Source organism: Rana temporaria, chromosome 13 (genome assembly GCF_905171775.1).
Source record: "Rana temporaria chromosome 13, aRanTem1.1, whole genome shotgun sequence".
NCBI lineage: Eukaryota > Metazoa > Chordata > Amphibia > Anura > Ranidae > Rana > Rana temporaria.
In genome coordinates this window covers 68,926,421-68,998,509 of record NC_053501.1, presented here as the reverse complement: position 1 = coordinate 68,998,509, position 72,089 = coordinate 68,926,421, and the positions used below count along the sequence as shown (strand labels likewise).

At 45.0% G+C, this 72,089-nt stretch overlaps 1 protein-coding gene across 1 annotated transcript; it reads left to right on the top strand.

The window, feature by feature from the left end:
• The first annotated feature begins 38,853 nt into the window (after nucleotides 1-38,853).
• SRP14 (signal recognition particle 14) lies at nucleotides 38,854-53,863 on the top strand. The gene is made up of 5 exons (XM_040332134.1): nucleotides 38,854-38,961; nucleotides 42,445-42,517; nucleotides 50,921-51,033; nucleotides 51,114-51,146; nucleotides 52,901-53,863. Exons 1-5 carry the CDS (start codon nucleotides 38,938-38,940, stop codon nucleotides 52,988-52,990), a joined length of 333 nt encoding a protein of 110 aa, XP_040188068.1. The 5' UTR covers nucleotides 38,854-38,937; the 3' UTR covers nucleotides 52,991-53,863.
• The last annotated feature ends 18,226 nt before the right edge of the window (nucleotides 53,864-72,089 follow it).

Below are 72,089 nucleotides of genomic sequence, written 5' to 3'. Positions count from 1 at the left end.
ATCTGTTTATTAACTTTATTCAAAAGGTGGAATTCTCCTTTAGGTAAGAGTGTCAGCATGACAGCAAGGCAAGTAGGATATTCAAAAGGAGTGATCAGCTTCTATGTTTCTTTTATGATTGTAATCTTCATACAGGACACAACATAAGATTCTCTGTAGAAGGGAGACCTCTACTGGTGAAAAGACATTCAATGGTCTGCTGCCCATCACCACTATAATCTGTCATAGGTCTGGATCATGAGGCTGTTATAGCACTTTTTCCAGTGTTGGCTTTAAAGCCATGTATCACATTTAGGGCCCTTTCACACCTGGCGGATCAGTAATGATCCGCCTCCGTGTGTCCGTAAGCTCAGCGGGGATCGCTCTGTATATCCCCGCTGAGCCGGCGGCTGACAGGACGGTCCCCGCACACTGTGCAGGGACCGCCCTGTCTTTTCTCCACTCTCCCTTATGGGGGGATCGGATGAAGACGGACCGTGTGTCCGTGTTCATCCGATCCGATCCGCAGACGGAAGAAAAAATAGGGTTTTCTTCCGTCCACAAAATCGGATCTTTGCGAAGGCGGGTGATTATGGGTGTCAGTGGATGTTTATCCGCTGACACCCGCAATCACATAGGGACCAATGTATGTCCCTTTTTCATCCGCAAACGGATGGATGAAAAAGCAGACATACGGTCCGCACGTCTGAAAGGGGCCTTAACCAGGGAAAGAGGCTTTAATTGCACATTCTAGCAGTGCTCCTCTTATGTTAGAGAATGTGTGTGTGTGTGTGTGTGTGTGTGTGTGTATATATACAGTAATACCTTGGTTTGAGAGTAACTTGGTTTGAGAGTAACTTGGTTTGAGAGTGTCTTGCAAGACAAGCAAAATCTTTCAATAATTTTTGTCTTGATATACAAGTAGTGTCATGTCACAACTGAGAATAAAACAGAACAGAGGCGCCTCTAAGTGTAGCAATATGGTTACATTTAATGAAGACAACATATTGCTACACTTAGGCCTCGTACAGACGAGAGGATATCCGCTGGAAACGGTCCGCCGGACCGTTTCCAGCGGATAAATCCTCTGGCGGATTTGGATCTGATGGCTGTACACACCATCAGATCAAAATCCGCGCGGAATACATCCGCGGTGACGTGGCCGCGCCGTCGCCGCAACGATGAGGCGGCGACGTGCGCGACCCTGGAAGGTAAATACTTTATCCGCTGGGAATCCGTCGGCTGGATTTTTATCCGCTGGGAAATGTCCGCTAGGCCGTACACACGACCGGATCTATCTGCTGGAACTGATCCGCGGATAGATCCGGTCGTGTGTACGGGGCCTTAGAGGCGCCTCTCTTCTCTTTTATACCCTGTAGCTCCTGCTGCATATGGCTTCTAATCCCCTTGTGGAGGCTTCTATTTGTGGATGGACATTGTATGGGTACACAACCTATTACATTGCTATAATCTTTTTATATGGACTATAAACTGAAGGACCTATGAATAAATGGTTGTGAAACGAATCATTTGAGTTTCCATTATTTCTTATGGGGAAATTTGCTTTGATATACAAGTGCTTTGGATTACAAGCATGTTTCTGGAACGAATTATGTTTGCAATCCAAGGTTTTACTGTATATGTATATATATATATATATATATATATATATATATATATATAATGTGTGTGATTGTGTATTAGAGCTGCACGATTAATCGCGGAGAGAATCACGATCTCGATTCTCCCCGCCTGCGATCTCCCCGCGGGATGACCCGCAATTCTTATGTGTCACAGCCATTCCACGTAACCAGCATGGAACGCAAATGCCGCCGATATCGGAACAGACGTCAGCAGCCTGGGCTTCTCTCACAGTTCAATACAACTCTAGTGTGTATCCATGCGCCACCCAGTGGTTGCCGGCGGTACTGCTTCTGATGTATAAAAAACAGACCAGTGATATTGTTAAAGACCATTAGGTAGATTCACAGAGAACGGCTTAATCTTACGGCGGCGTAGCTTAGCGTGTTTAGGCTACGCCGCTGTAAGTTAGCTTCTCAATGTACTTGCCTGCTAAGTTACGACGGCGTAGCCTAAATCGGCGAGCGTAAGGGCGCCTAATTCAAATTTGTTGGAGGGGGGCGTGTTTTATGGTAATGAGGCTTGACCTCACTTTTTTTACGTTTTTTATAAACTGCGCATGCGCCGGGCACCTACATTCCCCAGTGTGCATTGCGGCTAAGTACACCGCACGGGCCTATTGATTTTGACGTGGACGTAAACAACGTAAATCCCGATTCGCAGACGACTTACGCAAACGACGTAAAAAATTTGAATCTCGTGGCGGGAACGGCGGCCATACTTAACATTACTATTCCACTAGGGCCTAGCTCTAACTTTACGCGGCCTATCTCTTACGTAAACGGCGTAAAAGTACTGCATCGGCCGGGCGTACGTTCGGGAATCAGCGTATCTAGTAATTTGCATAATCTACGCCGGCCGCAATGGAAGCGCCACCTAGCGGGCATCCAAAATATTGCAATCTAAGATAGGACGGCGCAAGCCGTCGTATCTTAGATATGTTTACGCGTATCTCTGTTTGAGCATACGCTTAAACATAAGTCGGTGTAGATTCTGAGTTAGGTCGGCTTATCTACTGATAAGTCGGCCTAACTCTTTCTGAATCTACCTACATATGGGGCCAAATTCTCAAAAAGCTGTGCAAATTTAGTATTACCTAACTTATGTCATTTAAGTTACGGCGCCCTAAGTTGGTGTCGTAAGTGCCGTATCCACAGCGCATTTGCGCACAAAATTGCGCCATCCGTAACCTAAATTCCGAGGCGTAAGGCGTGGTTATGGCAAGGAAGTGGGCGTGCTTCATTGTAATGAGCCGTGACCCCATGCAAATGAAGGGCCGGCCGTACTGCGCATGCGCGCACGAATCTGGACCTCACTGGGCATGTGCAGAACTTTGCTCATCGCAATCAGTGAGATAGGTAAAAGGCCAAGCGTACTTAGTTTGAGGATCGCCCTGTGTCTAAATAGCCCCAGTCAAACACACTTCCCTTGCAAAAGTATTTCCCTGTGTTCCCTTCCTAAAGCAAGTTGCTTCTGCTTTGAACGTTTGTCGGTGTTTGTTGGTAAGATTTGTTTGTGAGAAAAGTTGTTGAGGAGTTGTAGAGTATAGTTGGTGTTTGTTTTTGATAATTTGTTATTTGTTTTGATTTTTTGCCTGTTTGTTTTTGATAAGTGTTTGTTTTTTGGTGTGTGATTGTTTTTTGTTTCCCTTTTTTGCCTGTTTGTTTTTGAATTTATAGTAGCTGTCTGTTTGTGTTTTATTTATTTTTTTGCTGTGATTTGTTTTGTTTGTTGTGTGTGTATTGTTGATTGTTTTTTGGGTGAGTTTCCTGTTGCTGGGTGGTGTCTGTGATGGCCACCAAGCGCAGGAAGCTAAATTTTTCAGTGGCAGAGAAGCATATTCTTGCTCAGGGCATCATAAAATATGGTCGTTTTCTACATGGCCCTGAGAGCCAGAACACCACCCCGGCCAGGAGGAAGGAGATCCTTAAAAAGATCACTGATCGGATCAATGCGTCGGGGGGGGGGAGGGAGACCAGGACCATCGCTGGAATCCCAAAAAAAATAAACGATTTAAAGAGCGTGTCCCGGAACAAGCTGGCAACGCTGCATGCCCATACCAGGGGCACTGGAGGAGGGGGACCCTGCCCAGTCAGGATGAGTGAGGAGGAATGGGCAGTGGCCCAGTGTTTCCACCCACAGCAGGTGGTGGGCCTGCCTGGCTTTGACTCTGATGCTCCTGTGAGGACAGGTAAGTTTTTTATTTTTTTCTATCTGGTGATTAGCATGTGTGGGTGGGGGAAGGGAAGATGTGCCAAGTGTGTGGATCCACCAACCTGTGATTGTTTTGTGTCCTCCCCAGATGGCCAGGAGGTGGCAGCCCCATCAGCCCAGGAGGTGGAAGCCCCATCAGCCCAGGAGGTGGCAGCCCCATCAGGGCAGGAGGTGGCAGCCCCATCAGCCCAGGAGGTGGCAGCCCCATCAGGGCAGGAGGTGGCAGCCCCATCAGGGCAGGAGGTTGCTGGCCCATCAGGGCAGGCTGCTGCACCACCCCCAAGACAGGCTGATGCTGAGTCCCAGGAAGGGCAGGATTTGCCATGGGAGGGGAGTGCCCACAACTCCCCTAATTTGGATGTTGAGTGGGAGGAGGATGAGGGGGAGGAAGATGAAAATATTGTTATTGGCCAGCAAATCCTGATGGGCCAAGATAGGACCTTTGAGTCATCCCCTGAGGGTACCCCAGAGGCTCCCAGCAGTCAGGCCACCATCAGGGGTGGCCCCTCCCAACCCTCCTCCAACATGCAGCAGCCCCCATGGGTCACTCCAACCCCTCCTCCAAGGCCACAAGCCTCAGGGGCAAGTAGGAGGCCGACCCCGGAAACCAGGGGGGGTTTGAGCGTCTGCCGGTCAGTCTGCTGAGGGACAATGCCCGGCAGACCCGCAGTCTGGGTGAAATTAAAAAAACAATGACCAAGGTGGAGCACAGCCTGGGTTTAATGAGGGATTCACTGGGTGATGTGGCCACCAACTCAGTGGGGGTCATCACCTGTTTGTGGGACCTGAAGAACGCCACAACAGGCGTGGCCCAGGAGGTGACTACCCTGACCCAGGCTGTGCAGGCCAATACCCGGGCTGTGCAGGACAATACCCGGGCTGGCCAGGCTAATACGGCTGACATCACTGCCTGTCTGACAAGGATAGCCATGGCCTTGGAGGGCAGGCCAGCAGGAGGACAGACACCAGGGGAGGCTCCTTCTTCCCCTGCACAGACCCCCCCCCCGTGAAGATACTCCCTCCCCTGCACAGACCCCCCCGTGAAGATACTCCCTCCCCTGCCCAGACCCCCCCGTGAAGATCCTCCAGTTGGCCGTGGCCGTGGCCGTGCCCGTGCCCGTGGTCAGCCCAGAAGGAGCACTCGGCAACATCACTAAGTTGCAGGGGTACTTTTGTTTTGTTTTTTTGTTTTTGTTTTTTATTATACTGTACTTATGATTTGGTTTATGTGTGTGAATGATGTGTGAATGTGGGGGGGGGGGGGGGTGGCATTCCTGATAACATAAGGGTGTCACCCTCAGTTTTGGTGGAGTAAGGATCCCCAGGACCAGGGAGAAGTCATCCCAGGTTCCTGAATGGTGTATGAATGCACAGTGACATACCGTATTTATCGCGGTATAACGCGCTCTGGCGTATACCGCGCACCCCCAAAGTGGCCCCCAATCCTGTGGGAAAAAAAGATTTTTTGTTTTTTTGTACTTACAGTTTTGGTGTCTTGCGCGGCGTCCATCTGCGGCCTCGTCGGGTCCGGCGTCCTTCTGCGGCCTCGTCGGGTCCGACGTCCTTCTGCGGCTTCGGGTGTCCTCTTCGGCGGGTCGGGCGTCCATCTTCGGCGGGTCCGGTGTCCATCTTCGGCGGGTCCGGTGTCCATCTTCGCCGGGTCCGGCGTCCTTCTGCGGCGTCCTCCCGCTCGTTTCCCGCCACGACTTTGAATACTGCGCCCGCATATAGCGAGCGCAGTACACTCGTGAATCTTCGGGCAGGCTCGGGCGCCTCTCGCACTGACGTCCTGTACGCTCAGGACGTCAGGACGTCAGTACGAGAGGCGCCGAGACTGCCCGAAGATTCACGAGTGTACTGCGCTCGCTATATGCGGGCGCAGTATTCAAACTCGTGGCGGGAAAGCGGGTATCAGCGTATATCGCGCACCCACGATTTTGCCCTGATTTTCAGGGCAAAATAGTGCGCAGTATACGCCGATAAATACGGTAATTGGAGCCGTGGCGGGGCGTCACTGCTCCCAAGTACCAAAGGGGGGGGTACTTGGATCTAATCCAATTCGATGTGCATGTGATGTGTCTGTGCTAGGGACCACAGTGGTGTGCATTCATGCATTCTCATTGTGAGATAATTAATGTGCATTTACTGTGCAAAGAAACATTTTAAATGTCACATAATATCTGTGCGTTTATGGTGTAAAACCAAACAATAAAGTGAGATAATGAAGGTCCATTTACTGGGAAAAGATGCCTTCAGCAAGTCGTCTCCTTATTGCTGTGCCCTCAGCAGACCGGGTAGAGGTGGTTGGGGGGGGGGGGATTGCCTGGGTGGGGGGTCAGGTCAGGACATAACTCAATATGCAGGCCCCTTCTCATTGCAAAATTGTGTAGTATGCAACATGCCCCAATTATTTGACAGACAAAGTCTGGGGAATACAAGAGTGTACCCCCAGTCTTGTCAAGGCATCTGAAGCGGGACTTGAGAAGCCCGAATGTCCGCTCTACAATTGACCGGGTGCGAATGTGCACCTCATTATATTTGTGTTCTCCTGGTGTTTGGGGGTTCCTAAATGGTGTCATTAGGTGGGGTCCCAAGGCATATCCAGAGTCACCTGTAAGGGAAAAGACAGGAGGATGTTATTCATGCATGTGCCCCTTGTGATGTCTGCATCATGGGGGGGGGGGGGGCATACCTGACACCAATGTCACTCACCAATCAGCCAGCTGTCTCCATACACATTCTGCTCCAAGTCTTGGTAGATCTTGGTCTGCCGGAGAATGAAACTGTCGTGGCACGACCCTGGAAATTTGGCACAAACTTGCCAGATGAGGCCATGAGCATCTACAATAGCTTGGACGTTGATCGAATGCCAGCCTTTTCTGTTCCTGAACAGGTGCTCAGTTTCATGGGGGGGCTGTAGTGCCACATGGGTGCAGTCTATCGCCCCGATGGTCCGTGGGAAGCCACCAATGTTGTAGAAGTCAGTCATGGCTTGCAGACGCTGCTCCTCCTGGGTGGGCTTTTCAAACTGGTTGACCATGCGCCGCAGTATGGCAGGGACCACCTGATGGACACATCGGCTCATTGTCGACTGCACCATCCCAACCAGACCTCCAGATGCACGCTGGAAAGACCCAGTGGCCAAAAAATGAAGGGTTGCCATAACTTTTTGTAGAGGTGGCAGGGCATGGGATCGTTGGGTTGGGGTGGTGAGATCCTCCTGAAGTATTTGGGTGAGCTCCAGGGTGGCTTCCCTGTCAAATCTGAAGTTGCCATACACCTCATAATCAGGCATGGCAAACAGATCGCGCCGTGGGCGGTAAACCCTCTCCTGTGCCCGCATCCTCCTCCTCTGTGCCCTCCTCCTTCTTTGTGCCTGTAAAGTGGCGAGTGCCGTTACAATCATTGATGTGCCGGGCATTTTGGCAGTCAGATTGTTGTCCTGCAGAGATGTGTTGTCAGCTCTACCTCTATTCAGTTGCTTGAGCAGACCCTTAGGCCGGGTACACACGGACAAACATGTATGGTGAAAGCGGTCCGTCGGACCGTTTTCACCATACATGTCTGCCAGAGGGCTTCTGTACGATGGTTGTACACACCATCGTACAGAAGTCCGCGCGTAAACAATACGCGGGGCGTGTCCGCGGTGTCGCCGCGTCGATGACGCGGTGTCGCCGCGACAATGACGCGGCGACGTGGGCGGCCCGCCTTTAAAATGCTTCCACGCATGCGTCGAAGTCATTCGACGCATGCGAGGGACGGCGGGCGCCTGGACATGTACGGTAGGTCTGTACTGACGACCGTACATGTCCGAGCGGGCTGAATTCCAGCGGGCTGTTTTAAAACAAGTCCAGGAATATTTGCCCGCTGGGAAAAGGCCCGGCGGGCAAATGTTTGCTGGAATTCGGCCCGCTCGCGCCCACACACGACCAAACATGTCTGCTGAAACTGGCCTGCGGGCCAGTTTCAGCAGACATGTTTGCTCGTGAGTATGGGGCCTAACACGGCATGTGTAAAATTAGGTCTGCTTTTATAATGTGTAAATTTGCCCAGGGAAACTAACAGGTGCGTGCACAGGGCGTAATCTACGGCGCACACACTTAATTTTGTGGATCGCCCTATCTCCCTCATTTGCATCTTTGCCTATCAAAAACAGCGGCGTGACTAGCGTAATTTGCGTCCGGGGATGCGCAGGTGTAATTATTTTAGGTAGGATGGAAAATCCGGAAATCTAGGCTTAACTCGTTTTGAAGATCGGGCGCAAAGATACGCGCCGTGTAAATTTAGAAAACTTTAGTTAAGTCCGCGTATCTCTTTTGAGAATTTGGCCCATAACTCCTATGAAAAAAGCAGAATCAAAGTTTGATTCTGCTTTTTTCAAAGGAGTTATGTGTTCTTTAACATTATAGACATATCACTGGTCTGTTTTTTATATATTTGTATTTTCAAATAAATCACAGGTTTATTTATTTGGGGGGGGGGGGGGTTCTGGCAATACATTTTTGAGAATCGTGATCTTTAGTCTAAGCAAAAGATTTGCGATTCTCATTTTGACCAGAATCGTGCAGCCCTATTGTGCATATATATATATATATATATATATATATATATACTGTATATATATAAAACTGCAATATGCAAGGGTTCTACAAAAAGGTTCCGCACTTTTTTTAAAACTCTTTTTATTAAGAATTTCAAAAACAAAATACATCACTTTTACTAAACTGCAAGGTCAGCCCGCTTGCTAGTCAGTCTACTCACATGACATTCTCAGACACAATCAATTACTACTCCTCCCACCCTCACCGTTTCCAACGAAAAGTGGAACGTTTTTGAAGACCCCTCGTGTATAAGAGGTGTGTCCGGAAAGTAATGAGAAAGATTTAAAAAAATATATAATATTAAATCGGAGCATCCACATCCAACTGAAACAGGAGAGGCTTTTCCCAGTTTACTAGGAATCCTGAAAAAATAACTAAATCATTGGATAGTCTGCAGAAGTGTACATAAGTAGAGTTATTCACCCTCAATCTGACGCTGGGTCTTTAATACAGAAGACTAATCCATTGAATGAAGATATCACCTAAGCCAAACTTTACCAATACTTCTTTCAGATATAGCCAAAAATAGAAAATATGCCAACAAGAAAATATGCCTTTAAGGCCCCATACACACGATAGAATCCATCCGCTGAAAAATCCCAGCGAATGGGTTTTAGCAGATAGATCCTATGGTGTGTACACTCCAGCGGATCTGTTTCCGCGGATATTTATCCCCTGGGATGGATTCCAGCAGATCAAATATTTGCTGACATGCTAAACAAATCCATCTGCTGGAATCCATCCCAACGGATGGATCCGCTGGTCTGTATAGACTCACCGGATCCATCCGTCCGAAGGGATCCCCCGCATGCGTCGTAATGATTCGACGCATGCGTGGAATTCCTTATATGACAGCGGCGCGCACGTCGCCGCGTCATAATCGCGGCGACGGCGCGACACGTCATCGCCAGAGGATTTCGGTGCGGATTTCAATGCGATGGTGAGTACACTCCATCGCATGGAAATCCGCTGAAATCCTCGAGAGGATTTATCCGCGGAAATGGTCCGCTGGACCGTATTCGCGGATAAATCCTCTCGTGTGTATGGGGCCTTAGAAGCATGGGCGGAAGTGAAGTTTTGACGTTGCCCTGCTATGGAGACGGGTGGGGGCCATGTTGCCCTCACTCGTATCCCAGCCAAACAGGAGAGAGGACCTGATCGCCTCCGTTGCTGCCGAGAGCTCCGGTAAGCTGCTGAGGGCGCGGAAGAGCGGCGGGGCCCCCCTCTCCCGCCGCCGATAACGGTGATCTTTCGGCAAATCCGCCGTGAAGACCACCATTATCGTTTAAAGGACCGCTCACAGGAAAGATGGATATCTCGGTTGTGGCAGCGGCTGCTGCCGTTACCGAGATATCCATCTTTAAAAAAAATTACATATATATACGTGAGCAGGTCCTTAAGTGGTTAAAGCGGAGCTCCACCCAAAAATGTAAGCTCCACTTATATGCCACCTCCCCCCTTCCGGTGCCACATTTGGCACCTTTTAGGGGGGAGGGGGGAGCGGAGGCTACAAGTCTTCACTGCTGGTGTCCCTTACAAGCAATGGCGGCAGCGCCACCCAAGAGCCGATGGACAAATCGGCTGGGTTGAAGACACTGTGGCATCACTGGACAGGTAAGTGTCCTAAGTATTTGTAGCGTCTGACTTTAAGGGGCAGATCCACAAAGAGAGTACGCCGGCGTATCTACTGATACGCCGGCGTACTTTCACATTTCCCGCGTCGTATCTTTGTTTTGAATCCTCAAAACAAGATACGACGGCATCTGGGTTAGATACGACAGGCGTATGTCTTTGTATGCCTTCGGATCTTAGATGCAATACTTCGGCATCCGCTGGGTGGCGTTCCCGTCATTTTCCGCGTCGAGTATGCTATTTCCGACAATCCACAAACGAACGAGCGGCTGTCGCATTTTTTTACGTCGTCTCTAGCCAGCTTTTTTCGGCATATAGTTAAAGCTGCTATTTGGTGGCGTACTCAATGTTAAGTATGGCTGTCGTTCCCGCATATAATTAAAAAAAAAAAATTTGTTTGCGTAAGTCGTCTGTGAATCGGGATGGACGTAATTTCCGTCCACGTAAAAAAAAATGACGTCCTTGCAACGTCATTTAGCGCAATGCACGGCGGGAAATTTAGGGACGGCGCATGCGCAGTTCGTTCGGCGTGGGGACGCGCTTCATTTAAATGAAACACGCTCCCCTACTCGCCGATTTGAATTACGCGCCGTTACGCCACCAGAGATAGACTACGCCGCCGTAACTTACGGCGCAAATTCTTTCTGGATTCGAAGGAAAGCAAAGTAAGTTACGGCGGCGTAGCGTATCTCAGATACGCTGCACCGGGGCAGATCTTTGTGGATCTGCCCCTAAATGTTTTCTGAAGGAGCATGAGGCTCCTCTTTAATACATTTTAAAAGAAAGTGTTCTTAGAACTCTTTTTTAGAAATGTTGGCAGGAATTAGGAATTAAAAGTTGGAAGAGCTACAAACTTTCTGTCACAGCAGTTATTTTATTTTCGAAATAAATCCCCTGGGGCGCGCACACGGGAGTATCCGTGACCTCCGGGTCCTCTGCATCACGGATCACGGTAAATGACCTCTGACAGCTTGTCACTTGATCACTTGTAAACAAACCGGCGTCATGCCCAGTTCCTCTCTCCCCTCTTTGTACCGATCGGTACAGTGTGAGCAGAGATCGGTTGCAGCAGCGCTCTGTGAAAATTGCAGCCACATCCATCCATCCATGCTCAGCCATCCCTCTGTATTACTCAGCCATTCATACTTAGCCATCCATACTCATCCATTCATACTCATTCATCCCTCCATCCATATTCATTCATTCCTTCATCCATACTCAGCCATACTCATCCATCCATCACTCTGTCATACTTATCCATCCATCCATGCTCATCCATTTATACTCAGCAATACTCATCCATCATCCATGCTCAGCCATCCCATCCACCACCAGCCATACTCAGCCATACCCAGCCATACTCAGCCATACTCGGCGATACCCAGACATACTCAGCGATACCCAGCCATACTCAGCAATACTCAGCCAAACCCAGCCGTACCCAGCCATACTCAGCCATACCCAGCCGTACTCAGCCTCTTTATGTGGCCAGGCTGTGGAAAAGTCGACTCCCACATGTGGTATTGTCGCACTCTGGAGGAGTAGGAGAATCTATTTTGGGGTGTCATTTTTGGTATGTACATGCTATGTGTTAGAAATATTGTATGAATGGACAATTTTGTGTAAAAAAAACAAAATGCGTTTCCCAATTTTCCAAAAACTTGTAGAAACGAAATGACATGTTCAAAAGACTCATTATGCCTCATAGATTATACGTTGGGGTGTATTCTTTGTCATTTTTGGTGGCATTTCCATTGTTCTGGTGCTCCAGGGCCTTCAAAGGTGTAATGCTGCGTACACATGACCGTTTTTAATGTCATGGAAAAAACTAAGTTTTCTCTACGTAATTCTTGTCAAGCCTGCCTTGCATACACATGATCGTGAAAAAAAAATGCTTGAGCAAAGCGTGGTAACGTACAAAACGTACAACGGCACTATAAAGGGGAAGTTCCATTCGGATGGCGACACCCTTTGGGCTGCTTTTGCTGATTTCGTGTTAGTAAAAGTTTGGTGAGAGACGATTTGCGCTTTTCAGGCTTCGTGCTTTTCAGTCTGTTACAGCGTGACGAATGTGCTATCTCCATTATAAATGGAGTGCTCCCATCTCATAACTTGCTTCTGAGCATGCTCGTTTTTTTTTCCGTCGTTGAAGCCTACCCACGACCGTTTTTCATGATGTGAAAAACGACGCAAAAAGTTTGAGCATGTTCTAAATTTTTAATGCCCATTTTTCACATCGAGAAAAATGCTCTGGAGCCTACACACGATCGTTTTTAATGACCAATTTAAAAAATTGAATTTTCACGTCATGAAAAACGGTCATGTGTACGCGGGATCAGAGGTAGTCAGGAAATTAGATGTGTAATTTATGCTCCTAGAACGCCTGAAGGTGCTCCCTGCATGTTGGGCCTCTGTATGGGGCCACACTGTGTAAACGTCTCACACATGTGGTATCGCCATACTCAGGAGTAATAGCAGAATGTGGCTTGGTGTGTAATTTGTGGTATGCATATGCTGTGTGTGAGAAATAACCTGATAATATGACAATTTTGTGAAAAACAAATAAAGAATTAAAAAAAATCTTGATTTTGAAAAGAATTGTGGGAAAAATATACAACTTCAAAAAACTCACCATGCCTCTTTCTAAATACCTTGGAATGTCTACTTTCCAAAAAGGGGTCATTTGGAGGGGTCATTTGTGCTTTCCTGGCATGTTAGGGTCTCGAGAAATGAGATGTGGTTATTTTCTGAGATTGGCACCATAGCTTGTGGACTATATAACTTTCACACAGACCAAAAACACAGACCAAATAATATACACCAATTTGGGTTATTTTTACCAAAGATATGTAGCAGTATAATTTTTTCCCAAATTTATGAAGAAAAATTACTAATTTGCTACATTTTATAACAGAAACGGATAAAAATTCATTTTTTTACAGAATTTTCAGTCTTTTTTTTTATAGCGCAAAAAAATTAAAACCCAGTGGTGATTAAATACCACCAAAAGAAAGCTCTATTTGCGTAAAAAAAAAGGACAAAAAATTCATATTGGTACAGTGTTGCATGACTGAGTAATTGAGAAGAAAGAGAGCGGAGGGCGCACCGACCTCGTGTGATACTGATAAAAAATATTTATTCCAATAATAAAATCAATGGTTATACTCACAAAATTGGAGTTAAAAACAGGCTTTAAAAGTGAGTACAGCAGATGTCCAGCACCGTCTGTGGAACACGAATAATCGTTTGAACCAATCGGTAGATGTAAAAGCTGACGCGTTTCGGGGGCGTACCCCTTTCCTCAGAGCTAACGTGGTCTGCAGTGCTCCCTCGCCGTGGAGATAATGGGGCTATATATACACATCCACACACACATATGCACAGAAATACACGCCCACATAGGTGGGCCAGGCAGACCTATGTTGATAGGTTCATGTCAGGGTGTAAACCTCCCAGGTAGGAGGGGGGCGTTTTTTCAAGGACCACACCTCTAATATCCTCAGAGTACCAGTCCCTTAAATGAGGGTGGTCCCAAAGCAGTAATACAGTATATATAGTGTTATTTGGAACTGTCATTGCAAATGTATACTGACTGCCATCCTTAGCTAACAGTGCATATTTATTTGTTTAGTTAATTACTATATTACAGGCCGAGTGTGTGGAGGAAGGAGTACTCATATGCTTTACCCCTGTGTGGAGGAACAATAGGGACTTACCTGACTGTCCCTTTGTGCTTATCTCTACTGGATCAGTATACATGCTCCTCGTGAGTCTGCTGGAACGCACGCCAGCCATATAGGACAGCAGTGCGTTCCAGCAATTGATGCGCGCGCGCGCGCGCCGTACTGTTCGCGGCGCGCGTGCGCGCGCCGTACTGCACGCGCCGCAATCGCGATGTACCGCGCGCCGCGCACTGTATCAGTGAATCGTCTCCCTATGCGCAGAGCGGAGACTAACTGCTCCAAGCTCTGCAGTACAGGGACTGTGACGTCACTGCGACTCTATGGTAGCATTTTACCATGGAAGAAGGACCTCAATGTCTGCCCTCTAGTGGTGGAGGGTGCAAAGGACACTTATACTCCATGATAGTGAGATCCTGAAGGGAAATTACCTCAATGTCCACCCTCTAGTGGTTGGAGGGTGGAAAAGTGACATTAAAAACACATTAATTTTCCAGGTCAGTGCTTTTAGCCTAACTCCACAGAAAATTATATGGGGCTGCGTGCGAGGGGAAATACAGTAATATCACTGTATCAATAGTGATGTGCCTAGCTGTGCCCATGTACAGACACCCACATCTCACAAAGTGGCTAACATAGGGGGGACTGCAGACCATCAAGACATCTACATATCAACAAGATGCAATGTACAAATAAATAGTGACAAAAATCCCTCAATGATGTTACATTAGTGCCCAACATGGTGTTTGCTAATTTGTTTCTAAAGCTACTATAATTGGAATTATTTTACATACTATGGTGTTAAATAGCTTAATGTATCTATCTACTCATACTAATATATTGAAGTTAAGTTAAGTTTAAGATGTATAATCATATGCATCAGGAACGAAAGGGGGAGGAAGCCCTAGTGATGGGGGAGGGGGACAAAAAAAGGCAGGAAGGATGTAATGTGATAATAGGTGGACTTGAATCAAGTCGACCTCTTTCGTTATTATCACAATGGTGTGCAGATACTCATGTCACAGTGTGCAGTTCGATCTCTTCATTTAACCCATTCGGGACCATACTGCCCAGGGTGAAGATCCAGTAGGCCTCTCTTTTACAGAGGATCTGGTATTTCTTCCCACTGTCCAAACCGTTTTGGATGGCTTCTATGCCAAACACTTTAAGGCCCTCCACTTCACTACCATGGGCTTCTTTAAAGTGTTTTGGTATAGAGCCTTTGTCTTTTTTAGTTAAAATACTACTCCTGTGCTCGTTCATCCTAGTTCTTAATTGACGTGATGTACGTCCCACATATAATAGGCCACATGGGCATATAATGCCGTATATCACAAAGGCAATTCCGCAATTGATGAACTGTTTAATCATGTGGCATCTTCCATCCACCCCGATGACATCTTTTTTCCTGTGTTGCATATGTGTGCAATTGCCACAGGAGTTTACACCACATTTGTAGCTTCCTTTTTGATCAAAGATTGTGGTCCAGGGACTTTCCAATCCTTTATTTTTGTTGATGTTGATGTTTTTCTTTTTCTTCACCCTACTTGGGGTAACCATACTTCTTAGATCCTTCGGTCTTCTGAATACCAAATTGGGATGGGGAGGGATACAGGTCTTTAGAAATGGATCAGCTGCCAGGATTTTCCAGTTTCTTTTGAAGATTTTTTGAATAGTTGGGGCTCTGTTATTATATCTAGTGCAAAATCGTACTGTCTGGGTTTCGTTCTCCATGTATTTTACGGTTTTTTCACCTGTTGTCCCATCTTTCTCATAGAGCTGGAAATATTTTTGGAATGCTTCCTCAATATGTGATTCACCGTACCCTTTTTCCCTGAATTTTTCTCTTAGAATGATGCTTTGTGCTTCGTAATCTTCCTTTTGAGTGCAAGTTCGTTTAAGACGACAGAACTGTCCGAATGGTACATTTTTGATCCATCTTGGATGGTGTTGACTTGAGGCGTGTAAATATGAATTTCCTGCGCTTGGTTTAAAATGGGTCTTAGAGAGTATCTTACCGTTCTCTTCTGCCCTTAGCTCTAGGTCTAGAAATATCAGTGACTCTTGGTCCACTACATATGTGAATGAAATTCCGAACGGGTTGTTATCACAATGTGTCAGGAAACCATCCAACTCTTTGTCGCTGCCATTCCATATAATTAGGATGTCATCTATGTAGCGGGAGTATAATATCAGGTTCTTTGCAAATGGGTTATTGGCCCATATGTATTTGGACTCCCAGTACCCCATAAATAGGTTTGCGTAACTGGGAGCAAACCTAGCCCCCATAGCAGTACCTCTTATCTGTCTGTAAAAGCAATCTAGGAAAGAGAAATAGTTGTGGGTGAGGGTGAACTCAATGCAGTCCCGAATAAATTGTGCTTGACGTGGGTTGAATTGATGTGCTTCTGCCAGGTAATATTCTATGGCTCTTAGCCCAAACTCATGTTGTATACATGTATACAGAGAAACCACATCCAGTGATAACCACCTGTATCCTCTTTCCCACTTGTATGAGGTGAGGATTTCTAAGGCGTGTCCTGAATCCTTGATGAAGGATGGTAGATTGGTCACTAGACTTTGCAAGAAGAAGTCTAGATAACATCCCAAATTGCTCGATAGACTATCGATTCCTGCAACAATCGGTCGACCCGGTGGTTTCTCTAAGCTCTTATGAATCTTTGGTATATGATAAAAATGTGGGACTACTGGGTGTTTGGAATACAGGAATTTGAATTCACTTTTTGTCAGGATCTTATCTAGTATAGCTCTTTCTAAAAGTTTCTTAAGATCCTTATTGTATAGTGTTGTCGGGTCCCATAACAGTCTCTCATAGGTGGTGGTATCTTCAATCAATCTATAAGCTTCTTCCAAATATTGTTCTCTATCTTGTATAACAAGGCCACCACCCTTATCAGCCTTTCTTATTATAATGTCTGAGTTGTTTTTCAGGCTATTTAGTGGTGCTTCGAGGTCTATGGTAGAGTTCTTTTTGCCTTTCTGGCTACTTTTTCCACAGACTTTTTTGAATTCTTTCAGGACAACCTCATAGAAAGTGGATATGAAGTTGCCCTTGTTCCAGTAGGGATAGAAGCTTGACTTGGCCCTAAAGTTTGTATCAATTATAGGCTCTTCTCCTGTTGTAACAAGAGGTTCGTTTTGAGACCCCCCCGTTCCTTCATTGTACAGTTCTTCCAATATTTCTAGTATATCTTCCTCCAGTGGCTCTTCCTCACATGATGTACTAGTGTCATCCAAAAGCTCACTGGGTATACCATTGATTTCTTTGAGCCTAAAGAACCGCTTCACCGTAAGGTTGCGTATGAATTTGTTGAGATCAATAAATAGTTCAAAAAGGTTTGGGGCACGCTCAGGTGCAAAATTAAGACCTCTTCTCAACAATTTCAATTCATCCTCAGTGAGGACACATTTTGACAAATTGAATATTTTAATAGTAGAGTGATTTTCTACTTCTTCAGTTCTCTTCCTAGATTTCTTCCCTCCCCTTTGTCCCCTTCTCGTAGGTTTTTCATTCTCCGCGTGTTTGGGGGGGAGGGGGTGGGCCTTGCTGTTAGATTTTTCTGAGCTGCGGGTCTTGTCCACCCCGCAGCTCCCTTGCCAAAAAAAGGAGAGGTGTTGGCATCTTTTTTGGCTATTGTTGCTATTTTGGATTTGCATCCTCCTATCGTACCCTCACTGGTAGGCTCTATTTGGGTTTCTTGGGGTACAGGTTCTAGTTGGGACTGCTCCGCCACATCTAGATTTTCCTCATGTTGTAGGCGATTATCAATTTTTGTTGGGGTATTTATTCCAGATATTCTTTCATTAGTACGCGCCATATTCGCATTGGTCATTCCTTGGGCCTCCTTATATGCCCAAGGTGGAGGAAAGCGATCCTGTAGAGGAGGTCTGACGGGTTCATTATGGGGGATGTCTCCATTGTTTTTATTTCTAATATTAGTGTTTCTATATTTGGTTTTTAGTTTATTTTTATACTGTTGTTTTGTCCTGTTCTCACGTCTATTATTTTTATTTTTATTATTTTTGTTCTTATTTTCATTGGTGCTAATGGGACAGTTGTCAATATTTCGTACTGAGTGGTCTGATTGTGGGTAATTTGTGGAGGGGCTAGCGCCTCTATGTGTTCTTTCTTCTGAAGGTGGCATATTCTGCTCTCTCCTCCAGTTGAATTCACATCCTGATAAATAATCTTGTCTGTCTCTTTCAAATTTCCCTGACTTCCGAATAATCATTTCTGATTCAAATTCCATGATTTGCTCATTTATATTAGTATCCCATTCTGAGAACCCTTCTATTTCAATAAATGCGGCTAGCTCATCCTGTACATTGCTAATATCAATTTTTATATTTTCCATATTTCTTTCTCTTTGTTTTATGATCATTTCTAGCCATGTTTTATTATACTGACGCATTTTTATAACCCATTCTTGATGTAAATCATCGTCTAGAAAATTGACCAGTTTGTTAATCCTTAACCCTCTGGGGATTCTGTTGACTTCTAGATATTTTTGTAGCAAAATAATGTCCCACCATTGTGTCATTTCATCTTCTAACAGATGTTTCAACCTATAGAATGCAAATATCATTTTTTCTTTTCTAACCGATATACTGTCAATGTTCGTGTTCGTATCCTGTTCCTCTGGTTGTTGTTCATAGTTGTCAATACTGTTTAGGAAGCCTTTAGCTAGCGAAGCTCTTCTTAGTTGTCTTTCCTCTATGGACAGTACCATAATTAGTTTGGATCACAATTCATATATTTCTTTTCGACCCTTGGTACGCACTTGCACTAAATCCACATAGTTCCAAATATCTGGCAGCTGGAGTTCCCAAACGGAAAAAATAGCAAATATACAAGAACAAGTCTCCTGCGCTCTGATATTTTGTAGGGAGTGCTATGGGGTGGTGCGGTTCAATTAAAAGTTATCATCTAGAGTCTTTCAGCCCTCCTCAGAATCGTGGGTATTCATGAAGCTATAAAAGAGAAGAAAGAGAGCGGAGGGCGCACCGACCTCGTGTGATACTGATAAAAAATATTTATTCCAATAATAAAATCAATGGTTATACTCACAAAATTGGAGTTAAAAACAGGCTTTAAAAGTGAGTACAGCAGATGTCCAGCACCGTCTGTGGAACACGAATAATCGTTTGAACCAATCGGTAGATGTAAAAGCTGACGCGTTTCGGGGGCGTACCCCTTTCCTCAGAGCTAACGTGGTCTGCAGTGCTCCCTCGCCGTGGAGATAATGGGGCTATATATACACATCCACACACACATATGCACAGAAATACACGCCCACATAGGTGGGCCAGGCAGACCTATGTTGATAGGTTCATGTCAGGGTGTAAACCTCCCAGGTAGGAGGGGGGCGTTTTTTCAAGGACCACACCTCTAATATCCTCAGAGTACCAGTCCCTTAAATGAGGGTGGTCCCAAAGCAGTAATACAGTATATATAGTGTTATTTGGAACTGTCATTGCAAATGTATACTGACTGCCATCCTTAGCTAACAGTGCATATTTATTTGTTTAGTTAATTACTATATTACAGGCCGAGTGTGTGGAGGAAGGAGTACTCATATGCTTTACCCCTGTGTGGAGGAACAATAGGGACTTACCTGACTGTCCCTTTGTGCTTATCTCTACTGGATCAGTATACATGCTCCTCGTGAGTCTGCTGGAACGCACGCCAGCCATATAGGACAGCAGTGCGTTCCAGCAATTGATGCGCGCGCGCGCCGTACTGTTCGCGGCGCGCGTGCGCGCGCCGTACTGCGCATGCCGCAATCGCGATGTACCGCGCGCCGCGCACTGTATCAGTGAATCGTCTCCCTATGCGCAGAGCGGAGACTAACTGCTCCAAGCTCTGCAGTACAGGGACTGTGACGTCACTGCGACTCTATGGTAGCATTTTACCATGGAAGAAGGACCTCAATGTCTGCCCTCTAGTGGTGGAGGGTGCAAAGGACACTTATACTCCATGATAGTGAGATCCTGAAGGGAAATTACCTCAATGTCCACCCTCTAGTGGTTGGAGGGTGGAAAAGTGACATTAAAAACACATTAATTTTCCAGGTCAGTGCTTTTAGCCTAACTCCACAGAAAATTATATGGGGCTGCGTGCGAGGGGAAATACAGTAATATCACTGTATCAATAGTGATGTGCCTAGCTGTGCCCATGTACAGACACCCACATCTCACAAAGTGGCTAACATAGGGGGGACTGCAGACCATCAAGACATCTACATATCAACAAGATGCAATGTACAAATAAATAGTGACAAAAATCACTCAATGATGTTACATTAGTGCCCAACATGGTGTTTGCTAATTTGTTTCTAAAGCTACTATAATTGGAATTATTTTACATACTATGGTGTTAAATAGCTTAATGTATCTATCTACTCATACTAATATATTGAAGTTAAGTTAAGTTTAAGATGTATAATCATATGCATCAGGAACGAAAGGGGGAGGAAGCCCTAGTGATGGGGGAGGGGGACAAAAAAAGGCAGGAAGGATGTAATGTGATAATAGGTGGACTTGAATCAAGTCGACCTCTTTCGTTATTATCACAATGGTGTGCAGATACTCATGTCACAGTGTGCAGTTCGATCTCTTCATTTAACCCATTCGGGACCATACTGCCCAGGGTGAAGATCCAGTAGGCCTCTCTTTTACAGAGGATCTGGTATTTCTTCCCACTGTCCAAACCGTTTTGGATGGCTTCTATGCCAAACACTTTTAGGCCCTCCACTTCACTACCATGGGCTTCTTTAAAGTGTTTTGGTATAGAGCCTTTGTCTTTTTTAGTTAAAATACTACTCCTGTGCTCGTTCATCCTAGTTCTTAATTGACGTGATGTACGTCCCACATATAATAGGCCACATGGGCATATAATGCCGTATATCACAAAGGCAATTCCGCAATTGATGAACTGTTTAATCATGTGGCATCTTCCATCCACCCCGATGACATCTTTTTTCCTGTATTGCATATGTGTGCAATTGCCACAGGAGTTTACACCACATTTGTAGCTTCCTTTTTGATCAAAGATTGTGGTCCAGGGACTTTCCAATCCTTTATTTTTGTTGATGTTGATGTTTTTCTTTTTCTTCACCCTACTTGGGGCAACCATACTTCTTAGATCCTTCGGTCTTCTGAATACCAAATTGGGATGGGGAGGGATACAGGTCTTTAGAAATGGATCAGCTGCCCGGATTTTCCAGTTTCTTTTGAAGATTTTTTGAATAGTTGGGGCTCTGTTATTATATCTAGTGCAAAATCGTACTGTCTGGGTTTCGTTCTCCATGTATTTTACGTTTTTTTCACCTGTTGTCCCATCTTTCTCATAGAGCTGGAAATATTTTTGGAATGCTTCCTCAATATGTGATTCACCGTACCCTTTTTCCCTGAATTTTTCTCTTAGAATGATGCTTTGTGCTTCGTAATCTTCCTTTTGAGTGCAAGTTCGTTTAAGACGACAGAACTGTCCGAATGGTACATTTTTGATCCATCTTGGATGGTGTTGACTTGAGGCGTGTAAATATGAATTTCCTGCGCTTGGTTTAAAATGGGTCTTAGAGAGTATCTTACCGTTCTCTTCTGCCCTTAGCTCTAGGTCTAGAAATATCAGTGACAGAATTCTCACCGCTCCAGGTGAGCCTCGTGATGATCAGGGGTTGTTGAACCACCAGTATGGCCAACGTTTCGCACTGGCGTCAGTGCTTAGTCATGCTGACGCCAGTGCGAAACGTTGGCCATACTGATTTTTGTGGGCTTGCAGTGACTGTATGCACAGTTGAAAATAAAAGACATCTCTTTTAAAGAAAATTTTGGAGTGCGGCTGTCCAGCTTTTGTTCTTTTGTTTTTTGCTAGAAATATCAGTGACTCTTGGTCCACTACATATGTGAATGAAATTCCGAACGGGTTGTTATCACAATGTGTCAGGAAACCATCCAACTCTTTGTCGCTGCCATTCCATATAATTAGGATGTCATCTATGTAGCGGGAGTATAATATCAGGTTCTTTGCAAATGGGTTATTGGCCCATATGTATTTGGACTCCCAGTACCCCATAAATAGGTTTGCGTAACTGGGAGCAAACCTAGCCCCCATAGCAGTACCTCTTATCTGTCTGTAAAAGCAATCTAGGAAAGAGAAATAGTTGTGGGTGAGGGTGAACTCAATGCAGTCCCGAATAAATTGTGCTTGACGTGGGTTGAATTGATGTGCTTCTGCCAGGTAATATTCTATGGCTCTTAGCCCAAACTCATGTTGTATACATGTATACAGAGAAACCACATCCAGTGATAACCACCTGTATCCTCTTTCCCACTTGTATGAGGTGAGGATTTCTAAGGCGTGTCCTGAATCCTTGATGAAGGATGGTAGATTGGTCACTAGACTTTGCAAGAAGAAGTCTAGATAACATCCCAAATTGCTCGATAGACTATCGATTCCTGCAACAATCGGTCGACCCGGTGGTTTCTCTAAGCTCTTATGAATCTTTGGTATATGATAAAAATGTGGGACTACTGGGTGTTTGGAATACAGGAATTTGAATTCACTTTTTGTCAGGATCTTATCTAGTATAGCTCTTTCTAAAAGTTTCTTAAGATCCTTATTGTATAGTGTTGTCGGGTCCCATAACAGTCTCTCATAGGTGGTGGTATCTTCAATCAATCTATAAGCTTCTTCCAAATATTGTTCTCTATCTTGTATAACAAGGCCACCACCCTTATCAGCCTTTCTTATTATAATGTCTGAGTTGTTTTTCAGGCTATTTAGTGGTGCTTCGAGGTCTATGGTAGAGTTCTTTTTGCCTTTCTGGCTACTTTTTCCACAGACTTTTTTGAATTCTTTCAGGACAACCTCATAGAAAGTGGATATGAAGTTGCCCTTGTTCCAGTAGGGATAGAAGCTTGACTTGGCCCTAAAGTTTGTATCAATTATAGGCTCTTCTCCTGTTGTAACAAGAGGTTCGTTTTGAGACCCCCCCGTTCCTTCATTGTACAGTTCTTCCAATATTTCTAGTATATCTTCCTCCAGTGGCTCTTCCTCACATGATGTACTAGTGTCATCCAAAAGCTCACTGGGTATACCATTGATTTCTTTGAGCCTAAAGAACCGCTTCACCGTAAGGTTGCGTATGAATTTGTTGAGATCAATAAATAGTTCAAAAAGGTTTGGGACTCTCTAAGACCCATTTTAAACCAAGCGCAGGAAATTCATATTTACACGCCTCAAGTCAACACCATCCAAGATGGATCAAAAATGTACCATTCGGACAGTTCTGTCGTCTTAAACGAACTTGCACTCAAAAGGAAAATTACGAAGCACAAAGCATCATTCTAAGAGAAAAATTCAGGGAAAAAGGGTACGGTGAATCACATATTGAGGAAGCATTTCAAAAATATTTCCAGCTCTATGAGAAAGATGGGACAACAGGTGAAAAAACCGTAAAATACATGGAGAACGAAACCCAGACAGTACGATTTTGCACTAGATATAATAACAGAGCCCCAACTATTCAAAAAATCTTCGTCAATTAAGAACTAGGATGAACGAGCACAGGAGTAGTATTTTAACTAAAAAAGACAAAGGCTCTATACCAAAACACTTTAAAGAAGCCCATGGTAGTGAAGTGGAGGGCCTAAAAGTGTTTGGCATAGAAGCCATCCAAAACGGTTTGGACAGTGGGAAGAAATACCAGATCCTCTGTAAAAGAGAGGCCTACTGGATCTTCACCCTGGGCAGTATGGTCCCGAATGGGTTAAATGAAGAGATCGAACTGCACACTGTGACATGAGTATCTGCACACCATTGTGATAATAACGAAAGAGGTCGACTTGATTCAAGTCCACCTATTATCACATTACATCCTTCCTGCCTTTTTTTGTCCCCCTCCCCCATCACTAGGGCTTCCTCCCCCTTTCGTTCCTGATGCATATGATTATACATCTTAAACTTAACTTAACTTCAATATATTAGTATGAGTAGATAGATACATTAAGCTATTTAACACCATAGTATGTAAAATAATTCCAATTATAGTAGCTTTAGAAACAAATTAGCAAACACCATGTTGGGCACTAATGTAACATCATTGAGGGATTTTTGTCACTATTTATTTGTACATTGCATCTTGTTGATATGTAGATGTCTTGATGGTCTGCAGTCCCCCCTATGTTAGCCACTTTGTGAGATGTGGGTGTCTGTACATGGGCACAGCTAGGCACATCACTATTGATACAGTGATATTACTGTATTTCCCCTCGCACGCAGCCCCATATAATTTTCTGTGGAGTTAGGCTAAAAGCACTGACCTGGAAAATTAATGTGTTTTTAATGTCACTTTTCCACCCTCCAACCACTAGAGGGTGGACATTGAGGTAATTTCCCTTCAGGATCTCACTATCATGGAGTATAAGTGTCCTTTGCACCCTCCACCACTAGAGGGCAGACATTGAGGTCCTTCTTCCATGGTAAAATGCTACCATAGAGTCGCAGTGACGTCACAGTCCCTGTACTGCAGAGCTTGGAGCAGTTAGTCTCCGCTCTGCGCATAGGGAGACGATTCACTGATACAGTGCGCGGCGCGCGGTACATCGCGATTGCGGCGCGCGCAGTACGGCGCGCGCACGCGCGCCGCGAACAGTACGGCGCGCGCGCGCGCATCAATTGCTGGAACGCACTGCTGTCCTATATGGCTGGCGTGCGTTCCAGCAGACTCACGAGGAGCATGTATACTGATCCAGTAGAGATAAGCACAAAGGGACAGTCAGGTAAGTCCCTATTGTTCCTCCACACAGGGGTAAAGCATATGAGTACTCCTTCCTCCACACACTCGGCCTGTAATATAGTAATTAACTAAACAAATAAATATGCACTGTTAGCTAAGGATGGCAGTCAGTATACATTTGCAATGACAGTTCCAAATAACACTATATATACTGTATTACTGCTTTGGGACCACCCTCATTTAAGGGACTGGTACTCTGAGGATATTAGAGGTGTGGTCCTTGAAAAAACGCCCCCCTCCTACCTGGGAGGTTTACACCCTGACATGAACCTATCAACATAGGTCTGCCTGGCCCACCTATGTGGGCGTGTATTTCTGTGCATATGTGTGTGTGGATGTGTATATATAGCCCCATTATCTCCACGGCGAGGGAGCACTGCAGACCACGTTAGCTCTACCGATTGGTTCAAACGATTATTCGTGTTCCACAGACGGTGCTGGACATCTGCTGTACTCACTTTTAAAGCCTGTTTTTAACTCCAATTTTGTGAGTATAACCATTGATTTTATTATTGGAATAAATATTTTTTATCAGTATCACACGAGGTCGGTGCGCCCTCCGCTCTCTTTCTTCTCTTTTATAGCTTCATGAATACCCACGATTCTGAGGAGGGCTGCAAGACTCTAGATGATAACTTTTAATTGAACCGCACCACCCCATAGCACTCCCTACAAAATATCAGAGCGCAGGAGACTTGTTCTTGTATATGACTGAGTAATTGTCATACAAAATGTGAGAGCACTGAAAGCTGAAAATTGGATTGGTTAGGAAGGGGGTTTAAGGTAAGGTGACCTGATTTTTTAAATGAAATCCGAGGACATATTTTTTTAAATTATTTGCAAAAGGTAAACTCTTTTATAAACATATTTTCCTCAAATGATATATGCAGTGTATGTGGTACGTGTTTATGGAATGATTGTACGATATATACATTATTTCTCACATTTCGTCCATAAATAAAGATTAAAAAAAAAGATGCTGCTTAGAATTTATTTGAGGTATGACTGCCAAATGTAATGAGGATAATACAGAGAAAAAAACAAGTGCAGAGTTCAGGAGTGCACTACATAAAGAATGCAGGGCTCAGCTGTGCCCATTTGTGCACCCTGACCAATACCCAGCAATGCAGACTCACCAGTACCCCCCCCCCCCACCACACTTTCACCTCATGGTCACTCACCAATCAATGTTGATAACATATGGTAGGTGGCGATCGGCTGCTCTTCAGTGTCCCCGGTGGGCGGGATCTCCCTGGGGCTTGTAGTTCTCTTCCTTAAGCCCTGTACATATGACCAGTTTTCCTGCCAGGAAAACTGCCAAGAGAGCTTTTGGCCAGGAAAACTGGACGTGTGTATGCTTCCTGCTCTCCATTTTCCTGTCGGGATTCCCTGCGTTTTTTTCCCCACCAGATCTACTACTTTCCTATGGGAAACACTGCGAGGCAGTGCCGATGGAGCATACACACGGCGGGGATTCCCGGCTAAAGCTCCATGGCAGTTTTCCTGCTGGGTTCTCGGCTTTCCCCTCGGCTTTCTCGGCGGACTTTCCACCAGAGTACGACCGTGACATGGCCACTCCACCAGAGTGCGACTGTGACATGGCCACTCCACCAGAGTGTGACCGTGACATGGCCACTCCACCAGAGTGCCACTTCCACACAGAGAATCCACCAGCATGCGACGTTCACGTTGATACTCCACCAAAATTCCAGGGGAATGTCTCCAGTGAAGATGGGGGCAAGGATAGGCATATACTAGTGGTAGGGGATTCAGTAATTGGAAGGATACAGAGGGCAATCTGTCACAAAGACCGGTATCGCCGGACAGTATGTTGTTTACAGGGCGCTCGGGGTTAGGAACATTGGGCCAAATTCTCAAAAAGTCTGCCTAACTTAAATTTCAGCAGTTAAGTTACACTGACTTAAAATTTCTACCTAAGTGCCCGATCGTCAAAGCACTTAGGTAGAAATTTCAGGCCGTGTAACTTAAGTGCCGCCGTCGTAAGGCGGTCCTCCTCTCCTGGGGGCGTTTAAAATTTAAATGAGGCGCGCTCCCGCGCCGGCCGTACTGCGCATGCGTGTGATGTAATTTTCCCGACGTGCAGCGCGCGAACGTAATTAACGCCGGGCGGCTTTGAGAATTTCGACGGGACACTAAAGTTGCGACGGGTGAAAAAAAAAGACGCGCCGGGAAAACAAATAATTATAAAAAAAAATGACAGCGTCGCTCAGCATGCATTCCTGAGAGGGAGAACTCCATGCCAATTTTCAAAGAAAAAAACGGCATGGGTTCCCCCCCAGGAGCATACCAGGCCCTTAGGTCTGGTATGGGTTGTAAGGAGACCCCCCCACACCGAAAAATTGACGTAGGGGGTCCCCCTACAATCCATACCAGACCCGTATCCAAAGCACGCTACCCGGCCGGTCAGGAATGGGAGTGGGGACGAGCGAGCGTCCCCCCCCCCTCCTGAGCCGTGCCAGGCCGCATGCCCTCAACATGGGGGGGTTGGGTGCTCTGGGGCAGGGGGGCGCACTGCGGGCCCCCCCACCCCAGAGCACCCTGTCCCCATGTTGATGAGGACAGGACCTCTTCCCGACAACCCTTGCCATTGGTTGTCGGGGTCTGTGGGCGGGGGCTTATCGGAATCTGGGAGTCCCCTTTAATAAGGGGGCCCCCAGATACCGGCCCCCCACCCTAAGTGAATGGATATGGGGTACATCGTACCCCTATCCATTCACCTGGAGGCAAAAAGTAAAAGTTAGTAAACACACAACACAAGGCTTTTTAAAATAATTTATTATTCTGCTCCGGATGCCCCCCCTGTCTTCGTTATTAGCTCAATTACCAGGGGGGGCTTCTTCTTCCACTCTCCGGGGGTCTTCTCCGCTCTCCGGGGGGGGGTTCTTCTTCCGCTCTCCGGGGGGGGCTTCTCCGGACTCCGGGGGGCTTCTTCCATCTTCTCCCCTCTTCCGCTGTTGACTCGGCGAACCCCGGTTCTTCTGCAGCTCTCCGGTGCCTTCTTCTTCAGCGCTGGCTGCCTGCTATGTTTGTGTGTTAGCTCAATTAGTAACAGGCAGCCGGCGCGGTCTTCTGTGACGTCAGGGTCTTCTGTTCTTCTCCCCTCTTCCGATGTTGACTCGTCGCCTGTTGTCGCTGTAATGATGGAAGCGCGCCTTGCATCACATTTATATAGGCATCACCGTCCCATCATGCTCCGGCAGGTACCCACGTGGTGGGTGCACGTGGGTAGGCACCCACCACGTGGGTACCTACCGGAGCATGATGGGACGGTGATGCCTATATAAATGTGATGCAAGGCGCGCTTCCATCATTACAGCGACAACAGGCGACGAGTCAACATCGGAAGAGGGGAGAAGAACAGAAGACCCTGACGTCACAGAAGACTGCGCCGGCTGCCTGTTACTAATTGAGCTAACACACAAACATAGCAGGCAGCCAGCGCTGAAGAAGAAGGCACCGGAGAGCTGCAGAAGAACCGGGGTTCGCCGAGTCAACAGCGGAAGAGGGGAGAAGATGGAAGAAGCCCCCCGGAGTCCGGAGAAGCCCCCCCCGGAGAGCGGAAGAAGAAACCCCCCCCCCCGGAGAGCGGAGAAGACCCCCGGAGAGTGGAAGAAGAAGCCCCCCCTGGTAATTGAGCTAATAACGAAGACAGGGGGGGCATCCGGAGCAGAATAATAAATTATTTTAAAAAGCCTTGTGTTGTGTGTTTACTAACTTTTACTTTTTGCCTTCAGGTGAATGGATAGGGGTACGATGTACCCCATATCCATTCACTTAGGGTGGGGGGCCGGTATCTGGGGGCCCCCTTATTAAAGGGGACTCCCAGATTCCGATAAGCCCCCGCCCGCAGACCCCGACAACCAATGGCAAGGGTTGTCGGGAAGAGGTCCTGTCCTCATCAACATGGGGACAGGGTGCTCTGGGGTGGGGGGGCCCGCAGTGCGCCCCCCTGCCCCAGAGCACCCAACCCCCCCATGTTGAGGGCATGCGGCCTGGCACGGCTCAGGAGGGGGGGGGACGCTCGCTCGTCCCCACTCCCATTCCTGACCGGCCGGGTAGCGTGCTTTGGATACGGGTCTGGTATGGATTGTAGGGGGACCCCCTACGTCGAATTTTCGGCGGAGGGGGGTCTCCTTACAACCCATACCAGACCTAAGGGCCTGGTATGCTCCTGGGGGGGAACCCATGGCGGTTTTGAATTTAAAAATTGCAGTGGAGTTCTCCCTCAGGAATGCATACCAAATGCCGTCGCTGGAATGGGCCTTTACAATGTGTGACTAACTTTCCACATTATAAAACCAGCCCTAGTTTTGCGCAGGCAAATTCGGAACTTACGCAGAAATCACAGTGCTGAAATGCTTTGAAAATCTGCTTAAGTCCTCATTTGCATACGCAAAGCTGCATTTCAATGAGAAATGCCCCCAGTGGCGGATGCGGTACTGCATCCTAAAATCTGACCGTGTAAGTGTCTTACACATGTCAGATTTTCTGCCTAACTTTGGAAAAAGCCTTTTGAGAATCGTTTCCAAAGTTAGGCACAGGGATACGCAGGCTGAACAGCAGTTAAGTCTGCGTATCTCTTTTGAGAATCAGGCCCACTGTATATTGCATGGACAGATTGTTGGATGGGGCTGGAGTGGACCCAGCTGTCATGGTATATATGGCTGTCATGGTATGCTCTATGGACATTACCCATGATTAAGTCACGTGGCAAGTGACGATACGCGTGGGGGAGGAGCCTGCCATATGAGACCTGTCGGAAGTTCCCGAGTGAGGATCTCTACAATTCGTTACTGAGCGGCTTTCACAAAGAGGGGGAAAATCGTGAGTGTATCAGCGCACAGCGCCTCTGATTCTGCTTTGGAGCTTTGCAGCATTACACTATTGTGTGTTTCTTTCTCTCCCTCATATATTTCACACCCTGCCATGATTTGTGGGGAGTGGATCTGAAGTAACTGCATTGCATATTATTCAACAAGGCTGTGTGGTATCATCACACTGAAGCGGGTCTAAATCCATTTGTAGTGCTTAATAGCCATCCTAGCACTGGCGTAGGAAGGGGGGGGGGCAGGGGGTGCTGTGGCCCCGGGCGCGACATTTAGGGGGGCGACTTTCCGTGCCTCCTCCTTTTTTAATTTCCCGTGTCACCGCGACACGGATGTCCGGAGCGGCCAGCGGCCACCATGTGTAATGTCCAGCGCTCTGTGATTGGGCATATGGGGGTCATGTGAGGAGTGGGGCTGGAAGTCCCGCCTCCGCACATGACCGCCATACGTCCAATCGAAGAGCGCCGGGAAAGTCTGAAAATGGCGGCGGCCGGCAGGAGACGTCAGGCACTGAAAGTGTGAGCCGCCGGCGCCGTCTTCCCCTCCGCTCTGGTGCGCTGCGGTACGGCGCTGCCACTGTGTGGAGGGAGTTGCAGCATGGAGCGGGCTGCGGATGGATGGTGCTGGCGGCCGGCGGGGAAGAGAGTCGGGACTCCGTCCGAAGCAGTTCTGCACATCCAGTGCTGGGGTCCTGTCCGTCCTGACTCCTGAGGAGAGTCCTGGAGGAGTCTCTGGAGAAGAGCAGACAAAGGTAAGGAGGACTCAGAGGATGGACTTCTACTGTAGGAGTTAGGTGGGTCAGTGTAGGTGTCAGTGTCAGTGCAGGGGTCAGTGCAGGGGTCAGTGTCAGTGCAGGGGTCAGTGTCAGTGCAGGTGTCGGGTCAGTGTCAGTGCAGGGGTCAGTGCAGGGGTCAGTGTCAGTGCAGGTGTCGGGTCAGTGTCAGTGCAGGGGTCAGTGTCAGTGCAGGTGTCGGGTCAGTGCAGGGGTCAGTGTCAGTGCAGGTGTCGGGTCAATGCAGGGGTCCGTGTCAGTGCAGGTGTCGGGTCAGTGCAGGGGTCAGTGCATGGGTCCGTGTCAGTGCAGGGGTCAGTGTCAGTGCAAGGGTCAGTGTCAGTGCAGGTGTCAGGTCAGGTGTCGGTGTTGGGTCAGTGTAGGTGTCAGTGTAGGGGTCAGGTCAGTGTAGGTGTCAGTGCAGGGGTCAGTGTCAGTGCAGGTGTCGGGTCAGTGTCAGTGCAGGGGTCAGTGTCAGTGCAGGGGTCAGGTCAGTGCAGGTGTCAGTGTAGGTGTTGGGTCAGTGTAGGTGTCAGTGTAGGGGTCAGGTCAGTGTAGGTGTAGGTGTCAGTGCAGGGGTCAGTGTCAGTGCAGGGGTCAGTGTCAGTGCAGGTGTCAGGGTCAGTGCAGGTGTCAGTGTAGGTGTTGGGTCAGTGCAGGTGTCAGTGTAGGTGTTGGGTCAGTGTAGGGGTCAGGTCAGTGCAGGTGTCAGTGCAGGGGTCAGTGCCAGTGTAGGGGTCAGGTCAGTGTCAGTGCATGTGTCAGTGTCAGTGCAGGTGTCAGTGTAGGTGTTGGGACAGTGCAGGGGTCAGTGCAGGGGTCAGTGCAGGGGTCAGTGCAGGTGTCAGTGCAGGGGTCAGTGTAGGGGTCAGTGTCAGTGCAGGGGTCAGTGCAGGTGTCAGTGTAGGGGTCAGGTCAGTGTCAGTGTAGGGGTCAGGTCAGTGTCAGTGTAGGTGTCAGTGTAGGTGTTTTAAAAAAAGCTCCAAAATATTTAAGTCCCCCACGTTTATGCACATATAAACGTGGATGATTATATAAGGGGGGGGGCAAAAAAAAAATTCGCCCCGGGCGCCCATGACTCTGGTTACGCCACTGCATCCTAGGCTGTGTTGGTTTGATTGCACTGACATTCACTTTCTGCTGATTAAACACGCACTGTTAACCCTTCAGAGCAATATCCATTCAAATATAGGGACGGTTATTGGAAACCTTATGCAGTCGATGCTATTTTGATTTTATCACATTTGTTTGCGGTGATAACAATACCGAGTTCACTCATCAGTATTAGCAATTTTTGTTTGTTTTTTATCACATTTGGCATCTGATCTTTTGTAGTAGATATCACATTAATTAGTTGTTTTTAGCGCATATGTACATTATTTACATGGTATATATTGGTACCAATGACAAAGTTAGAGAAAGATGGAGCGCCCTACAAAATTATTTCAGGGACTTAGGGGCTATATTGAAGAAAAGGTCCCCCAAGGCAATATTTTCAGAAATACTGCCTGTACCTCGAGCCACGCCAGAGAGGCAGCAGGAGCTTATGGTACTTAACAAATGGCTGAGGGACTGGTGCAGGGAGGAGGGGTTTGGTTTCATGGAGAACTGGAGTGACTTTTCGGTAAATTACCGGCTCTATAGTAGGGACGGACTGCACTTAAATGAGCAGGGTGCGGCTCTATTGGGAGAGAAGGGGACCAAAAAGCTGGAAGAAATTCAGGTTGATGCTCCACCAGAATGTGAAGCTCACATTTTGAACCCACCAAAATGTGACTCTCAAGCTGAGACTCACCCAGAATGTGACATTCAAGATGAGACTCCACCAAAATGCCTGAGGAACCTTGGGAACATCTCCTCCAGTGAAGATGGGGGCAAAGTTACAGCACAAAACAGGAAGATACTGGTGGTAGGGGACTCAATAATTAGAAGGACAGAGAGGGAAATCTGTCACAAAGACTGCTATTACCGAACAGTATGCTCTTGATCGTGACATTGTACATCAGATGGACAAATTGTTGGATGGGGCTGTTGAGAACCCAGCTGTCATGATACTTATTGGAACTAATGACAAAGTTAGAGGAAGATGGGGCGCCCTAAAAAAATTATTTCAGGGACTTAGGGGCTATATTGAAGAAAAGTAATTCCATGGCAGTATTTTCAGAAATACTGCCTGTACCTCGAGCCACACCAGAGAGGCAGCAAGAGCTTAGGGAGCTCAACATGTGACTGAGGAACTACTGCAGGGAGGAGGGGTTTGGCTTAATGCCGAACTGGGCTGACTTTTTAGTCGGTTACCATCTTTATAGCCCTGATGGATTGCACCTAAATGGGAGGGGTGCAGATTTTTTGGGAATAAAGATGGCCAGAACGTTGAAAACATTTTTAAACTAGGAGATGAGGAGGAGGGATCAGACGATGATTTGCTAGTGAACATGAGGGAGAAGATCTTTAATCAAGCCATCATCACCGGAGTCTACTACGTCATGACTCTCTTGAAAGATTCTCATCAGCACCTAAGAAAAAAACAAAAACATACTTGGGGGGCACACACTAAAAGTGCTATACATCTAAGATGGTGCTACTATAAGACCAAAAACAGTACAAAACGATTATAGCGCACACATACAAAAATTACATTTATCCTGCAAAGCTAGTTAAATACACCTGAACATATTCAAAAATACGGGGGTTTGGTCACACTATATGGTCATATAGTGCTAAGCCCACTTACTGCGACAAAGTACCCCAAATTAGTGGGTCCTACCCTGTCAATAGAATGAAAGAACCTGTGTCTCAACCATGGGAGATAAACTCCTCTATGTGGGGGAACTGAAGAGATTCCTCCTATGCACTGGTGGCCACTAATATGAGGTAATGAAGAGGGGGAGGGGAGTACCTGTCTTCAAGAGAGCAATACCACCAGCTATCTTCACCAACAGGAGTGCCACATTATATTTTCAGCATAGTTCAAGTTTTGTGTGTGGGGATAGAGTGTTATAAGACTCAGTGGAAAGTCTGAGGAACCCTCCCAGGGACCAGGTATGGCTGTACTAACACAGGTCCCTACACTGGTGGCAGCCGCCACTTCAGTAACCGGAGGGTCTTCCCATCAGCCCTCAATTTTTTTTCATTTTTGGAACTTCTGAATCACCATCAATGTAATTGGACAAACAAGACAATTGACTGTTCCTAGAAGAAGACTCAACAAAAAGTCTGAGGAACCCTCCCAGGGACCAGGTACGGCTGTACCAACACAGGTCCCTACACTGGTGGCGGCTGCCACTCCAGCAACAGGAGGGTCTACCCATCAGCCCTCAATTTTTTTTCGTTTTTGGAACTTCTGAATCACCATCAATGTAATTGGACAAACAAGACAATTGACTGTTCCTAGAAGACTCAACAAAAAGTCTGAGGAACCCTCCCAGGGACCAGGTACGGCTGTACCAACACAGGTCCCTACACTGGTGGCGGCTGCCACTCCAGCAACAGGAGGGTCTTCCCATCAGCCTCTATTTAGCTTTCTGCAGCATCTGCAGAAGCTGTAAGGTTCGACAATACATCACCCAAACCTAATCACCTGTAAAAAAAAGTGCCTGAGATGTTAGTAGTAAACAGCCTGCTAGGCCCAGATGCGGAACCTAACCAAGTCCTCCAAAATCTGCCTCATATCCAAGAGTTGCCAAGAGTGTAAATGTAGACATTGAGCTCTAAGTTTAATCAAAAATATCACATTCTAAAGGGAAAGGTAGAACAAGGGGGGAGTATGGAAGAGGGAGAGAGGGAGGAAAAGGGGGGTGAAAGAAAGGTTGGAGGAAGAAGGGGGGGTGAAGATTGGGGGAACCCCCACCCCTTCCTTACCCCCAACCCCCCCTTTCCTTTCTCTATCCCTCTTCCATACTCCCCCTTCCTCTTGTTCTACTGTTCCCTTTAGAAAGTAATATATTTGATTAACCTTAAAGCTTAATGTCTACATTTACACTCTTGGCAACTCTTGGATATGAGGCAACTTTTGGAGGACTTGGTTCAGTTCCCTCCCGGGCCTAGCAGGCTGTTTACCACCAACATATCAGGCACTTTTTTGCAGGTAAAATGTTTGATCGATGTATTGTTGATCAACAGTAAGTAATTGATTAGGTTGTGAAGTTTGGAGGTCGGTAGGCTTTTGAGGTGTGTGTGACCGGCTAAAGGGGGAGGTTGGAGGCTGGTATGTTTTTGAGAAATGTGTTGGACTGACTATGAGGGGAGGTTGGAGGCCGGTATATTTTTGAGGCGTGTGTTGGACCAACTATGAGTGTAGGTTGGAGGCTGGTATGTTTTTGAGGCGTGTGTTGGACCGCATATGAGGGAAGGTTGGAGGCCGGTATGTTTTTGAGGCATGTGTTGGACGGTCTATGAGGGGAGGTTAAAGGCCGGTATGTTTTTAAGGTGTGTGTTGGACTGGCTATGAGGGGAGGTTGGAGGCCGGTATGTTTTTAAGGTGTATGTTGGACCGTCTATAAGGGGAGGTTGGGGACTGGTATGTTTTTAAGGCGTGTGTTGGACCGGCTATGAGGGGAGGTTAAAGGCCGGTATGTTTTTAAGGCGTGTGTTGGACTGGCTATGAGGGGAGGTTGGAGGCCGGTATGTTTTTAAGGCGTGTGTTGGACCGGCTATAAGGGGAGGTTGGAGGCAGGTATGTTTTTAAGGCGTGTATTGGACTGGCTATGAGGGGAGGTTTGGGGCCGGTATGTTTTTAAAGCATTAGTTGGACCGGCTATGAGGGGAGGATGGAGGCTGGTATGTTTTTGAGGCGTGTTTTATTACAGGAGTGTTATATATTGTAGATTAGGATAAGTTTGTGTGTTTTGGAGTGTTATATACTGTATACAGTTACACCTGACTACAGGACAGGATCAGATTATCTCTCTCTCTGTGTACAGTGTCTCACTCTCTGCTCCTTTAGCCCCGTGATCATGCCCAGGCCCAGTCTGCACTGGCTGCTCTACTAAGTGGTGGGGAAGCAGGGAAGTGTGACTGTCCAATGCAGAGCAGAGTGGCGACTGTCACAACTGGGAAAATCATTCAGGACATTCAATCTATGTTCAGGTGAGGCCCACGGTCGTCACTGAGACGGACGGTGCTGCTTAGCTAAGTTATTAGCTTACCCGTCTGGTCCATCAGGCCGTGCTCTCTGAGTGGTGGGAAACCGGAAATTACGGTTTCACAAAAAAGTCCCGCCTACCATCCTCTGGACCCGCCAATCACAAACAAGTAACAGGCTGGAATGAATCAATTAATGTAGAGTGGGGAGTGTTTACACTCCCAAGACCGCCCAATGAAGCTTTTTAGCTGAAATCACCTGATTGCAACAGTCAAGCTTCTAATGGACAGCTCAGTGTCCGGCGCCTGGACACTCTTAACCACTTAAGCCCTGGAAAAAAATTTCCCCTTCCGGACCAGAGTACTTTATGCGACACGATACGTCACTTTAACTGACAATTGCGCAGTCATGCGACATGGCACCCAAACCAAAATTGACGTCCTTTTTTTCCCACAAATAGAGCTTTCTTTTGGTGGTATTTGATCACCTCTGTTATTTAATTTTTTTGCGCTATAAACAAAAGAAGAGCAACAATTTTTAAAACAAATCTATATTTTTTACTTTTTACTATAATAAATATTTCCCCCGAAAAATATATAAAAAAAAATTTGTTTTCCTCAGTTTACAGCCAATATGGATTCTTCTACATATTTTTGGTAAAAAAAAAATCGCAATAAGCGTATATTGATTGTTTTGCGCAAAAGTTATAGCGTCTACAAAATAGGGGATAGATTTATGGCATTTTTATTAATGTTTTTCTTTTACTAGTAATGGCGGCGATCTGCGATTATCATGACTGCGACATTATGGTGGACACATCGGACACTTTTGACACTATTTTCGGACCATTTCATTTATACAGCGATCATCGCTATAAAAATGCACTGATTACTGTGTAAATGACACTGGCAGGGAAGGGGTTAAACACTAGGGGGTGATCAAGGGGTTAAGTGTGTCCTAGGGAGTGACTCTAACTGTGGGGGAATGGGCTACCACTGACATGACAGCGATCACTGTTCCCGATGACATGATCCCTGTCATGTCAATAGGCAGAACAGGGAAATGTCTTGTTTACATAGAGAAAGCAGCGGGCACGCTAGCAGCCAAATTAAAAGGGGATGTAAAGGGGGGTGGTGCCTGAGCGCCCCCCTATTGACGGATCGCCAGAGAGAAAAGCGCTATACAAGTTCAATGCTGAGTATATATTAGCGGTGGAATAAAGAATGAAGCAAATGTGTGGTATGTTTGAGGAAGAAATTAAAGCGGATCTCCACCCTAAAGTGAAGTCGCGCTGATCGGCACCCTCCCCCCTCCGGTGTCACATTTGACACCTTTCAGGGGGGAGGGGGGTGCAGATACCTGTCTAAAGACAGGTATTTGCACCCACTTCCAGCCACACGTCACGGGCAAAAGACGGGTTTTTCCTGACATCCCGTCCGTCCCCCGTTGTGTGCTGGGAACACTCGGCTCCCAGCACACAGCGGGAGCCAATCGGCGGGCGCAGCGCGACTCGCGCGTGCACCGTAGGGAACCGGGCAGTGAAGCCGGAGCGCTTCACTTCCTGGTTTCCTCACCGTGGATGGAAGGGGGAGCAGCAGGGTGACGAGCGATCGCTCATCCTCTGCTGCGGACGCCGCTGGACTCCAGGACAGGTAAGTGTCCTAATATTAAAAGTCAGCAGCTGCAGTATTTGTAGCTGCTGGCTTTTAATAATTTTTTTTGAGCGCACATCCGCTTTAAAATGTTCCCACATAACAAATAGGACAAAATAAGTGAAAAAGTGTTGGACTAGAGTTGAGAAACACTGACTTAGATTTCCCTGAAAGAAAGTGATGTCATCGTTCTTCCGGCGCCATCTTTGTTGAAGGCAATAGCCGGAGTTTCGCCAGAATCGGCGACCCATCAGAATGTGTAACGGAAGTGATGTTCCGTCGACGCCACCTTGCTACACCCGACACTCGGACACAGTAAACATACAGGGAGAAGGCGGGAAGCGGACATCTTGTTACACCCAATGGAGTTATACATTTCACTGTTATTTTTAACAGTAAACTCAGCTTATATCGTGAAATACAGTACAGTGGAACCTCGGATTATGAGCATAATCTGTTCCAGGAGAATGCTTGTAATCCAAAGTACTCGCATATCAAAGCGAGTTTCCCCATTGAAGTCAATGGAAACAAAAATAATTTGTTCCACATTGACTTCAATGGCATGCAATACCACATGTGGCCAGAGGTGGGGGGGCGGAAAGCCTTGGAAACAGCCAGAAAGGCCAGAGGACAGCTCGGCTGACCTCGGCAAACTTTGGAAAGGTGCGGGAACAGAGTATTTCCGTGTCTTTTCAAACGGCGCCGTTCGGCTCGGCCCCCCCCCCCCACCTCAGGTCAAATGCGGTACTGCACACGCTTTGGCCTGAATCCTGCTCGTTTTGCGAGACAGCACTCGCAAACCGAGTTATAATTTTTAAAACTACAGTGCTCGTATTGCGAAAGACTCGTTAATCACGTTATTCGCAATCCGAGGTTCCACTGTATTTACAATTCTGACTGTTTAGGTGTTGATTTTTGAAAGCCTGCTGATCTCACAGGTTTTCTAATCCAACAGAACACCACTGCTTTTCAAAGATCAACATCTGAACAGTCAGACAGACCTGTAAATACTGTGTTTCATGACATAAGCTGAGTTTACTGTTAAAAATAACAGTGAAATGTATAACTCCGTTGGGTGTAAGTGCCAAGTGGTGAAGTGGTTAAAAAAATGTTTGCGAAAGAGACCTGCACAAAGTTTATTAAAGTGGAGGTTCACCCTAAAAACGAATTTTTAAAATTAGAGCCAGCATAGTAAGGGCATATACTTTCGGCAGGTTTTTTTTTTTTTCCCCTCTGATTTGGTCCAGGGCTTCCGCGTTCTGATGACTCCGGGACTGGGCTTTCCTATCCCAGCCTCAGGGTTCCGATGACTGTAGGACTGGGCGTTCCTATCCTTCGGTTCGATGATTGACGGCTTGTGAAACAGGTGACCTGTCGCACAACGCGCGTCACCAGATTTCCGGAAATAGCCGAGCTGCGAGTCGGCACTATACGGCGCCTGCGCCCGTCGTGTAGAGCTGACTGTGCAGGCGCCGTATAGTGCCGACTCGCAGCTCGGCTATTTCCCGACATCTGGTGACGTGCGTTGTGTGACAGGTCACCTGTTTCACAAGCCATCAATCATCAAACCGAAGGATAGGAACGCCCAGTCCCGCAGTCATCGGAAGCCCTGGACAAAAACAAAATATAAAGGTATGTACGGAGAAAAAAAAAAAAAACCTGCCAAAAGTAAATGTCCTTAGTATGCTGGCTCTGCTAGATGTAATATTTAAAAAAAAAAATTTGGGTGAACCCCCGCTTTAAAGATGTACAGAGTGCAGCAAACTGCTCCAGCCAATCAGACTTCAGATCACAGGAAGATGACTGTGGATCCGTTCCAATGGAGGACTCCCTCCAGCGGCGCTCGAATTATATTCTATTAGCCGGTAGGTGGCGCTACGAACGCAGCACGGCTACAGAACGTCACTCTATGGCTGGGCGCTCTATAATCCGGAAAGCTCTATGATGGCCTCTCGCTGCACTTCCTGTTGATGTGTTTCCGGCGTCTAGTGCTGAGATCAGCGCTGAGAGAAAATGGTGCTGCTGGAGAGTGAGCAGGTGAGAGACACACCTGGATATGAGTGAGAGAGCTCCGCCGGCAGACCGCGGAACCGAGCAGTGACTAATCGGGGAGGGTGAGCTGTAGTGGGCATTGTGGAGCCATGGTGATGAAATTAGTGGGCAGTGTGCCCCCAGACATCGTGTGTTCTGTGAGAACTCAGGGGCTGGTACATGTCTTGGTGTTTCAGCACATGATTATGGGAAGCGTGTATGAGAAGTACAAGAGAACGTTCACAGGAGTACAGTGCAGCTGAGAGCCATACAATACACATCCATCTATCATAGAACATTGTGTTCCATATCCTTCCAGCGAGGGGGGAGGGGTATAACAATATGTGTGGATTATGTAGGAGCCGTGATCTGCCAATATGGTTTTGGCTATCCAGATGGTTCCTGTAAGGACTGCGCAGGCGCAATCCTTGCCGGCGGAAATCTCCGAACCTCGTCCGGCATCCAGGGCGACGTGGAATTTGAGGAAAGTGGCCAGTCGGCTCTTTTTTTAACATCCTCCAATCCACAGGGATGTTAAAGGAGTTCTCCAAGCTAAAACTTTTAACCCCCGCTGTGCCCGGGCTGTAAAACTATACAAAATAAACTTTCACTTACCTGCCTACGATCCCCCGTTGTTCCGATATCGCTGTCCCGGTCTGTTCCACTTCCTGCGGGTCGGTGACTCACAGTGCGCTCAGCCTATCAGCGGCCGCGACGGGACATTGCTGCGGCCGCTGATAGGCTGAGCGCACTGTGAGTCACCGACGTGCAGGAAGTGGAAGGGACCGGAGAACGGGACGGCGATATCGGAACAACGGGGGATCGTAGGCAGGTAAGTGAAAGTTTATTTTGTATAGTTTTACAGCCCGGGCACAGCGGGGGTTAAACGTTTTAGCTTAGAGAACTCCTTTAAGGAATGAGCCTGGATGCCGGCCGAGGTTCGGAGATTTCCGTCGGCAAGGATTGCGCCTGCGCAGTCCTTACAGGAACCATCTGGATAGGGGAACCATAACGACAAGTCACCGGGCCCAAGAATTTCCTAAACCTAAAAGTCTGCTTGTAATTAGATGAAGAAAACAAACTCGGCAGAAAGGACATGACTTCCCTTCAGTGTGAGGTGTTCTTCTCTGTACTGCTGGCTGCTGCCTTAGGTCGCCCATACACAGAGACAATTTCTTCTGTGGTTGCAGGAACAATAATTGCTAGATTTCCCCATCTACACAGACCGTATTGATTTGGGAATCCCTCCTGCCGAGCCATTGCCTTCTTGCGGTGGTGGAAACTGTCCCCGCTGGGAGAAGACAGTGATGATCGCAAGTAAAACCCAGCAGGCTAGTTGTACCCAAGTTGTTTGATTAACTTTTGTACATTCAGGCCGCCCATACACGGTTTGTATCTCGGCTTGTTCCTTCCCAAGCAGCATTAGAAATGCCCTTCAAGAAGTCGTGCCTGCGGGACCCGCAGACTCGATTTCCACCAGTGTCCCGCGATTGTGTCGCGGAGAGGCGGAACAGGGAGATGCCTATGTAAACAAGGCATTTCCTTGTTCTGCCTAGTGACAGGACACTGATCTATTGCTCCCTGTCATTGGGAGCAGTGATCGCTGTCGTGTCACTGGTAGTCCATCCCCCACGCAGTTAGGACACACTTAACCCCTTCCTCGCCCCTTAGTGGTTAACCACTTCACTGCCATTTACACAGTAATCGGTGCATTTTTATAGCACTGATCGCTGTATATATGACAATGGTCCCAGAATAGCGTCAAAAGTGTCCGCCATAATGTTGCAGTCATGATAAAAATCGAACATCGCCGCCATTACTAGTAGTAGAAAAAATAATAAAATCGCCATAAAACTATCCCCTATTTTGTAGACGCTATAACTTTTGTGCAAACCATTCAATAAACGCTTATTGTGATTTAGTTTTTTCCAAAAATATGTAGAAGTATCCGTATCGGCCTAAACTGAGGAAAACAATTCGTTTTTTTTTATATATTTTTTGGGGGGGATATTTATTATAGCAAAAAGTAAAAAAAATATTGCTTTTCTTTTATTTTTTTTATTGTCACTCTTTTATATATAGCGTAAAAAATAAAAATCGCAGAGGTGATCAAATGCCACCAAAAGAAAGCTCTATTTGTGGGAAAAAAAGGACATAAATTTTGTTTGGGTGATGGTTACAAAAACCACCGCGCAATTGTCAGTTAAAGCGACGCAGTGCCGAATTTGCAAAAAGTGCTCTGGTCAGGTAGGGGGTAAATTCTTCCGAGGCTGAAGTGGTTAAACTTCTGATCTGTCTCCACCTACTTACTGGAAAAGCGCTCTGCTGAATTTTGTGAGTTCCAAGTATCGAGAGCATTTGGGCGAGTGCTGATACTTGCCTGGAATCGCCAACGATACCGGTGTCCGTGCAACCCTAGGTTTTCTAATGAACACTCCCAGTTTCAGGCAGATACTTCTCCTTTTTTTGGGGTCAGTGACCGTTGTCACCTGGAATGCAGAGTGACACAGGTCACTGACCCCAGAGTGACACAGGTCACTGACCCCAGAGTGACACAGGTCACTGACCCCAGAGTGACACAGGTCACTGACCCCAGAGTGACACAGGTCACTGACCCCAGAGTGACACAGGTCACTGACCCCAGAGTGACACAGGTCACTGACCCCAGAGTGACACAGGTCACTGACCCCAGAGTGACACAGGTCACTGACCCCAGAGTGACACAGGTCACTGACCCCAGAGTGACACAGGTCACTGACCCCAGAGTGACACAGGTCACTGACCCCAGAGTGACATGGATGCTGTCATAGAGCTGTTTTTTCCACGGTGACAGTTTGGTGTCTGGCTCACATCTCTCTTAGCAGGAATTGGCTGAGATTGGAACCGTGTATGGCCCGCCTCAGTTTATGAATGGAGGAGGTGGACTTTTCAGCCATCCGCCTGTTTTCACTTTTCATTGATGGAAGCTCTAGTACATTCTTTATGAATGGAGGACAGGGGTGGAAAGGTCAGGCATAGTCGACACTCATGAAAAGTTCCTCTGCTCTATTAACCTTTGTAACGCCTAAAGATTATTGGGAGGGGGCAGTTCAGAGGATGAAACTGCCTCCTCCCACTAGTCGGCAGCACAGAAGACGCATCAAATTGATGGCAAATACTGTCCCTTGTGTTGATATTTTTTTTCCTAAACTTTGGCTTTAAGCAAGTTATGTTGTTGTAAAATTCCAGGGTTGGCTGGATAGCACAGGAGAGAAGTAAGAGTAAAGGGTCGGGGGAGAGTTGATGGGTCATAAAAACTCTGCATGGAAGGGGGGGCGCAAGAGGGGAAATGGGGTAAATTCAGGTTGCTTGGGGCCTGAGACATGGCTTTTCATGATATCTGATGTTATAGGATCTCCATTCCTGACTAGTCAGCCCCCTAGGAATCACAGCTTTGTATATGTCTGCTCACGTCGTAACATTTCATGTATACCTTACATGTATTTTCAGTTTCTGACTGAACTGACGAGGTTATTTCAAAAGTGCCGCACATCAGGAAGTGTGTTCATAACACTAAAGAAATGTAAGTATGGGCTGTCTGAGGATCCCAACTTATTAATTATGATTTATTAACTTAACCCGAAAATGAATATATTGAAGCTTAGATCTAGTGACTGCTTTAATTTAAGATTTTATTTTCACCTGGTGATCTTGTCAGTAACACACTTTGTCAGGACAACAGAAACAAGATAGGAGTATGGATTACCACCCTTCTCTTACGGTTTATAACATAGGGGAAGTGTGCTGTAGTCCCCAGAGCCAACTGAGAACATTGTAATTGATGGACATGCAGCCCAAGTAGAGCACACAGTCAATTATCACTTAACAAGATTTCTGGCAGGATCAGGAGATCTTTTATTTTTATTTTTTAACTTGTCAATTAGATCTATCAAAACGCTCTCAATATTTTAGTGCAGTTTAAATTGGGGATATACCGATACTAGTATCGGTACCGATACCAAGCATTTCCCTGTGTAGTTTTACTGGGGGGGGGGGGGGGAAATGCTCCGAATGCCTCACCCGATACCTGGGCAGGCAGGAGAGTTGCAAGTCTTCTCCCCCATGCTGTCCTCTTCTTTCCCCCATGCTGTGCTGTCCTCTTCTTTCCCCCGTGCTGTGCTGTCCTCTTCTTTCCCCCGTGCTGTGCTGTCCTCTTCTTTCCCCCGTGCTGTGCTGTCCTCTTCTTTCCCCCGTGCTGTGCTGTCCTCTTCTTCCCCCGTGCTGTGCTGTCCTCTTCTTTCCCCCGTGCTGTGCTGTCCTCTTCTTTCCCCCGTGCTGTGCTGTCCTCTTCTTTCCCCCGTGCTGTGCTGTCCTCTTCTTTCCCCCGTGCTGTGCTGTCCTCTTCTTTCCCCCGTGCTGTGCTGTCCTCTTCTTTCCCCCGTGCTGTGCTGTCCTCTTCTTTCCCCCGTGCTGTGCTGTCCTCTTCTTTCCCCCGTGCTGTGCTGTCCTCTTCTTTCCCCCGTGCTGTGCTGTCCTCTTCTTTCCCCCGTGCTGTGCTGTCCTCTTCTTTCCCCCGTGCTGTGCTGTCCTCTTCTTTCCCCCGTGCTGTGCTGTCCTCTTCTTTCCCCCGTGCTGTGCTGTCCTCTTCTTTCCCCCGTGCTGTGCTGTCCTCTTCTTTCCCCCGTGCTGTGCTGTCCTCTTCTTTCCCCCGTGCTGTGCTGTCCTCTTCTTTCCCCCGTGCTGTGCTGTCCTCTTCTTTTCTCCCCCCCCCCTTTTCAGAATGAACAGAGTCAGTGATCACTGACTGTCCATTCATATAACTGAGCATCGTAACCTGTGTTTACGATGCTTCAGTTTATGAATGGAGAGGAGCTTCTCTCCATTCATTTCAGCTGAGGCTGCAGAGAAAGGGACTGGGGAATCTGTGTCCTTAGTCCCTTTCTCTGTCTTAAAGGGGAGATGTCAGAGGTCTGTTAAGACCCCTGATATCTCTCCAAAGACCCCCAACAGGGCTGATTAAAAAAAAAAAATTGCAATAAATATTTAAAAAAATAAAATGTAAATAGAAAAAAAAACACACTGACAATCCACCCCCAAAAAAAAAAAATCACTAAAAAAATAAATTGTAAAAAAATACTGTCACATGACATTAAAAAACAGTATCGGTAATTGGTATCGGCGAGTACTTGGGGGGAAAAAAAGTATCGGTACTTGTACTCGGTCTCAAAAAAAGTGGTATCGGGACAACCCTAGTTTAAATGGTTCGCTTTCTTTGGACCTAGCTGGTCCAAACCCACTATTTCCTTCACCAACAGAGGCACTGACAGTGAGCATTGTATAAACTGTATGTAGCCTCTGCTTCACTAGTAAAACAAAAACCAGATGGAACAGACATTGTTTTATTGAAGAAATTAAACAGATATTTACTCACAAATGGTACATTTAGGTTAGTGCTTCCACCTTGCAGCACTAGGACCATTGCTTCAAATCACAACCATGGCACTACCTGCGTGGAGTTTGCATGTTCTCCCTGTTCCTGCATGGGTTACCTCCCTGTTCCTGCATGGGTTACCTCCCAGGTACTCCGGCTTCCTTCCACACTCCAAAGACATGCTGGTAGGTTTATTGGCTCCTGTCTAATTTGGCCCTTCTATATGTATGAAGGTGAGTTAGGTACTTGTTACATAGTAGGTGAGGTTGAAAAAGACACAAGTCCATCCTATGTGTGTGATTATAATCTCCTTGAAGGCAGGGACTCATGTGCATGCATAATATATATGTAAAGCACTGTGTAAATTCATGGTGCTATAGAAGTACCTGTAATATAGTCCACAGTGACCCGCACACGCTGGTCCACTTCGCCAGTCTCAGCATAAAGAAGACATGTCCAATAGCTGATGCATTTCAAGGGTAGGTACCCTCTTTAGAGCCAATCTCTATGCTGAGATTGGTGCAGTGGGTCACTGTGGACTTTGATGAGCTTGCTATCATGTCCTGTTTGTGAGTACACATCTGTTTTATTTTTTTAACCACTTCAATACCAGGTCTATTCTGGCACTTCTCTTTTTCATGTAAAAATCATCATTTTTTTGCTAGAAATTTAGTCAGAACCCCCAAACATTATACATGTTTTTTTTTTAACAGACACAATAGGGAATAAAATGGCGGTCATTGCAACTTTTTATCTTTTTTTTTTTTTTTTTTAAACGCCTTTTTTTGGGGGGGAAAAAATGGTTTCATGAATTAAATAACAACAGTTAAGTTAGCCCAATTGTTTTGTATAATGTGAAAGATGATGTTACGCCGAGTAATTAAATACCTAACATGTCACGCTTTAAAATTTTGCACACTCATGGAATGGCACCAAACTTTAGTACTTAATCTCCATAGGCGATGCTTTAGGTTACTATCTTTGAGTTACAGAGGAGATCTAGTGCTAGAATTGTTGCACATGCTCTAACGCACGCAGCGATACCTCACATGCGTGGATTGAACGGCGTTTACATCACATAGTAGCCCATTATGTGACCCTTTCCTGCAGGAGAAGCCCGCAATGTCACCGGCTTCCTTCATGGCAGCGAGCATTCATTCTTCGCCCTTCTTTCGGGGGCCGCGAACTCCGGCTCTGTGACTGTCTGGAGTCGCATGACGTCACTCCCGCACGGGAGCCCCCTTTAACGGCATGACCCTGGCTTGAAATGGCACAGCGTTCCCTTTCAAGACGGCGCATGCGCTGTTGAAGGTGTCACTAGGGGAAATTGCAAATATCTCAGAGACCGTGTAGGTCTCTTGAGATATTGCAAGCACCTACAGGTAAGCCTTAATCTAGGCTTACCTGTAAGTGTAAGTTCTCCCCGAGGGTTTACAATCGCTTTAATAATAAAAAAAAAAAAAAAAAAAAAACAGCAATCATTGCACACTACATCTATTCACTTCAGAACACAGTAAATAGAGAGGTGTGTAACTCACATTAAAAGGTGTCCTTCCGAGCATCTAGTGCAGGGGTCCCCAAACTATGGCCCTCCAGTTGTTCAGGAACTACAATTCCCATCATGTCTTTGAATGTCAGAGTTTTACAATGCCTTATGGGACTTGTAGTTCTGCAACAGCTGGAGGGCCGTAGTTTGAAGATCCCTGACCTAGTGGGGTAGATTTACTAAAACTGGTACAGCTGTCCATGGTAACCAATCAGCTGCTTCTTGTTCAGTTAAGGTTTGGTAATAAAACCTGGAAGCTGATGCTTCTGTAAGCTCCATGTTGACTGTGCCCAGAGCTTACACAGAAATGTAGAAGGAGGTTCATATTTTGTCTTTTGCTCCAAAATTTGCCCCTCACTTGCCAAAGCATTTTTGGAGGTCACATGCTCCTCTGCACACAGAAGGACCATGTATTTACTGAGGAGGGTGGGTAGGTGAGTTCCTGCAAGGAACTTTGTCACTGTTAATTGGAAGTTGACATATTCTCTTTAAGAAAGTTGAGGAATGCTAATGTAACTGACCTGATGGCAACATTTCCCATGAAACTTGTATGTATTGTTTGACAATTAATTTGTAATTCTTGTTTCGTTATCCACATCACACTACATCAGTGGTTCTCAACCTGGGGGTCGGGACCCCCTCAGGGGTCAAATGATGATTTGCCGGGGGTCACCAAATCCTGGGCTGTTGCTGAAGCCTGCACCACTCTCCCAGCCTTCTTGCAGCTGCTCAGCAGGGCTGTCTCTGGAGCCGGTGGCCACCCAGCTGGGCTGTTCCTGGAGCACACAGCCGCCCACTCAGCCTCTTTGCAGCCGCCCATTCAGTTCACGGCATGGCTGGGGGGCAGAGACTAGAGGTCCGCTGACTGGTGAGGTGGCAGGGGCTGGAGGAGACCCTATCTCCTGATTTCAGCATAGGTGTCACTGCTACGAGACACCACAAAGTCAGAGACAGATTATAGAGAGAAAATAACCGCTCAGAAGTCTTCAAAGAACCTCCTCACTGGAACCAAACCATGGGTGCTGGCAATGCAATAGTGATGCAAAATAAACATGCCACAGCAGAAAAATTGGAACAAAAGCTAACGTTTCTCACTGTAGCTTCAGTGCTTAGTCATAGCTATGACTAAGCACTGAAGCTACAGTGCGAAACGTTAGCTTTTGTTCCAATTTTTTTGCTGTGGCATGTTTATTTTGTGATCGATTTTAATTAAAAGAACATTTTTGGAGTGCGGCTGTGCAAGTTTCCTTCGTATTTTTTAGGGCTGTTACTGATCAAAATTTTTCTGTTCGATTAATCGTTTGTTTTTTTTTTAATCGATTAATCGACTAATTTCGATTAATTATAATGCACATACAGATCCAACTACTTTTAGCTGATCTCCTTGCAGGCTGATTCCCAGTGCAGATACCAACCACTGGAAAAATGGATAGCAGGATACAAAAAACACACAAAGGCAACGCTCAATGGGAATAGCATTAAAACTTTTATAGTCTTCAAGTAGGTAACCAAATAAATATTGCACTGGAGATAAAATCGATGTAGCTACATACACTGTAAAAATGGTGTAAGTAATACCAAACGGTACCAAAAGCAGTCATAAAAACACGTAGCTAAGTATGATACTGGTATAAAAATGTGTACGATACCACTGCTGAATCCAGATGAGGAGAGGTTAACATCAGTCCGTTGGCATGTAGATGTCCCATGAAGGGAACTATCACAACTCCCAGTATATGGCTGTAGAATCCCAGGTTGATAGAGGGAAGTGTAACAGCCCTTGCGTGTGGCAGATAGTAAGGTCCCGCCGGCATGCAGATATGAAGGCACAGCAAAGGAGCCCTTCAGATGGACACAGCAAGACCCGCCGGTGTCCGTGACGTTACTGGATCTCCAACGGAACTCCCTGAAGGCCCAGAAGCCGGCAGAGAGGTGAGTACCAATCAAAAGAATTTTAATCGATCAAAAAAATTAAAGATTAATCGATTAATTAAAAGTTAATTTGCACAGCCCTAGTATTTTTGCATACCTGTGATTATAGTTGCCATTAAAAGTCCCCACTACAGTTCTCAGATCAGCAGATGACCTTGATCAAGAGCACCTAAGTTGGCTGATCAGAACTCCCCCCAGCATTGCCACTCATTCCATTCCCCCTCCACCAAGGAGTAAGATAAGGAATTAAAATAGAGAATACATGGAAGGGAGAGAAAAAGAGGAGGAAGAAAGAAAAAGGGGGGGAAAGAATAAGAGAAAAACGTCTAGAGAGGGATGGGGGGAAAAAAACAAGAAATTGGCATAGCGAGAAATACTAGGGAAAAAGGAGAACAAAGAGATAGAGTGGTACATCCTAAAATGTACCATATGAGGTTTTAACACTAAGAGTGGAGGAGACTCAGGGAGTGCTAAATTTCCGTGGGTTAGGGGCGCAAATTACTTGTCTTGCCTTGGGTGCAGACAACCCACGCTATGAAAATTATTTTACTGTTAGGGGTCCCCACAACTTGGGAAATTTTATCAAGGGGTCATGGGCCTAGAAGGTTGAGAACCACTGCACTACATTGATAGGTAGGTGGCTCCATGTTTTGTTTCTTCAGCCTTGTAGTTTACTGCATCTTTTTATTCATTGGAATTGGGTCATCAGTATGATGCTGCTCCATTGTCCACTTCATTAATAAAATTGAGGGAATCCGCGAAAGCATCCAGCAGAACAGCCCCCGAAACCCCCCCCCCCCGCAATTATTCAAATAATACCCACAGAAATTCACCACAATCAGGAAAGTTCACTCTAGAACCCATCTCCATCGATGCCACTAAAAATATAATCGGTTCTCTGCGAAACAGCACAGCGCCAAATGATATCATCCCCACCAAACTGCTGAAGGAATGCGTCGACATCATGGCACCTCCTATCACGCAGCTTATAAACCAGTCTTTCAAGGAAGGCATAGTGCCCTCCCAGTTGAAAGAAGGCATAATCCAACCCATCTTGAAGAAACCCACCCTAGACCCCAGGGACCCACTTCACCGCCGTCCCATAACAGGCCTAAACGTCCTCTCCAAGGTAATGGAAAAAGTAGTGGTACAACAGCTGCAACAGCATCTAGATACCCATAATCTACTTGATCCATTTCAATCGGGTTTCACTTCTGAGAAACTCACGGTATCGTACGGAGTCCCTCAAGGATCGCCTCTGTCGCCGGTGCTGTTTAACATTTATCTCTGTCCTCTTTTTGAAATCATTAGTAGCCAAAAACGTTTTATCACTCATATGCAGACGACACGCAACTGTATTTCCGCATTTGCAACAAAAAAGATCACCATCTCAATCTAGAGACATGCCTCTCTTTGATAGAGGACTGGATGATGAAGAGTTATCTTAAACTCAACGGAGCGAAAACAGAACTTCTCCTGTTTCACGCCAAGCGTATGAATCAACCTGCAACAACTTGGACACCTCCGCCCATTCTGGGCAAAATCATCACCCCTAGCGCCAAAGTCAAAAGTCTCGGGGTCATCTTCGACTCTCACATGACATTGGACGCACAAATAGGGTCAGTAGTCGGCGGATCTCACCATCTGCTGCTCCTACTTCGCAAACTTCTTTTATTCCCAAAGAAGACATAGCGGCCGTGGTGGGAGCAATTGTAAACTCCAGATTGGACTATGCAAACGCCCTTTACCTCGGACTCCCAAAGTACCAAATAGCTCGTCTGCAAGTCGTTCAAAATACGGCCGCCAGACTGGTGACTGGGAAAAAACCCTGGGAATCAATCTCACCTTCACTGAGAGCCCTTCATTGGTTGCCTGTAAAAGACAGAATTGTTTTTAAAGCACTCTGCCTAACGCATAGATGTATCCATGGGAATGCTCCCCATTATCTGTGCGAAAAAATAAAAGCTCTCAACTCCAATCGCGTTCTGCGATCCACCAACCAAAATCTGCTCCAGATACCGAAAGCCAATTACAAGTCCAAAGGAGAAAGAAGATTCGCGGTCCAGGTTCCCAGACTATGGAACGCTTTACCAACCAGCATTCCGTTGGAGGAAAACCACTTTGCATTCAGGAGAAAGATCAAGACGCATCTCTTTTGAGATCAAAGGAGACAGGAACAACAAGCGCCCAGAGGCGATTTAGTTCGCATGTGCTGCGCTATATAAGTTTTTCATTCATTGTTCAATCGGCAGGGGACAAAACTGTACTGTTCACATTCACATCCTCCCGCACATCCGCATCATTCATTGATGGAAATCTGTGAATAAAGAAACTACAAGTCCATCTTCTGTGGTTCTCAATGTACTGAGTGCGCTGATTCTTTTCATTTTTTCCTAAAGCTGAACATAGTCTTTAATGTAGCTGCCACCCATTTGCTAGCTGGATGCTTGGCGCCTCAAACAGAGACTTAAAGAGGGTTGTAAAGGAGTTTTTTTGTTTTTTTCCAAATAGGTTCCTTTAAGCTAGTGCATTGTTGGTTCACTAACCTTTTCCTTTGATTTCCCTTCTAAATGTTTTTTTTTTTTCTTTGTCTGAATTTCTCTCTTCCTGTTCCTCCTCAGTAATCTGTTCTGGCTGACTAGCCCCCATGGATGATGGGGGCAAGTTTACTGAGGAGAACCAACAATGCACTAACTTAAAGGAACCTATTTACAAAATAAGAAACAAACCTTTACAACCCCTTTTAAAGGAAAAAAAAATGTCACCAACATTTTAGATTTTTTTTTTTTTTATCACTCTTTGATAAAAAAGACCAATATAAACATGTTCACATAGTGCAAAATAATAAACCTTTATACTCCTAAACAATTATTCCCCCCCCCCCCCCTCAGTTCCCTACGCCTTCATAATTCCTCCAGGTTCCCGACTCCCTAAATTCCCACCATTTCCCCCATATATTCTGGAATCTCTCCAGTGAGTCCTTCTATGTGAATAGTTTCTTCTATGACTCTTATTGTTACAACCCAGAACCAACATTTTTAAATTGAAGTAATTTTATCAAGCTCTATTTTCTACAGATGATGGCCGGACAAAACCAATCCCCAGTAAGAGCCATGCAGAGAGTTTTGAACCAGCTGATAACAAATGCCTTTTGAGAGCTACAGATGGAAAAAAAAAAATCAGCACAGTGGTAGGTGAACTGTCAAATGGGAATAGGATGAAGCCCACATTGACGTATCTTCTCACAGTTTTATTTTCTATTTCCAACAGGTCAGTTCTAAAGAAGTAAACAAGTTCCAGATGGTAAGTGATGGAATAAGTGTAGTAAAATGACAAACCATGCAAATATCATTGAAGCAGGTGATAAGGCTGAACTACACAGAGGACTTTCAGTGTTGAGCTGTGAGCAGACATTACTAACGTATCTCTTCAGGGTATAAAGAGTAATGGGGCTAAACTCCAGGCAAAAAAGGATTGGGGCACTATTTGGGTACCAATACCATACCTCTAAGGTGTGTCCCACTCGTGGCTGCTGGAGTCATTCACTCCTTGACATTGATGTAAGCGGTGAACTTCTGCTTCTGAAACTGACAGCGAGCCACTCGCTCTGCAGCTCCTCTGTTCATAGGAGTCTTGTATTATTTTCAAAGAAATATAAATCCACCTCCAAACCTGCTAAATTCAGATATTTTATTTTTTTAACCTTCGAGTTTACAGAAGCCATAATGGTGTATATTTTACCACTGTATATTTTACCACTTCTATAACCTGTATAAACCCATGTGTAACTATTCTGTAAACCTTTCTTATTTACTCCCTTTGGTCTGTTCTATTTACCATTGAAACTGTTTTGGTATTTGAAAGGGGGATATGTTTTTTTAGTCTCAACACTTCCTGGCCTGGGGTGACAACCCTACTGCTCTATAGATGCAGTATAGTGAGTAAGCATTGTCATCCTAGGACAGAAAGTGTTGCAGGCAAAATCACCAGATGAAAAAGGGGAAACTAATGCTGCCACTACATCTAAGGACTGGTAAGCTGAAATATAGTTACATAGTTAATCTGGTTGAAAAAGTCAGTCCAGTTCAACAGAGAAAAAAAAAAACGTTCTTTTTATTACAGGTATTTATATACCAGCAATGATCGCCTTTCCCTATATCGGGGAACAGACGATCAATGACAGCGCCACAGTGAAGAACGGGGAAGCTGTGTTTTACACACAGCTCTCCCCGTTCTTCAGCTCCGGGGACCAATTGCGGGACTCCGGCAGCGATGGGGTCACGGAGCTTCGGACCGGATCGCGGGTGTGTGCCGCGCCAGCAATTTACGCAGCCCTTTACATATATTGTGTACATTCACACCAGTCCCTGCTGTCATGGAGCTTATAATCTATGATGCCTACCTCGCATGCATACAGATAATTGAGTTTTACTAACTTTTTTGAGTAAACAGAGGAAACCCGCACAGGGAGAACATGCAAACTCCATGCAGGTAGTGTCGTGTTTTTGAGTCAAACATGTATTTTAAGATTGTTCTTGGGTTTAGATACACTTTGATTAAAGGGTTAGCTGATTTATTCACTTTCTCTAGGAAAACCATTCGGCTGCTTTCATTTCTCTCTATACTTGGAGCTACTTTTTTTAAAAATCCTATGGAGGTCATTCTGTGATGCACAGTGGTTAGCACTTCCGTCTAGCAGCACTGGGGTCATTGGTTTGATTCCCAACCATGACACTACCTGCCTGGAGTTTGCATGTTCTCCCTGTGTCTGCACGGGTTTCCTCCCCACACTCCAAAGACATGCTTGTAGGTTAATTGTCTCCTGTCTAAACTGGCCCTTAGTAGGTATGAAAGTCAGGGACATTAGATTGTAAGCTCATTGAGGATAAGGGACTGATGTGAATGCACAATATATAAGTGTTGAGCGCTGTGTAAATTGACAGCGCTATAGAAGTATCTGTAATGAATGCAATGCAGCAGCAAGTAGATGGTATTCTAAATGACATTTGTATTACATCTTATGAAGTGTAACCCCTTCCTTCCTTTTTTATATACAGGCGTATTCCAATTTACTGCGTGCAAATATGGATGGACTGAAAAAGAAAGATAAGAAAAGTAAAACGAAGAAGAGTAGTGCTGCTCAGTAACAGACTTGGACACTCTGTGTTATTTAACTCTGTCTGGGATTGTGGAAAACATTTGGTGGCCAGAGATGATACACCTGGATGCTTTTATATAAAGGCTCTTTCCTCAAGGTGCCCTGCTGCTGCCTTTTAATTTTTATTTTTTTTATAATTTGAAGACCTTGTCATTGGGAATACTGTACAGCTTTTCCAGTATGGACAAGTTTTTTATTTTTTTCCCCCCAATGAAATTGGTTACAACATGATTTGTGTGACCAGTACAAGGATGACTGGATTGCATTATTTAAAATTCTTATAGATTAGTACAATGGGGTAAAAGTATTGTTTGTGCAGATAACCAAACTGACTTAGTATGTGCCATTGTGGCCAGTGTATAAACTGCCATTCCATCCTGTGGGTGAGAATGACCGTTCATACACTACATCACATGTGTGCTATGGTGGTACGGTTATCTGCATAATTCATAGTGCAGTGGTTTGGCGAGGACTGCAACACACTGGTGAAATTGGTATTCATCGCCACTGTAGAAGCCAGGGTGTTATGTGCAAAGTTGCATACATGACGTGTCAGGACATTAAAATTCTTCTGGTCCTCTGCACTTGCCTTGTATTAAAGTTGTAGATGGAAAGGCTTGGTACACGAGACAGACTTGGTTATTTTCTGCAATTCCACACAAGCCAAACAATATAACTGCTCCGGATATGACGGATCAAGTTGTTCGTTTTTTTGTTAAAGTATTGTTTTAATTTGATAGAATTGTTCACTTCCAATGTTTGACCCAGAAAAAATTTGCATATGAAAGAATTAAAAGTGACCTTTACTCTTAATGCTGTGTTTTGAGAAAATATAACTGTTTGGGGTCTGCCTTGTTTTAAATGAGTTTATCCATAGGTGGGTTTTTTCCAGCTATGGTGGGGAGTACTGGGGAGATTAATCCTATGTCCTGATTGTCACCCACACAGGAAGCGATGGTAAATGCAGAATTTTACAGTTGACACCAAAGCAGGAGTTGAAGGGAAATGTTTTATTGTGAACATCTGTTATTCATAAAATATCAGCAGCTGGACCTAGAATTAAAAAAATGGCAAAGATTTAATCATATTCTACTGAATCTAATGATGAAAAAATTGTTGGCTAGAGGTGGGCTTTCATATTTACTTTTTATTTATTTTTTTACAAAAATCTTATTGATGATAATACCAATGTGATAAACTAAGCATACAGTGGGATCGAAAGTTTGGGCACCCCCAGGTAAAAATTTGTATTAATGTGCATTACGAAGCCAAGGAAAGATGGAAAAATCTCCAAAAGGCATCAAATTACAGATTCGACATTCTTGTATGTCAAAAAAAGTTAGATTTTATTTCCATCATTTATACTTTCAAAATTACAGAAAACCAAAAAATGGCATCTGCAAAAGTTTGGGCACCCTGCAGAGTTAATATCTTGTACTACCCCCTTTGGCAAGTATCACAGCTTGTAAATGATTTTTGTAGCCAGCCAAGAGTCTTTCAATTCTTGTTTGAGGTATCTTTGCCCATTCTTCCTTACAAAAGTCTTCCAGTTCTTTGAGATTTCTGGGCTGTCTGTCACGCACTGCTCTTTTAAGGTCTATCCATAGATTTTCGATTATGTTGAGGTCAGGAGATTGTGAAGGCCATGGCAAAACCTTCAGTTTACGCCTCTTGATGTAATCCCCTGTGGATTTTGAGGTGTGTTTAGGATCATTATCCATTTGTAGAAGCCATCCTCTCTTTAACTTCAGCTTTTTCACAGATGGCATCAAGTTACCATCCAAAATTTGCTGAAATTTTATTGAATCCATTTTTCCCTCTACTTGTGAAATGTTCCCTGTGCCACTGGCTGCAATACAACCCCAAAGCATGATTGATCTACCCCCATGCCTAACAGTTGGACAGAGGTTCTTTTCATTAAATTCTGTGCCCTTTCTTCTCCAAACGTACCTTTGCTCATTCTGGCCAAAAAGTTCTATTTTAACCTCATCGGTCCACAGAACTTGTTTCCAAAATGCATTAGGCTTGTCTATATGTTCATTTGCAAAGTTCAAACGCTGATTTTTGTGGTGAGGACGTAGAAGAGGTTTTCTTCTGATGACTCTTCCATGAAGACCATATTTGTACCTCTTTATAGTGGAATAGTGTACCACAACTCCAGTGTCTGCCAGATCTTTCTGGAGGGATTGTGCAGTCAAACGTGGGTTTTGAATTCCTTTTCTCACAATCCTGCGAGCTGTTCTGTCTGATATTTTTCTTGGTCTTCCAGATCTTGCTATAACTTCCACTGTTCCTGATGACTGACATTTCTTAATTACATTCCGAACAGAGGATATTTGACATCTGAAAACGCTTTGCTATCTTCTTATAGCCTTCTCCAGCTTTTGAGCGTCAACTATTTTCAGTTTTCTAGACAACTGCTTAGAAGAACCCATGGTGCTGATTGTTGGGGCAAGGTCAGATGAGTCTGGGCATTTAAAACCTTTGAGATTGACATCACCTGGTCTTCCCAGACGATGATTGAGAACAATCCATGATACTGGCAGGTCTCAGCTTTGCAAAGGGGGCAGTGCATGCTATAAATTCTGCAGGGTGCCCAAACTTTTGCAGATGCCATTTTTTGTTTTCTGTCATTTTGAAAGTGTAAATAATGGAAATAAAATCTAACTTTTTTGACATATTATAAGAATGTCTAATCTGTAATTTGATGCCTTTTGGAGATTTTTCCATCTTTCCTTGGCTTTGTTATGCACATTAATACAAATTTTTACCTGGGGTGCCCAAACTTTTGATCCCCACTGTAGAAATACATAATGAAAAAAAAAAATGCCCTTAGTGGGGGTGAACATAGATTAATAAATGGGGCTGCACTAAACCAGGACCTAATTTGTATGAAACAATGTGTAAATCTGAAATGACAAAGGTAGGTCCCGATCATGATGATTGTGGGGAAATTCCCTTTAAAATGTAATCATGGATCCATATGTCACACCATCCGTGCATGCAAAAAATGTAAGTAATGTGGTTTACTTCAAGAGAGTCCTTGTGATGGCAATACCTCACACCGCAATGCAAAGTGTAATCTTTGCCACATAAAGTGCACGCTTACCAGCTTGCAAAAGCTAAATTGCTTGTGGTTAATACCCAGCCAGGGCCTTTATCCTTAGAAAGGGTAAGCAGATGACAGTTCAAATGAAATGGGACATTCCAACACACAGCAGAGCAGGTGATTATGACCTTCCACGGGCCTTAAAAGAACCAGGATTCTCCCTCGGATGGTGTACTCACAATGCCCTAAAAAGAAATACTCACCATAGTGTAAAACCAAATGTAACTTTAATAAACAAACAGTATGGCACTTGCATGAAAGACGCATGAATATGGCAAAGTTCAAAAAGCTGGTCGGTTTGCAATGCTTCAATCGCCCATCCTTCCGGAATTGTGAACAGTGCGGTGAGATCAGCATGTTGCCCATACAGATGCATTTCGTCACTCTGATGTCATTCTGGCGCACGGGAATCTTGGCTGAGTATTAGCTTCAAGTGTTCCATATTTTGCAAGCTGGTAAGCATGCAATTTATGTGGTGGAGGTTACACATGTCTTTCTGTGTGAGATATTACCATCACGAGAAGTGACCTATATCTCTTAATGGATGTTTTTTTCATTATTAATTACTATGTTTAGTTTATCACAATTTTATGTTTTTGTGAGAGCGCAGCTCTATTTACCACCATATTCTTTTCTGTGCATATCTCACAGTAGTGTTGCTGAAGTTCATAGCGCATTTTTTTTTTTCCTTTTTATGAACATAATTATACACTGATCATGGTATGGATTCCACTAGATCTCTGAAGGGTATGCTGTAGTATCTGATATTAAGTCATCGGTATCAAAACTTTGAGTTCTGTAAGGTGAGGCCTCCATGGATCACAATTGTATCCCACAGATACTCAATTAGATTGAGATTTGGAGGCCAAGTCATTAGCGCCCTCCTCTGATGGAGTCCAGTGCTGCTCATCGTTGTGGACTTCCTATCCACAATAGGCTCCTTCTCCCCCAACCAGCGGGACACATAGTGTGAGCTGGTATCCTCTGATTTGGGCTACCACATTGTGGTTTCTGACTGCACTGGATTATCTCTCCCCCCCCCCCCAATGGGTTGGGCTTTTTTTGTTGTGTCTGTAGAGGAGCAGCAGCAGCTTCTAGTTCAGTCCTACAACACATGTCCTTCCTTCTACACCAGTGATGGCAAACTTTGGCACCCCAGATGTTTTGGAACTACATTTCCCATGATGCTTTACACTGCAGAGTGCATGAGCATCAAAATGTAATTCCAAAACATCTGGGGTGCCACAGTTTGCCATCACTGTTCTACACCATTGGGATTGATGTATCTATATACACCAATTTTATTCTTTTCTCTTTCATTTCTATAAATTTTAATTTAACTTTTTATCCATTACTGTATAATGTTGCTCTTGTGTAAGTTCTACTTACGCTACGCAGTGGGACGCTAATTATATCTGTATGCATGCACCATTATCACAGCTGCATGTAATTACTAGCATATCAATTGTAATACTTTCCTACATTTATAAACTACCAACTGGGAGCATTGTATATATAGATATGGGTTTTATATACATGTGTTTATTTAGGTGTATATGTATGTACTTTTTTTCAGAGTGCGTTCGATCCATCAACTTCCTAGCTTTCCCCCTTCCCTTTTTTTTTTATGGTCTTTGTCCCATATAGACTGCTGGGTCCACAGCTATCAACATGGATCCAGTTGATGATATGGACCAGCAGCGACATGCCAGGCTATTGGAGATCTGGCCATCCCAGAAGGCTGGAGACACAAGTCACCACAGACCAAGTAGATATTGATAACACTAACAATAGGACTACAGCTACCACCAAGCCTCCACATTCTAGACTATTTGAAACCGACTGGCTTGAAGATGCCAGGAAAGCAAAATTTACCCACTTTCCTCAAGAAATATGTAGAATCTGACATCACCCCCAGAGGTCAGATTCAAAAAGAAATGTAACATTTTTAACCCATATCTAGAGAGGGAACGGCGCATACTTGCAGAGTTTTGCTGCAAAAAATGGAAGCAGGTTATCAAAAGGGAAAGGAAATTGCAACAAAGGCATGACCTAATACACACTGGACTTGAGGCAACATGTGTTTACCAGTCTTCTTGCAAAGTGGGTACAGGTTTGTACCAACAAGTTGCAGATATTCAAAGATACTTGTATCTCTACCAAACTTAATAAAATCAAGAGGGATGAGGATGACTATGCTGAGGGTCGTTTCTATAATTAGAACAAACACCAAACCAGGCCTAAGACCAATATGCACATTCCCCACACACTGTTTTGTCCCTTACACCTCTTTCATAACCCTAGGATCATCCACACCACCAATAGGATTTACAACAATCCTTACCCATACAATAACAAAAGTAACAAGAACAACTATAACAATAGAAAACTTTAGGAAAAGGTGTTCAAACAATGAGTCTTCTCCGGCAAACCCCTCTGGTGAGCTGACTCTCTCTCTCCCCCCCCCATTGTCAACTCTACCAATGACCTTCAGATTTTGCCATCTCGCTCCAGCACAGATCAGGACCATGTTATACAGGGTGAAGGCGAGATCCATGATCCCAACTTCGTGGCCATCCATTCAGTGGGGGCATCTGGAAATTCCTCCACCTCGCGTCATGGAGAGCAAAGCTCATAGCACCAACATTTCTTTGTCCAACAGATTCGCACCATTGGACATCCTAGGGGACAGGGACTTTACCAATCAAGTGTGCTAGGCCCAAAGATTTGATAGTCGACAGTGATTCTCCTATTTTTTCACCCAGAGTCTCACCCTTTTCCAGTGCCCTAGACAAGTCATTGTCTTTTTTTTAGAATTTCCACCCATCAATCCCTTCAAAGAAAAAAGTGCAAAGAGGCAGAAGAGGAGGGCAAAAGTCAACTAACAACATCAAAACAAGAAAGGCGAGCAAGAAGTTCCCAACTATCCCACACAAACACAAAGAATTACAATCTTTCGGACCATGTCCTAACTACTGACAATTATTCACTACTGGCCAGAAGTCAGAATTTTGCTCCAGACACAGGGCCCAACGCATACACACTTTGTTTAAAGACCTAAATAGACTTATTAGAAAATTAATACTTTTGAGACACTTCTCTAAACAGGAACATGGCAATGAGACTACTATGACTCTGGTGGATGAGGACGCACCTCCGTTATTCAATGTACATGACCAACAAGCAATCGACATCCTGAATAAGTTAGTTAACTCTCAGGGAATTGAAACACTACTCAATCCTGACACTGCCCATACCCATTTCAGACAAAATTGGTCTTTTATCTACACAATTCCAAGGGACCTTACTTTGAGGCATTCTATGGGGTTACATATAACAAACTATTTGAACTATGCAAACCCTCCATCCAGGACAACAAGAAACACTATAACCTTACTCGAGGAGAAAGAGACTAGCTCTGAAGAGTCTAGCAGATCATCAGGACATCATGATCAAGCAGGCAGACAAACGTTAGGTGGTGCAAAACAAAAAATATTACCTGAAAGAAGCTTGTTGTCTGATAAATCTACTTAAAAATGGTTAGCAATAGACAGGGATGGACTGGCCATTGGGACTACAGGGAGTTTCCCGGTGGGTCAGTGGGCTGGCTTCAGTGATAGCGGACCGCCGCCCCCCTCCGCTCCTCTGTCTCTCCCTTCCCGCAGCGCTCACCTCCTCTCCCTCCCTGCAGAACTCACCTGGGGGGAACAAAGAGGCAGGCGGAGTACCAGAGGAGCAGGGGGGACGACCGAGGAGCATGGGGGGAGGGGACAGACGGCTGACTCAACAGCTATGACCTGGGAGTTTCTCACTTCTGCCTAAACTTGTCCCATAAGGGGGGGGCACCGAACTGATTCTTTGCCCCGGGTGAAATAATGTCTAGCTTCCCCACTGGTACTGCCTATAAGAGTACCAGTACCAGGTGTTCTACTCTAATAAAGTAGAACGGCTAGTGAAGGGGGAGAGGGGGCTTGGGTGGCCGGGGGAGGGGGGTGCAGGAGTTGACCGGCCGCCATGGGAGAGACCTGTCAAAGTGGGCCAGTCTGGATGAAGTCCAGGGCCAAATTTCTGTCCCAGTCCAGCCCTGGCAATAGATCCCCTTCCTACATTTCGTATAGAATTACAATTAGTTTTAAATGGTGACTGTATCCTATCCAAAAAGGAAAAATAATTATTACTACCTGAGGTGTGTTGTACCTCTTATTTCTACCATATCCCTACAGTCCACCAAAGCCTCATCGATCCACCAGGTAGGCCCATCATCGCTAGTACTATTAGTTTTAACAAGTGGACTCTCCCACTACCTAGATTTTTTTCCTCCAGCCAATAGTCTCGAGGTTACCTTCCTACATCCGAGACTCTGGTCACCTGATTGAGATTCTACAGGACTACAAGTGAGAGCCCGATTTACATCTGGCCCTCATTGGACGTTAGTTCTTTGTCTATCTCCATCCCGCACAAGGTTGGCCTGCAAGCGCTGCAATGTTTTCTAGTAAAGAAAGACAATATGAACTACAAACTAACTGTGCATCACGGAATGTACGTAATTCAGTCTGAAACAATTTTTCCCTTTTGGATGAATTTTACATACAACTACAAGGCATCGCTATGGGAGCAAATTATTCCCCTTGTTATGCGAACCTGACTATGGGGTTTTGGGAAGATATGTTTATTTGGAAGAAAAATCATTTTTTTGAGCATTCCATCCTGTACGGTAGGTACATTGACGACATCATTATAATATGGGATGGAGATCTAGATCATCTTGCAGCTTTTGTGAAACTGCAACGACAACCCCTATAGTGTCAGTTTTACCCACGTGGTGGATCCTATGTCCTTGGTATTTCTGGACTTGGAATTGACCCACAACCATGTTGAGATTATCATCAAAAACCATTTCAAACCTACAGGAGGTAACTCCTACTTATACTTTAGAAGTTGCCATCATCCAAAATGAAACGATTACATTCCAACTGGACAGTTTTGTAGGCTCAAAAATTGCAGAAACATCGAGAATTACATTGATCAAAGTCAAAAGTTGGTCAACAAGTTTAGGGAGAAAGATTATCTGGAAGATGTGATCATGCAAGCCTATAATCGAAACCTTATTGAGGACTTAGGCAGAAAAGACCATGTCCAATCCACCAATAACTATTGGTTTATTACTAACCTTAACCACAGTTTTAGAAGTATTAAACATATGTCATGTTTAATAATATTATAAACCAACACTGGCACATTCTAGAAATTGGCTTCAGTATTACCTATAGCCCCATAGGTAATTTTCAAAAAAGCCTGGAACTTTAAAAACTGCCAAGCACAAGGCAAGGTGTTACACGGAGGTGACAAATTTGCCACCAAACCCTCCTTTGATCACCGGGTTGGTGTCTTCAATGTAGGAAACCCCTTTGTCTAACATGCCAGTTCATTTTACATAGCCAGTCCTCTTTTCTGGATACCACAGACACAGTCTACCATAAAACTGTTTATCACATGGGTTGAGGTGTCCATGCAAACTGTTATACATCGGTAGGACAAAATGGACCAGGATGACCAGTGTCATTATGCACGATCCCAACATGGTTTCAGGTTTGGTGATATGAGTTCTGTACATTGTCACACAGGCTTACCCACATTTAGATCAACCAATTATGTGTGGACACATATAGACGAGTTTACAGTGGGTCTCTTCGGCAGTGTGTGTATACATACAGACACATATTTTTACATGTGTGTAAGTATGCATGTATGGACACAGAATTGGTTTCTCCTCCCCCACCTCCTTTTTTTTGTATATGCAACAATTCTTATACAATGACCTCAGGACAGTACCGCCATTATTTAGGACAATTTTATTGCAAAACATACCGTATGTGTTCCTATTTACAGTACAGTATTGTGGTAATAACACATTTAGTCTAGATATTCAGCTTACATATGATACTTTATCCATATTTTAATAGTTTTTTTCATGACATGTTCCTTTCTATTGTATATAGCATTGTGTATATTGTGAATCACTTCCTAGGGGAGGTGGACAGACTTTGGTGGGTTGGGCCCTCAAGTAAGAGTCCTCCCTGCAGCCAATCCTGTGTCATTCCACCCTTTAAATAAACAAGCCTTGGAAATCCACAGGTAACTTGAGAAAGGGGCGTGGCAACGTTTGGAATTGGACTAGCGGATCTTCTCTACTTTTCTCACTCATTTTCTTTTTTCACACTCTCCCCCATTTTACCCCCTACTCTACTTCTTGTCCAGAAACGATGAGTAGTGGGAGTCACATTACCCATACAAGAATGCATTATGTTCTGACAATGGAGAGAGTAACTGCAGTCTACAACGCAAGATAACATTTTAATTGTTTGAGGAATATTTTGTGAAGTTTTCGCAATATTGTTGTTTAAAACTTTTCGGATTATGGGTGTACGATGAAAGGACCAGTAGGGCTGCCCCAGGGCCCCATCTTCTACTTTTCTCCCCCCCCCCCACAATTCCCCATGTATTTATATTGTCAAATGATTTCAGCATGGCAAGATTTTTTGCCACTCTATTTAAAAACTCGCTCTATAAAAACTATTGTAACAGAGAAAGGGGTGTGGCCCTGAAACGCATTATTGCCATGGAGATGGCTCTACACAGTGCATGGTGATGATCAACCTCCCTGTGTCTGTCTGCCCTGCGGCTCCCCGTGCTCTCGGTCTGCCTCGCGGTTCTCTGTGCTAGCTGCATCCAGGTTTTCCGTGATCAAGAGCTTCCCTCCTCTGACAGAAACCAGTGCCGCTCATTGTCGTGAACTTCCACGACACGCCGCTTCTTCCCCGAATGTGAGCTGACATCCACTCTGTCTTGGGCTACCACATCACGGTTCTGACTTCACTGGATCCCCTGGCCAGTGTGCAGCTTTAGCACTCCTTCCCCAGGATCACCATCGGCCTGACAGCCTCTGCGATCACCCAGCTCCCTGGCCAAGAGAGGGGTCAGAAGCTTCATCCATCCATGAGACACTGACTCATGTGGTGTTCAGAGAGGTAGTGCTCCATACAGTCATGGCCAAAAATATTGGCACCCCAACATTTCTGCCAGATAGTGCACCACTTTGCCCAGAAAATGGTTGCAAATGTTTAGGCATTCTCATTTTTCTTTTATTTTTTGTATTGGTATGACAAAGTAGAGAAACAAAAAGCCAAATAATAGCATTCCAAGTTTGTGATGCTCCTGTAATTTGTAATAACACTCACCTGCATCATTTAACAGGTGCTGACAATATAGAAATCACACCGGCAACCAGATGAAATGGTGAAAAATGTACTCAACCTTTCTGTTGTGTGTGTCTGTCTGTGTGCCACATGGAGCATGGAGAAGAGAAAGTGCAGCAAAAATTGTCTGAGGATTTGTGGAAAAGCATGGACAATCTAAAGGTTACAATTCCATCTCTAGAGATCTTAATGTTCCTTTTTCCACAGTGCGCAACTTTGTCAAGAAATTTACAGGCCAATGGCACTGTAGCTAATCTCTCTGGACGTGGACAAAAGTGAAATATTTATCAAAGATTGCAACCAAGTATTGTTTGAATGGTGGATAAAGGACCTTGATCAACTTCCAGACATATTCAAGCTGACCTTCAGGCACAGGTTACAACTGTGCCAGCTCACATTATACGTCGCCATCTGAATGAAAAGGGACGCTATATTAGGAGACCCAGGTGGACCCCACTGCTAACACAGAAACATAAAAAAGCCAGATTGGAATTTGCCAAAATTTACCTGAGGAAGCCAAAATCCATGTGCTGTGGGCAGACGAAATGGAAGGGACACGCCCCACTGCATACAGGAACAGAGTGTCACCTTGTTTTTCTTGGTGTCCGGAAAACTTGTCAGAAGTGGTTCATACTGATAGCAGAGGAATGAAGCAGCAGACAGAAATGACACCCAGTGCTCTTATTTGAGACAAGTATACACTATAGAGTGATATGCTTTGTCCATATTTCATGTCTGAGGTTTCAAAAGAAAAGTCTATTTCTGTTTTTTCTTTTCCCTTACATTCCTCTCCCTTCTCCCCTCTTTCACAGTCACCTTCCTTATTTCCTCATCACGTGTCTTTCCTTTCCAGCCCTTCACATTTAATTAATTCCTTCTTTTTCCTCACTTTCCCTCCCCTCTTTTTCTCACCACCACATTCACTTCACCTTTTGCAGCATTCCCACATTCCATACACACATTCCCTCACTCTTTCCATTCACCTTTTTTCCATTCTCACATTTTCTTGCACCCCCACATTTTTTTTCCTCTTTATATTTCCTCACTTTAATCCCTTTCCTACCCTTTTTCATGTTCCCCTCCCCTTTTTCCCCACACTTATTCTCTTCCCCACTTTTCCTTCATCTGTTCACGCAATTCCCCCCCCCCCCTTTGGATCGTCTGACGCATATACCTTGCTACATTAGGGGTTCTTTCACCCAAATATTTTACTATCAATTTTCCCAAAATACTCGCTTATAGGGCTGACACCATACGGCACCCCTAACAATTTAATTTATAGGCACTTTTTATGTATGCACACACATACATACACTGCCTCAATCTTTAATATTTATTATCCTATTGCAGGCCTTTCCTTCTTCCCATGTTGTTTCTCTCCCTCCCCACCGACCCGCCCTGTTTGGGTTCCGCCCCTTTTTGGTGACCCCCCTGTTGTGTCACGTGGGACCACACAATTTAGCGTGGACGCTCATGTGGTACCCACGAGATTTGGAGCGATCCGTGGGAGAACAGCTGGACCCCCCTGTTTTGTGACAGCAAAGCCTCATCGAGACTACTTTCTTACTTCATTATCGGTAATGATCAATTTTAATTAATCTTTCTTGCCCTAATGATGTAGTATTATGTTTCCTGTCCTCCACCACCCACCCCTCCTTCCAAATGGAAGATGTCTCCATACAAATGGAGCTGTGGGTGGGGTAGGTGATTGGACTAAAATATGTGAAACACTTTATGTAACCTTTTATACATTCTCTTTCAGTCTCAACCAATTAAACCTCTGAAGAAGTCCATTATGGTCGAAACGCGTTAGGATATTGTTTATACATGCAATAATTGTATTCAGCTGTATAAATGATTGGTTGTGTACTGCATAATATCCTAATAATAATAATAATATTGTATGCATTTTTTATGTCTTTTGTATTGCCGCAACTCATATCCTATTTATTATTCCCTTTTTCCCCTTTTGATACATGTGAATAAATATATTTTTTTCACTTAAATTGCATCCTACTTGTCTAATCGAGCTGCCCAAAAACCCCATTCGGGAAACTTTCTCTGTTGTTAAAGTTCGACTATAATGCCATGTACATTAATAAAGGTTCAGCTTTTGTCTTGTATCTCTACACAGCACTATTGTATATTGAGTATTTTTTTTTATGTGAGTGAACTGTGGCTTCATCCATGGTAATTCCTCATGGACAACAATTTTTGTATGGTGTTTTTTTTTTACAGTAGATTTTTGTACACAGATGTGCTCAAGTCCTAAAGATACCTACACATAGATCACTAGCCCCGGGGTTTTTCGGCACATGATTAGGGACAGTCCAGTGTTGGCCGTACTAGCGGTCACTTTTTAAAATCAGCGTGGTGCTTTGCCCACACGGCCGCATCATTCATTCACACAGCTATGTGTGTGAATGAACTACAAACCCCAACATTCTTTGCAGCTGTCGGCTTGTAGTTCTCAATGAACATCCACGGTGCTGTGGGTAGTTCATTGATTCTTTAGGTCAGCCTATCTGCCTGCCCGTACGGGATGTAGGGGCACACAGATACACTGACAGATCTGCAGGAGACCTGTATGGCACCAGCATTCTGCTAATTGCAATGCTTTACAGGCTGCAAAAAAAAAAAACATTTTTATTTTATTATTTTACCAACAAAAAAAATGTGCTTTTATTTTTATTTTATTTAAAGTGAACTTAAGCTCCAATTTATACACCCAACTGAATTAAAAGAAGGAACTAATCCTCCTTCCTTACCTGCGTGGTTAGATATCCTGTTTGGGGATTCAAACAGATGAAGAGGGTCTCAAAAATCCTATTCAAACCATCATAACTAGTAACCCCTTTTCTGTTGTTTTCTAGTATTTTATATATTCAGTTCAACAACAGAAATGATCAGAGTGCAGGGTTAACCTTCAGTGTATGGAACACCTGATGCATTGGTCAGAATACCTGACTATTCGGGAATTCAAACAGAGATAGAAAGAGAGAGAGAGAGAGAGAGACACCAGTGTCACGGGTGTATCTTCCATTAATTGTGTATCATTCTGTAAAATACAAATTTTGTATAGATAATAAATGGAAAAAAGCAAAAAAAAATCTGTATAGAAATGTATAAACATAAAAATACGACCCAAAACTTGAATTTCTGTTTAAAAGCAGAAATTACAAAAAAATCCTAAGGGTTTCACAATTGTAAGAATTTTGTTTTATGACAGATATCTCCTAATATATCAGGTAAGATAAAAATGATCATGTGCACAGAGCCTAATGCCGCGTACACACGATCATTTTTCGGGTTGTAAAAAATGATGTTTTTTTAGATGTCATTAAAAACGATCGTGTGTGGGCTTCAGAGCATTTTTCGGGTTCTAAAAAACGGGCAAAAAAAAAATTCGAACATTTTCGCTCTATTTTTTAAAGTGGAGGTTCACCCTGAAAACGTTTTTTTTTACATTACAGCCAGCATAGTAAGGACATTTCATTTCGGCATGTTTTTTTTTTTTCTCTGTACTTACCTTTATATCCTGATTGTGTCCAGGGCTTTCACGTTCTGATGAATCCGGGACTGGGCGTTCCTATCCCTGCCTCAGGGTTCCGATGACTGCGCGACTGGGCATTCCTATCCTTCCGTTGGATGATTGACGGCTTGTGAAACGGGTGACCTGTCGCACAACGCGCGTCACCAGATTTACGGAAATTGCCGAGCTGCGAGTCAGCGCTATACGGTGCCTGCGCCCGCCGTGTAGAGCCAGTGTGCAGGCGCCGTATAGTGCCGACTCGCAGCTCCGGTATTTCCCGACATCTGGTGACGCGCGTTGTGCAAGAGGTCACCTGTTTCACAAGCCGTCAATCATCCAACGGAAGCATAGGAACGCCCAGTCCCGCAGTCATCGGAACCCGGAAGCCCTGGACAAAAACAGAATATAATGGTATGTACAGAGAAAAAAAAAACGCTGAATGTAAATGCCCTTAGTATGCTGGCTCTAATGTGTGTAAAATAAAAACATTTTTTTGGGGGGGAACCCCCGCTTTAACAACATTAACGTTGTCGTTTTTCGGGTTGTAAAAAAATGGTCGTGTGTGGGCTTTAACGACGTGAAAAATCTGAGCATGCTCAGAAGCAAGTTATGAGACGGGAGCGCTCGTTCTGGTAAAACTACCGTTTGTAATGGAGTAAGCACATTCATCACGCTGTAACAGACAGAAAAGCGTGAATCGTCTTTTACTAACATGGAATCAGCTAAAGCAGCCCAAAGGGGGTGGTGCCATCCGAATTGAACTTCCCCTTTATAGTGCCGTCGTACGTGTTGTACGTCACCGCGCTTTGCTAGAGCATTTTGTTTTCACAATCGTGTGTAGGCAACGCCGTTTTAATGATCGAGTTAAAAAAAAAATTGTTTTTTCTAGAGCCTGAAAAACGTATTTTTTTACAACCCGAAAAATGATCGTGTGTACGCGGCATTAAGGCATTCACTTATGATGCCTAACCAACATAAAGAAATTGGTCCAATGCAACATACAGCCACACCTACACACAATAAACACATTTTCTAAAGCAGCGAATGTGACTTGCACCAAATATTCACTGGCGGTGAGTAAATCACTGTTATAAAACACATGTTCCTGGAAGATTCACCTTCAGTGAATGTCAGATTCAGTGCTTCATAACTACGAAGATAAGATTGCCTGTAGAGTTCTGACTATTTTGCATGGTCTGCATGTGCTACTCTTCTTGTCAGCACTTTTCCCTTCTTTTGTTCCTCATCATATCCTCTTCTCATCAGTGCGCAGATATAGGCAAACAGATTCTGATTAATTAAAAACATGAAAAACTATATTTGATAACATTTCATAAGCAAAACAAAATGACATCAACAATGGACTGCTAATGATCAGTACTACCTGTAAAAATATGTTACTATCTAAACAGTCTCTTGTCTTCCAAACCCAAGAAGAATAGCGTAATAAATATCAGTTTTCCCTTAGATATGTGGTGGCTGCATTTGTTTTACTTTTTCTCAGGTGTTTTTTCCTTTATTTTCACCCGGTGATCCTGCCAGTAACACACTTCCTCTGCTGGTGTAACAACGCTCACCAACTGTATGGCATCTATGGAGGAGAAGTGTTGTCACCTTAGGACAGGAAGTGTAGTGAGACTACAGAATAACTCACCTATTTTCTTTTCCATACCATATTGGGACGAGTTCTGTAGCCCTAAATGACTTCACGAATAAGTTCTTTGAGATGTACAGATATTTTTGCATGTATAACTTCTTGCAGGTATAACAGAGCACTATAAAGCTGAAATGTAGGTATGGCTTATTGTATAGTTACTAGCTTGGAGACCCATCTCACCATCTTGTCCAGTCAGAGAACACTTTACACTCATTAAGAATGCAAAAGTGTTCTCTGAATGGCAGCCATGCTGAGTCAGTGACCCCCTATATAGCATGACAGCCGCTTTTCAGAGAACTCACGTAATTACTGTGATCACTACAGTCATTTCCATCCTCCACGGAAATCGCACATCAGGGCAGCCATCAGAAATGTATGGGCCCCTTACACAGCTTTAGGCATCACACCTGTATATATGCCCCCCCTCACACCTTTTGTATATATGCCAGCCCCCCTCACACCTGTATATATGCCAGCCCACCACACCTGTATATATATGCCAGCCCCCCACACCTGTATATACAGTATGTCAGCCCCCCTTTATACATGTATATAAGCCAGCCCCCCATACCTGTATATATGTCAGCCCCCCTTTATACATGTATATAAGCCAGCCCCCCATACCTGTATATATGACAGCCTCCCCTCATACATGTATACATGTTAGCCCCCCCCCCCCACACCTGTATATATGTCACTCTCCCCCCACACCTGTATATATGTCATCCAGCTCACACCTGTATATATACTAGCCCCCCTCATACCTGTGTGTATATATATATATATATATATATATATATATATATATATATGTGTGTGTGTGTGTGTCAGCCTCCATCCACACCTGTATATATGTCAGCCCCCCTCATACCTGTATATATGTCAGCCTCCTCTCACACCTGTATATATGTCAGCCCCCCTCATACCTGTATATATGTCAGCCCCCCTCATACCTGTATATATGTCAGCCCCCCTCATACCTGTATATATGTCACCCCCCCAACCCTGTATAGATGTCATCTCCCTCACACCTGCAGGGCTGCTGTTAGAAATCACGGGGCCCCGTACAGCCTACCTGACAGCCCCCCAGAAATATATCAAAACAATATTTTCACAAACAAATACACTAAAATCATTTTTAGCGAACACAAACATAACAGAGAACCTGTGTGACTTAGCCCTTTTTTAAATCGTTTTTAAAAACCTTTAAGCTTTTTTTTTTTAATATAATTTTTTAGAGAATGTTAAAATGTATTGGTATTTTACAATTTGTAATTTTTTTTAAGAGACAGGTAAACCAGCAGTGCCATGGGGGGGGGGGGCAGCACAGTGACAGGGGGCACAGAGGGGGATCAGAATCAGGCAGAACAGGGAGGGGTATCGGTGCGGGGGAAGTAATTCTGTAATTGCCCCTCCATCCAACCACAATGATTCCCTCTGCTGTCCGGGCCCCCCTGTTTGCCCGGGCCCCCTACAGGAGGGCTGGTGGTCCCCCCCTATCAGCAGCCCTGCACACCTGTATATATGTCCCCCCTCACACCTGTATATATGCCAGCCCCCCTCACACCTGTACATATGCCAGCCCCCCTCACACCTGTATATATGTCAGCCTCCCACCTTTATATATATATGTTAGCCCCACACACAGAGGCTTTGTGAGGCCTTAAGCAAAGCTTAAGACACGGGGGCCCCACTCATGCCCATAATGGGTAAAAAAATGAAAGCAAATAAAAATGGGTTCAGAAAGATGCATGGATCTAGCACACAGTGATTGAACAGAGGCAAATTAGCTGGCCGCGAGGCCCCTGTGAGTGCGAGGCCTTAGGCGACCGCCTAATTTGCCTAAATAAAGAGCTGTCTCTGCCCACACAAACAAATCTGTAAACACACAAGGCTCTGGCCCCTCCCTGTACACAAACAGCCCCCCTCCCTTTCCTTCACCGCCCCTACTTGTAAAGAAAATCTTCCTACCTAGTCCCAGCTCATTTAAGAAAAAGCTGACTTGTTATTGATACAGTACAGGCAGATCAACCAAGGGGTGCACATGCATATAGTAGAGGTGTCATCCTACCTTGCGTCTGTGTTGCCAACCGTACTTTAAATTACGGACAGCCCGTAAATTTTGCCCGTTTTCGGGCTGTCCGTCAAAGTCCGTTGTATGGGCAGCGGTGCCCGTAAAAATGATGGCCGCGGGCGGTACATCCTTCTGCGCATGCGCCAGCCTCGTCCTTATACAATAACATACCGCGTGTGAGAAGCTGACCACCGCAACCAATCAGCGGCGCCGCTGGGGGTGGAGCGTCGGTGCAGTTGCTAGAGCTAAAGCTTACTTCTCATCCGAAGGGGCGAAAACCTCAACAACATGTCCGCCTCGCTGGTGACGGCTACCATCAGGGCGGTCCGCAAAAGGAAGCTGTAAGCGTCATGGGCGGCACTCACTCTGGTAAGTGCGACCCAGTGCGTGATTTTCACAGGCAGTGCCTGACAGGAGGTGGCCTTCCTATCTCACTCACCTTATCAGTACAGTACAGATACCAGAAACTCTGAGTGTGTGTATGTGTGAGTGCACTGTGGAGGGATTGCATTTCTCGGGGTACTTTGTGAGGCCTGCTTACATGTTAGAACTATAGGATCACCCTGGCTGTGACCTACTGGGACTGGAAGTTAGGTTGGAGTTTATGTAATCGATTCATGACAGACATTTGTTATGTTTAGTTGTCCTGACTTCTACAGTGCATGGCTTCTGTCTAGGGGAGTTGTCTTTGTCCTGGTGCCATTTTTAAATGGAAACCTAGTACACAGAAAGCGGACGGTATTCGTTCTCGGCACGCTGGCGGTGGTGCTATTGGCTCGCACAGCAGCCGGGGACGGTGAATGTGAAAAAAGAAAAATCTTGTGCCAAATTAATTATACTAAATAAATACTTAATTAATTAAGTGACTTACTAAGTGAAGCTGCTCCCTAAAAAATTACAGAATACTGAATTTCCATAGAATGTGATATAGAGTGAGGGGCGCTAAATTAAATAATGGATTAAGTGTCACAATGAGATTACAGTGATGTACAGTCTAGCCGTATACACACATCTATGTGAAATATAAACAACAGATGATTGCAATAATATCCCTATATACAATTGTGCCAAATATTGTGAAATTATATAGTTAACCAACAGAAGAACTATAGTGCACAATCCTGAAACTGGAAAATGTCCAAGTGCAAAATTGCAAATATTAAAGTCCCAGGTCAATGGGTTATGTGCAACGTGCTCATAAATCTTCAAACAACCAAAGTGCGAGAAAGGGGTGATCCGCCTTCACCTATAGGTCACCAGGGCTAATAATAGATGATATAGGTGAAGGCGGATCACCCCTTTCTCGCACTTTGGTTGTTTGAAGATTTATGAGCACGTTGCACATTGCACTTTAACCCATTGACCTGGGACTTTAATATTTGCAATTTTGCACTTGGACATTTTCCAGTTTCAGGATTGTGCACTATAGTTCTTCTGTTGGTTAACTATATAATTGGGCA

What these genes read in the sequence shown, in the direction of transcription:
- SRP14 (XM_040332134.1), top strand. Translation starts at nt 38,938, where the DNA reads ATGGTGCTGCTGGAGAGTGAGCAG. An exon ending in TGCTGCTGGAGAGTGAGCAG is followed by an intron (nt 38,962 to 42,444) that starts GTGAGAGACACA and finishes ATGTATTTTCAG; the next exon opens with TTTCTGACTGAACTGACGAG. An exon ending in AAAAAAAAATCAGCACAGTG is followed by an intron (nt 51,034 to 51,113) that starts GTAGGTGAACTG and finishes TATTTCCAACAG; the next exon opens with GTCAGTTCTAAAGAAGTAAA.